Source organism: Cantharellus anzutake, assembly GCF_015039405.1.
Source record: "Cantharellus anzutake strain C23 chromosome Unknown EI90scaffold_183, whole genome shotgun sequence".
Taxonomy (NCBI): Eukaryota; Fungi; Basidiomycota; class Agaricomycetes; order Cantharellales; family Hydnaceae; genus Cantharellus; species Cantharellus anzutake.
The window spans coordinates 15,020-80,844 of NW_024067133.1; the positions used below are offsets into that span (position 1 = coordinate 15,020).

The 65,825-nt window shown below is 49.3% G+C and overlaps 9 protein-coding genes across 9 annotated transcripts; 6 read left to right on the plus strand and 3 right to left on the minus strand.

Annotated features, from left to right (window-relative positions):
- Positions 1 to 1,191: 1,191 nt before the first annotated feature.
- On the minus strand, positions 1,192 to 1,996 carry EI90DRAFT_3022921 (uncharacterized protein; the record flags this gene model as incomplete). Its single annotated transcript, XM_039057830.1, has 4 exons — positions 1,192 to 1,382; positions 1,449 to 1,486; positions 1,666 to 1,722; positions 1,773 to 1,996. 4 exons carry the CDS (start codon positions 1,994 to 1,996, stop codon positions 1,192 to 1,194), a joined length of 510 nt encoding a protein of 169 aa, XP_038908081.1.
- A 6,116-nt stretch (positions 1,997 to 8,112) lies between these two features.
- EI90DRAFT_3022922 (uncharacterized protein) lies at positions 8,113 to 8,793 on the plus strand (the record flags this gene model as incomplete). The annotated part of the gene is made up of 1 exon (XM_039057831.1): positions 8,113 to 8,793. The coding sequence occupies one exon, from the start codon at positions 8,113 to 8,115 to the stop codon at positions 8,791 to 8,793; it is 681 nt and encodes a 226-aa protein (XP_038908082.1).
- A 9,643-nt stretch (positions 8,794 to 18,436) lies between these two features.
- Positions 18,437 to 19,913, minus strand: EI90DRAFT_3093156 (uncharacterized protein). The gene is made up of 3 exons (XM_039062467.1): positions 19,781 to 19,913; positions 19,260 to 19,760; positions 18,437 to 19,205 (listed from the first exon to the last, which is right to left on the minus strand). The coding sequence occupies exons 1-3, from the start codon at positions 19,806 to 19,808 to the stop codon at positions 18,475 to 18,477; spliced, it is 1,260 nt and encodes a 419-aa protein (XP_038908083.1). The 5' UTR covers positions 19,809 to 19,913; the 3' UTR covers positions 18,437 to 18,474.
- On the minus strand, positions 19,745 to 21,117 carry EI90DRAFT_3093157 (uncharacterized protein). Its single transcript, XM_039062468.1, has 4 exons — positions 21,096 to 21,117; positions 20,830 to 21,045; positions 20,296 to 20,783; positions 19,745 to 20,246 (listed from the first exon to the last, which is right to left on the minus strand). Exons 2-4 carry the CDS (start codon positions 21,033 to 21,035, stop codon positions 19,933 to 19,935), a joined length of 1,008 nt encoding a protein of 335 aa, XP_038908084.1. The 5' UTR covers positions 21,036 to 21,045; positions 21,096 to 21,117; the 3' UTR covers positions 19,745 to 19,932.
- A 15,652-nt stretch (positions 21,118 to 36,769) lies between these two features.
- Positions 36,770 to 37,279, plus strand: EI90DRAFT_3022924 (uncharacterized protein; the record flags this gene model as incomplete). The annotated part of the gene is made up of 2 exons (XM_039057832.1): positions 36,770 to 36,926; positions 36,993 to 37,279. 2 exons carry the CDS (start codon positions 36,770 to 36,772, stop codon positions 37,277 to 37,279), a joined length of 444 nt encoding a protein of 147 aa, XP_038908085.1.
- Positions 37,280 to 37,598: 319 nt separating this feature from the next.
- Positions 37,599 to 38,545, plus strand: EI90DRAFT_3022925 (uncharacterized protein; the record flags this gene model as incomplete). Its single annotated transcript, XM_039057833.1, has 5 exons — positions 37,599 to 37,622; positions 37,644 to 37,743; positions 37,787 to 37,896; positions 38,030 to 38,114; positions 38,169 to 38,545. The coding sequence occupies 5 exons, from the start codon at positions 37,599 to 37,601 to the stop codon at positions 38,543 to 38,545; spliced, it is 696 nt and encodes a 231-aa protein (XP_038908086.1).
- Positions 38,546 to 53,081: 14,536 nt separating this feature from the next.
- Positions 53,082 to 56,584, plus strand: EI90DRAFT_3159897 (uncharacterized protein; the record flags this gene model as incomplete). Its single annotated transcript, XM_039066254.1, has 13 exons — positions 53,082 to 53,317; positions 53,370 to 53,619; positions 53,674 to 53,997; positions 54,047 to 54,532; positions 54,592 to 54,777; positions 54,831 to 54,893; positions 54,967 to 55,012; positions 55,069 to 55,325; positions 55,400 to 55,563; positions 55,655 to 55,688; positions 55,753 to 55,947; positions 56,028 to 56,140; positions 56,197 to 56,584. The coding sequence occupies 13 exons, from the start codon at positions 53,082 to 53,084 to the stop codon at positions 56,501 to 56,503; spliced, it is 2,661 nt and encodes an 886-aa protein (XP_038908087.1). The 3' UTR covers positions 56,504 to 56,584.
- A 450-nt stretch (positions 56,585 to 57,034) lies between these two features.
- On the plus strand, positions 57,035 to 57,658 carry EI90DRAFT_654380 (uncharacterized protein). The gene is made up of 3 exons (XM_039067913.1): positions 57,035 to 57,107; positions 57,128 to 57,592; positions 57,651 to 57,658. The coding sequence occupies exon 2, from the start codon at positions 57,167 to 57,169 to the stop codon at positions 57,473 to 57,475; it is 309 nt and encodes a 102-aa protein (XP_038908088.1). The 5' UTR covers positions 57,035 to 57,107; positions 57,128 to 57,166; the 3' UTR covers positions 57,476 to 57,592; positions 57,651 to 57,658.
- Positions 57,659 to 59,012: 1,354 nt separating this feature from the next.
- Positions 59,013 to 60,746, plus strand: EI90DRAFT_3159898 (uncharacterized protein). Its single transcript, XM_039066255.1, has 5 exons — positions 59,013 to 59,052; positions 59,117 to 59,567; positions 59,641 to 59,840; positions 59,878 to 60,021; positions 60,080 to 60,746. Exons 2-5 carry the CDS (start codon positions 59,246 to 59,248, stop codon positions 60,686 to 60,688), a joined length of 1,275 nt encoding a protein of 424 aa, XP_038908089.1. The 5' UTR covers positions 59,013 to 59,052; positions 59,117 to 59,245; the 3' UTR covers positions 60,689 to 60,746.
- Positions 60,747 to 65,825: the final 5,079 nt, after the last annotated feature.

Genomic DNA, 65,825 nt, shown 5'->3' on the forward strand with positions numbered 1-65,825 from the left:
TCCCTCCGATCCCTCTGGTCTACTTCTGCTCCTTCTTCACTAACCTCGGAGCTCCCATATTCCGCAATCCCCTCGTACCCCTCGATGGTCACCACCCCCTCCTTTCAATATATTACCTACACCTCCCTAAGTACGGAGCCCCAAAGGCTTCCGGACAGCTCTGATGTCTGCTAGCACACTCCCGCCTCCGCTGGGCAATACACTTGCTTGCCCTGCAAAGCCCACCTTCGGGCCTATCCCTCATTTCCATTTCTGGGTTATCACCTGCCTCTCCGTTAACCCTGTAACCCGACTCGTTGGTAATATTCAATCGGCTAATGTCTAACCCCGTTAGCTCCGCTCTGCTCGGTTCCGCCATTTACAGCCCCGCCCTCGTTGTAACTATATATACTCAACTTGTACATAGGTTACACCTCAGTAATAAAATCGACTAGAGTTTATCCCCCTTCAGTTCTGGTTACCAGTTTAGTAAGTTAGGGCACGGACGTGTTACTTGGCACAGTGCTCCTGGCATAAGTCGCTGAGGCCGAAGCCCTCCGCCACAGAGACATTCCCTCGTCTCAACCTGGTCTCTGACAATCTCAACTGATGCACGGCAAAATTTGCTTCCGCAAATTCTGTTCCCATGAGCTCAGGTGAGATACTCAGTATCTCAACTGGTAGACAGCAACATTTGATTTGCTTCTGCAAATGTTGTTCCCAAGCATGGCAAACCAGCAGCTCATCACCTGATGAGTGAAATCTTTTGATACCTCATGTGACACCATCCCTGTACTATCGCAATGGCCATTCCCTGAGCATTGAGATAACATTGCCCACTGTCCATCCTACAATGACACTGTCCAATCTGAGTGTTCAATTATGGAAGCTAGGACTATTTATCATTCAACACCACTTGATCCTTGTCCCAACCTTCTTTTTTTCTCAGGTTTGTGTGCTGTGTCGTGCAGCTTGTGTTTTGAGGATTGCACTGGTTCTGGCTGTGAGGGTTGATGGCATGGGAACAACTGCTGGAATTTCTTGTAGTTCATCCTTCCCATATGTTATGTCTTCCCTAGATCCTTGGGTTGGGGAACACCTTGCCATCATCTAGAGGCTCCCCTGGCACCCAATGTGGTTAGCTGGTTATGGGTCGAAGAGGTTCTCACTGCCATAATGGATAACGGCATGGATGGTACTTACACATCAAAGTCATCCTGTGTTGGCCTTTTTCTGTACCACCTTTTCAACCACCTTCCACTTTCTGACCTCCTCGCCTGCTGCGTTTTGTACTGGCGGCCCTCTTTTAGCTGCCCTCTCCACCATAAGTGATAACGTTGGGGGGTCTCTAAAACATGTGCTTCCCACTGCATGGGTGCCTAACGGTTTTAGCTCTCTTCGTCCTACATATGTGGCATGACATTCCAAAAAATCAAGAGGCACTCCAACACATCAAGAGGCACGCTTACGCATCTTGCCAACAATACTCGGAGCCGGCACCCGTTGCCTACAAACCCAAAAGCATCACTCCCCCTGGAAACAGTGTACGAGTTCTTGTCGTTGGCTATCCCCAGATGGGTGAAGTGTTAGATGATGGAATGGCACAGTTTTCTTTCATGGTGCGTTTTCCAGGCGAAACATTGCTTGATCTCATGTGTTTTTGATGCCCTCTCACTTCACACTCACGATGAATCATTGATCAGTTGCATCCCATATTTTTCCATCTGCAGTTTCAATCCAAGCCTGCCCCCCATTTGTACACATCTCTTCCCACATTTGAACTTCACACTCACTCAGGTTTGGCTTTAATCGCCTCGATTCTTTGTGCTCTTCCAACACCAACACCAACAACTTGCTGTCGATCCATACCTCTGTCCACCTGACACCGCTCCATTCCTGCGCTTCCATACACAGAATATCGCTCATTTCCAACCTTCTCTGTCACTCGTTCAGACCCCGACATAACATAGTAAACCACAAAACGGACAGCGCATCGTTCCTGTGGTCCCAAACACATGATGTCATTCACTTCCAACCTTCCATCGATCGATCAGACTCTAACAAACTCAGATTAGCTCAACCTTGGATGGCGACTCAAAAAATCTGCATAGCCCTTTGCACGATGCCACTCTGGTCACAAGGGCTGGGACTTTGCTCCTTGTTTCTTACCCAACGATCCCCTGCCTAGAGAACAAACAGCCCCTGAGTATCAGCTACATCAAGATATGGTGGAAGCTATCCAATATATTGTTTCCCAGGATGAGTGACTTGATCTTGTCTCTTGCTTCATTTTCCAACCTCCTCCTTCCCATCTGCTCTTTTTTTTTTCTCACTTGTACATCCAAATATGAAAGCCATTTTCGATTGCTGGTCTGCATGTGATGGAGTATATAGTGGACTGCTCTGTACAAAAGATATTTGATGCATTGTGACTGCCATCTTACCAGGATGCCATGACATTGGGATTGAGGATTGCAATCCTACAAACGATACAGCAACTTTGATGATGATGGCTGGGTCGGTAGGTTGGGAAAACAATCCACCTTGCCTCCCGAGCTCCTTAGTGCCCAACAATATTTGTGAGGGAGTATGGATTCCTTCCCACAAACTCACTGTGGTACCAAGTAGCTTGACTGTCACATTACAAGATTTGTATCTGAATGACTTGTCTCACAAGCTAACTTAACCGGAAGAGGTGGCGAGGTTGGTGTGACACCAGCCACAGTGGCGCTGGAAATGTCCAACTGGCAAATTTTCGTGTTGATACATTTTACACCGAAAAAACGACTTCCTTGCAGACAGCTTTTGTTTTCATTGAATCTAATCGGTTCCAACCAACTTAGTGGACACAGCCCACGATGCAACGTGGGCCAGCACAAAATGGGATTGCAAGAAAAGAAATACAATGGCCAAGGGCAAGCCATAACCGATGACCATAACATAGGAAGGAGGAGGGGAGGATGGTGGTGGAAAAAGAGGAAAGATTTGCCCATTGATGTGTCCATTGGATTTGTTTAGAGTAAACGCTCGGTGCGTTGTCCATCAAAAGTGGAGCGACCGGGCAATGTGCTCTGGATTAAGATGGGATTTTGGTGTAGATAAATAAGGAAGGCCTCGGAAAACCAATGACCAATTAAACAGATATGGTCTAGGGGAGTGCCAGTTAAAGCAAGTGCGGTGGCACCACCGGAGCGAAGTGAGTGACCAGCCACATTGGGGTCATTGATAATAGAACGCAGATGGGAGATAAACCAGGAGCGTGTAGGCAAACATCCGCTTTCACGGAGCCATAAGTCAGGCAGGTGAGGGAACCTAGTATCGTGCATGAAGAGGTAGTTTTTGAATTTGTGCATTGGTAGGAAAAAGAGACATGTGGACGTGGGTTGTTGCGAAACTTCACAGAAAAACATCGGATGGACTTCCGAAAACTTCGCAATGCAACAACGTCATTGTCAACCAGCTCTCCTAAGTGCATAAGACAATGCCAACTGACGAAGCAAAGCGCAACAAAGAGATTGTCATTGAGAGAAGGAGTGAGCATGATAGCTTGTAGAATGCAGTGCAGGTCGCCCTCAGTTAGCGCCTGTTTTCGAACTGGGGGGGACCTATTAAGTTTAAAGCACCCAGCAAGGGTGCGTGAGAGAAGACGGGAATTTCGGATATCCCGGACCTCTGGCCAGTAGCCTTCAAGTTCGGCACAGATGCCTGAGAGGTATGAGGAAACCGAAGAAGGCTGGATGTGAGTGGACATGTAAACCACATAAAAGGTAAGGGTGTCCAGTGTTGGGGCATAAGGTTGGTTATGTAAACCACAGAAAGTGGTGTAAGAAAGAAGGGCAGAGGTATATGTGCACAAAGTTGAAGGCTCAAGGGCAGCACTGAGTGCAGTGGCCCGAGCCTGCTGTAAGCGCTCGATTGACCAAGGTTCACGCTGAGGTTGTCGGGTTGTCGAGTGCCCTCGTATGTTCATATTGATTTGGCCCCCGGTTTTAACAATGCCAGAGGCCTAAAGTGGTGGATAGTTAAAGAGGGATAAAGGTTTCACACAACCTCAAAGTTTCTCCACGACAAAGTGTCTGCAACAACGTTATGCCTTCACATAAATCCATCCCACTCTTGAACCGTGTAGCAATGGTGGACATGAGAATAGCGTTATAGAGGTCGGTAGCACGAAGGGAGTTAAAAATGTTGAGAGAATTTGTCGAATCAGTATGGATTGCAAGCTGCTTAGGCAAAGGAGAAATGGATGCTGCCCATTGGAGTGCAGCGAGGATAGTGATTGCCTCGTTATAGAAGATGTTGAAAGGCTCATCAGGAGTGAGAACTGGGTCCCCTATATAAGCAGCTTGGAGTTTTAGGGCCCAGAAAGCAAGTCCAATTTTGCATGCATCCCCAAAAATTTCCAGATCCGCATCGAACAGCGTCCAAACTTCAGTTGATAGGATCCTCACTCCCTTGAGTTGATTCACCAAGTCAGCGAACCATAATAAATCGTTGCGGACTTGCTTGTTGACATAAACAGGTTGGTGCATTGCTTGCTTTCCACCAACCTTATTGTACACCGAATTTAGTGCAGGTTTGAGCAAGGGGAAAACGTTGAGCATCCAGTTCGCATACCCGAGGGTCCGCAACCACACCGCAGCGGTTGACAGCGCGACCCATTTGGTGTGTCCAAGACAAAATCTCGTATCGCAGTGCAGAATTTCGCCTTGGCCTCAGCAGAGATTGAAATCGACAAATCTTCAACATCAAAGAGAAACCCAATCACTTCTAGCTGCTTGCCATACAGCTGCTTTGCATCGTCATGTGGCACTCCAATCTCATCCAAAAGTTCCAGGACGGTTGCCTGATCATGCAGCATGACGTGCTTGTAAGGTGCATAGAATTTGAGATCATTGGTGAAGGTGACATTGAAAGCATCGTCCACATAGTGTAGAAGTCCTTGGATCCTTTGCAGATGAATGGCGATCCAACAGACGAGTCCAAAGAAGAGGCACCAAAGCTGCCCAGAAGCTCAGTTCCCAAAAATGGCGCACCGGTCAACATGATAGGAACTGTTAACGAGAGTTGCCTGTCTTGCCTGCCATCTGGGGTGCATTGGAATATGTCGGTAAGCTTGAGAAGTGTCAGACTTCCACACATAACATGGTCAAATATTTCCATTTTGCAACATCATCGCTTGGATATTCGAGGCAAGGTTGCTGAGGTTATCAAGGACGACAAAGCCCCTTCGGCAGGAATCAAGGAGTTGAGGGACTTATTCCCAGAACTATGGTCATTAACCAGACGTTGTAGGAGGGCACAGCAAGTACCACACAAACAAGGCCAGAAACACGTTTTTCGAGGCTCCAACGAGCACCCCCAAGCATACAACACAATCCCAACGCCCACGACACATTTTAACATTTTTTTCCAATTTTTTCCATGCTTTTTTCTCAAGACCCATATTGCCACTTCCCCAAAATTCATGGATATCCACCATTTCCCCCATATCTCCACCAATTTTCCACCAATTCACACGATTTTGAGCTTGAAGGACAGCGATGGATTAGCAGAAGAGGATTAAAGGACGGGACGGGAGTTAGGATGACGGATATGCGGTGGAGAAGCGAGATTGATGGTTGATATTGACCTTATGGGCCTCAATTATTGATTTTATTGCTACCTTGTGGACACCTTTTTGCCTTATTGTTTCTCAGCCAAGTTCTCAACATTCTTCCTGTTTCCATTGACACCATCCATCGGCTATTTTCTCTTATTTTTTTGTTCTGATTTCCCTTTTTTTTCTATAAATATGCCCAGTTTATCTTGTACTTACATTGTTGGACCCCTCTTCTGTGCTACAAAGAATGTGGTGTTGAGCGATCCCTCCATACGTTAAAGAGCCTCCTGACGACTGTCCAAGAAGGACCAGGAGTGAGTACATGATTAGTGAGATTTTATTGATTATTTTCTAGCACCCGGACCATGGCACAGTATCAGCACTGTTGCCACCCATCCTTTCCCATCTTCCGACCCGACTCAGACACTACCCCAGGTCCCTACTATTTTCCTGGGAAGCTCTTTTGCCCGGTTACATTATTGGTGGTCCTTACAGGGGGCCGGGGTTGTCAGTTTCCTGTTTGGGGTCACTTACGCCAAGTTTATGCAAGTTTTCACTTCCACTCATTTACAAATTGATTATTTGATCGTGGATATCGAGTATATACATCATTTGTTACACAAAAGCACGCCAAGAAGTACAAGTACAAGTTTAGGAATCCACAAGTTCACAGATCCACACGTTCCACACATTTTACCCAAGTTTCCCCCATTTTCCCTGGGATTCCTCCTTCCTGCCAGTGTCAAGAGGCACAGAGGATTGCCCTTGTTCCACGAAAGCAGGTTCTGAGTAGCCCTTACACTCCAGAAATCCCCGTTGTCACCCACATGGCACCTAGTTTGCCTCCAGAGATGGCCTCAGTCCCTGTCACTGCAGCGCCTGTGTTTGACGTTTATTACACGCCAATGCCTAGCACCTGTAGCCCCAGAGCGCCCCGATTCAAGGGAAAATGGGTTGCTAAGTTCCTGTGCAAGTATGAGTTGCTGGCGGATGCTGCACTCCTCACAGATGCCGAAAAGTGCAATTATTTGCCAGCTTATTGCTCCGATAAGGAAGCGAGGTTCATTTGCACCCTTCCTGACCTAGAGACCGGTGACTGGTCATCGCTCAAAGCAGAATTGCTGAGCTGTTACGGTGCCGACATTGAAGCACCTGTGTATCGCTTCAGAGATCTCCGCAAGTTTGTGGAGAAAGATTGCAAGATGGAAACCCTAGCCCATCTTGGATGCTATATGCGCAAGTTCCTTGCCATTTCCAAGTCCCTAGCAGCACAGAATTGCCTCAGCGCTCTTGACTGCGATGAGTTGTTTTTCCGAGGCTTTCCATCCAAGTTCAGATATGAGCTCGAGTTTGAGCTGCAAGTGCAAGGTCCGTGGCTCGATTTGATCCGGCCACCCGAAATGCACGATGTTGTCGCAGCGGCAAAGATCCTGCTCCAGGACGACTTGTTTTATGATGACTTGTTTTGTGATCACAGTCTAGCTGACCATAGCAGTGACAGCGCAAGTTCCTGCCCATCGCCAGCTGAGACCCATAGCAGTGTGTATGCTCAGTTCCCAATGCAGTCCTCAGTTCAGAGTGACTTCATGCTCGAGTACGATCCAAGTATGAGCTCCAGCATGTCAGAAGACCTGGAAATCCCAGAGATGGGTAGCCCAGCGTTAGATTCGAATGACCTACACCAGTCTGAAGCGTCTGAGATGTCCAGCACTGCAGATGCTGAGTCAAATGTCGCGTATGTGTCTGAATCAGAGTTTGAAACCGAGAGTACATCCAATGTACCAGAGCACAATCTTAAAGAGTTAAGGCCTAGCAGCCCCTCTTACAGCTCAGAACCCGACGTCTCTGATGATGAAATGGCTGCTCATGTTCCAGAGCCAGTAGGGATCGAGTTTGCACACACAGACGAAGTCATAGACCCCCGATTATTGGAGGCAACAGCATACTGCCACCCGATTGAGCGAGCTGATAATCCCGAGAGGTTCAGCGAGTCTTACTGTGATAACTCAGACATTCGCAAGTCAACTTTAGAGTCAGAGCAGTCGCTTGTGTTCCAGAATGCGACCATGCGCCACACAACTCCAGAGTTTGAGCCAGAGTTCATATCAGAACTTGAGTCCGGCGAAGACATGTTGCCAGACGAATGCCACAGCCCATCGTATGAGCCAGAGAGCACACCAGAAGCTGATTGCAACCAGCGCTTCATGCTTCCAGAAATAAGCACCAGCATCATGGAGATGTCAGAGTTGTACCAGTTTGCCCTTGGGTTTGAGCCGGATGTGTCCAGAGCCGACCCAAGAGCACTGAGCGATAGCCAGCGCCACAGTTTGTGCGATGCTTCATGTTGTGTCGAGTCCATGCAGAGCTGTGAGCGACAAGTGCCCAGTGAGCAAGTGTGCCAAGTTGTCGGTACAGCTGTAGCTGCTGTTGATCTCAAATCCCCGAGCATTCTAGCCAGCGTAGAAGCCAAATCAGTCAGAGGACCCATTATTGAGCTGCCCCCTGGGCTCAGAGTAATGCCCCAGTCAGTAATGGCCAGAACTCCAAGAATCGAGTCGGCTGAGTTCCATAGCGCCAGAGAGCTGCTTATTGTGCGCAATTGCGTTGACTTGTCCCAATCAGACAAAGTACAAGTCCAAGACTTGAGTGCTGCGACCAAGACCAAAGAAGGCAGCCATGCGGAGTTGTCTGTTGAGTGTAGTGATTCCAGCTGCCAAGAGGCAAGCTCAGTGATGATGCCCCAGTGCACAAGCGATCTGTTTGCAACTTCTGATATGACCCGAGATCAGATAGAGTCAACCGACTTGACTCAAGTGCCCAGCTACAAAGCTATAGATGCGACTTCAGTCCATAGCGAGGACAAGTCTCATGCTCCTTGCAACAGACCCGCAGATTTGAGTGACTGTTTGAGCACCCGAGTTGACGAAACAGATGTTTCAGTTTGGGACCCCAGTGGTGAGTCCAATGCTGGCCTGAATGGAAATTTGCCCAAGTGTGCAAAGATGCTGCATTCTGTCCCCATGTATAATGAAGGACATGATACTTTGCCCAAGAAAGATCCAGAAAAGGCTGCGAGGCGCAGATCCGATTCCAATTGTGGTGAAGCGTCTGAGCATGTTAAGAAGCTGACCACCTTGCCTGAGCATGATGATGGTCATGCTTACTCAAACCCTCTTGTGAGGTCTCAGTGGGGTCAGCACACAGAACCATAAGTGATACGAAGGTGTGTATTTTACAGTGTGTGTAAGCAGTTAATGGAAGTTACCGCTTACCCATGTGACTATATGTACCTCGTAATTACATATGGCTTGGGGTTTGGGGCTATTGCCCTGACACCTCTGCCACAGTACCCCCCCTCAGATGTTGCGAGTGGGAATTAGCTACAGGACCAGAAAACAGAGGGTAGCACTCCAGCTCACTCCCCAAGAGCTAGGGAAGAAAGAGAAAGGGGCTGGAGGGTGTTGCAGTAGAACAGGTCCATATATTCAACAGGGAGGGGGGGGGGATTTTGGGGAAAATATAACTCTGGTAACTCTTGCTTATCTTCTTTCCATGGTGGATTTCCCTAATGGTCACAATAGCCCTTTACCAATCGTATGGCCACTCACAACACCCAAGTACACAGACTTCAAAAGTAGCAGGAGGGGGAAATCTCTGTTTCGGTATCAATCACTACGTACATATACTCATACTGCATATATTCAATAGTGGAAAAGACTCCGAAATATATGGTTCGGCTAAGCCAAGCCTTCACCAATAATGGTGATAAGGCTCGGTTACCATTGGCTTTGAATAAATTCCCAAACAACAAAAGAAGAATGAAATGTTAAACACCAACTTCATAATACCACTCCCAATATCGCGTCAAAACTCCGTCCCTATATTCCATTCGACTCTCCTCATCCATATCTTTCTAACGATACCGATTTTGTGAAATTTGGTGGAGATTTGACTGAGAACAGGAATTCTCAGACACAGAATACATATCTTGATTATCCACACACAGGGAAACTTGGACCAAATAATATGCCATAATTCCAAGACTCCTCCCATGACTTCTTTAGTATTTTTATCATTTAACTAGCCCGTATTCTCCTGGAATTTCACTGAGACTAGCTTGCATGTGAGCATCCACATAGTTCATATCATCCCATGACTCCCATCATGCCCGATAATCAGAATATCTCCACAACCACTGAACCGATTAGGGTGAAATTCAACACTGAGTCTTTGGGCATTCTTCTGGATTTAATGACTACAAAATCGTCCTCTTCCGTCAACTTTTGACCTTGTTCCCATGGTTGCCATCAAGTGCATGGACTTTGCACATGAGGACACCTCAGGTTAAATTTCTGCACCAAATCTCAACCAATTCTTTCGCAGAAAGGCTCTTTCGGTTCGTACGAAAACCCTCTTTCTTCTTTTTTATTACCCCCCCCCCCCCCTATAATTCCTTTTTCATAATAATGTACAAGGGCAGGAGCCCAATTTTGATGTATTTACTGTTCCATGAAATTGAGCACACCCGTTATGCACTCCTACAATGTATGCAAACTCGTCGGTATATGAATCCGCCCATGCTCCTTCCTACACTTCCCATGGGTGCAGCCATCCTGTGCACCACATTCATTACTCTCACCATCATCAAGATGAGGACTCATCCAGATGCCGACATCAAGACTTGTCACTACGATGACAACTATCTCAGCAACAGTGTCACTGTCGATGCAGCAAGGTCCATGACAACTCATAGGACCACATCAAACCACCCATCTGGCCCTGGCCCATCAGGATCCATGCCATGCAAACAAATGAGAAACTAAACCCCTCATATCCCTACCTTCATCAACGACAATGCTGTTGTTGATTATTTACTTTGTACTGTCAGAGACCAGGTGCAGGACAAAGGAGACATCCCCATGGCAGAGGGCTTCAGCCTCAGCGACTTAGACCAGGAGCGCTGTGCCCAGTTTACACATCCATGCCCTAACTTACTAACTGGCAACAAGAACTTGAGTGGGGGGATAACTCTAGTTGATTTTATCACTAGGGTGTAACCTATCTACAAGTTATGTATATATAGTTACATAGAGGGCAGGCCCATGAATAGCGGGACTGAGTGGAGTGGAGCTAACGGAGTTAGATGTTAGCTGACTGAATATTACCGACCAGTTGGGTTACAGGTTTAGCGGAATGACAGGCTATAACCCACAAGTGGAAAGGAGGGGTTGGCCCAAAGGTGGGCTTGCAGGGCAAGCAATGAAATTGCCCAGTGGAGGCAGGAGTGCGCTAGCGGACATCGGAGCTGTCTGGAGACCTTCGGGGCTCTGTACTTAGGGAGGTGTAGGTAATTGGAGAGGTGGTGACCATCAGGGGAGTCAGAGGTGGTTGTGGAATCTGGAGGCTCCGAGGTTAGTGCTGAAGGAGTGGAGGGAATCCGGAAGGACCGGAGGTAGTGAAGGGTGATGGCCATGGATGGATATGACATGTACCCATCTTCATCAATACAATGCCGCCATTGATTATTCACTTTATTCTTTGTCAATGACAATTCTGCTGCCAATGATGGTATTCCATGACTTGTTCTCAACAGCATTGAAGCTGTTTTCCTTTTACAATCACAGCAACAAGAAAGTCGCTTCATCATCGACAACACTGTTGTCAAGAGCTGGGTACATATGTTCCAGGAGAAACTCTAAGTGGGCTTTGCTGTCATATCCATCCATGGCCATCACCCTCCACTACCTCCGGTCCTTCTGGATTTCCTCTGCTCCTTCATCACTAACCTCAGAGCCTCCGGATTCCGCAATCACCTCCAACTCCCCTGATGGTCACCACCCCCTCAATTCAATATATTACCTACACCTCCCTAAGTATGGAGCCCTGAAGGCCTCCAGACAGCTCTGACGTCTACTAGTGCACTCCTGCCTCTGCTGGGCAATTTAGTTGCTTGCCCTGCAAGCCCACCTTCGGGCCAATCCCTCCTTTCCACTTGTGGGTTATAGCCCATCACTCCACTAAACCTGCAACCTGACTCATCAGTAATATTCAGTCGGCTAACATGTAACTCTGTTAGCTCCACTCCACTTGGCCCTGCTATTCACAGGCCTGCCCCCTATGTAACTATATATACATGACTTGTTTACACCCTAGTGATAAAAATCGACTAGAGTTATCCCCCTTCTAGTTTCTCATTGCCAGTTAGTAAATTAGGGCACAGATGTGTAACTAGGCACAGTGCTCCTGGTCTAAGTCGCTGAGGCCAAAGCCCTCCACCATGGGGACATCTCCTTCATCCTGCATCTGGTCTCTGACATTTGCCTACCAACTACTACTATAGCCCCCTGCAATGAGTGTGCCCCTGTTTGCATACATTCTGTCATATCCATCCCCGGCCATCGACTTCCGATCCCTCCGATTCCCTCCGGTCTACCTCCGCTCCTTCCTCACTAACCTCGGAGCTCCCGTATTCCGCAATCCTCTCGGTACCCCTTGATGGTCACCACCCCCTCCTTTCAATTTATTACCTATGCCTCCCTAAGTACGGAGCCCCGAAGACTTCCGGACAGCTCCGACATCTGCTAGCGCACTCCCGCCTCTGCTGGGCAATACACTCGCCTGCCCTGCAGAGTCCACCTTCGGGCCTATCCCTCCTTTCTGTTTCTGGGTTATCACCTGCCTTTCCGCTAACCCCGCAACCCGACTCGTCGGTAATATTCAGTCGGCTAATGTTTAACCCTGTTAGCTCCGCTCCGTTCAGCTCCACCATTTGTGGACCCGTCTGCGCTGTAACCATATATATATCCAACTTGTACATAGGTTACACTTCAGTAATACAATCGACTAGAGTTACCCCCTTCAGTTCTGAGTGCCAGTTAGTAAGTTAGGGCACGGACGTGTTGCTAGGCACAGCGCTCTTGGCATAAGCTGCTGAGGCCAAAGCCCTCTGCCACGGAGACTTTCCTTCGTCTCGAACCTGGTCTCTGACACATTCTTTGTATATATTTCTTTAATATGTTCATTTTCCCTTCCATATGCTTGTACCCTGTCTGCGATTCAATATCGCAAGGGAGGACGATGTGAGGCCCCAGCCCATGTCTATATTCCACTCACAACATCAATTGATGTTGTGTTGTCTAATAATTATGTTGCGACACTAATATAGCATTGCTGTCATATCCTGGAATCCCGACCCCGTAATCTCCCACCTCACTACACCTTCCTAACAACCTCATCATCCCCTATACCATACCTCCCTACTTCCCAACAACACCTTTCCCCCCAACTGTCTCAGCTCCGACCTGGACCTTGGCACACTCACCCTTGGCCATCTCCATCCTGGAGGCTCGGTCCCGAATTGGAACATTCGGAACCCCTGGATTTGCTTCGGACCTCCCAACAGATCTCCAACATGTTGTTACATACTTCTAAACCATTCCCCCCCATTTCATTTAGTGGAGTCACCCAACATTCTTTGGATATGTAACTCTGGCTTCAGAGCTACCCTTATCCTCCGGTGACCCCGGTCTCGTCATCTTAAATTAGTCACCTTGCATTTGTAGTTCGACTGTTGTCTTCCTTCCATTCAGTCGGCTGACTCCCCCTTACCCATTTCTTGTTCTCATTCATTCCCCAGCCTTCTACTCCGCCCTCCTTGACCTGACACCTCAGTTCCCCATCAATGAATATTGTTCAGAACCTTTCAGTATCTGTCAGTATCACATGGACTTTGACTAAAGTCCTTCTCCTCCTCCCTCTATATATACATGTAGATTAGAACCTGTTGTACTCTAGTTCTAATCTCGACTAAGAATACCCCAAGTTCCTCTATGAGTGATTCCTGACCCCCTTCTACAAGATACCCCAGACATCTTAAATGAAAGGACTAACTGAGACGTAACGGAGGCACAGCACTCCCTCCAAGTCACTGAGGCCACATCCTTCTTAGAGCCTCTTGTACAACCCAGCAGACTCGAGCTTCCTGGAGAAGCTTCGGTTCACTACTGGAGCTCTCAGAACCCCTCTAGTTGAGCCCTGCCTGCATTCAGTCTCACATCCCTTTGTGGGGTTTTTGACAATTGCAGATGCTTCTCTATTTATTTGTGCCAAGAATGTATTAAATATTGTATATAAACCCTCAGGGTAGCTGTAAAGGGCAGACCAGCCTTTACTTCTACCCCATCAATTTAAAGTGTATTATTGGACAGAACACCTGAGGCCTGAGGTGAACAGGGGAACAGAACATTACCATTGTCAGAGACCAGATCTGGGACAAAGACAACGTCCCCATGACAGAGGGCTTCAGCTTCAGTGACTAAACCAGGAGTGCTGTCAGCAAGTCATGGTAGTTAGTGGGAACCACCTCTGGCGGTTTCTGTACATGATGTGTGCTATCTACAAAATGAAATGGTCATGGGAAATCCTGCAAAATACAAACAACTTCAGCCAGCACCAAAACCCTGATGGGGAAAGCTTTGCACAAGGGGGGGGAATGGGAGAGAATGGGAGAGAATAAGTAGGGTATTGAGAGAGAGTGATAGAAGGGGGATCTTTGACTATGCAATGGATATGGTTGTTGGAGACTCTATATCTGTCATATCCATACAATCCTGACCTTCACTTCGGGCTCCCGGAACTCCGAAACTGACTCTGGAGCCCTACTTCCCTTCCATCACCTTCTCCTTGCCAACTCCCAAGAGGTTATCCCACCTCTGGCTCTGACACCACCTTTGGTCCGACTCCGGAACATTCCAGGTCTGACCTCATCCTCAACACCTTCCAGACGAGCATGCAACACCTATGCTCCCAACTCCAGACCTCTGCTCTGGAATCCCGTTCATGTCTCTGTCTCCGGAACCTCCGGTCTTAGCTCCAACCTCGGACTTTGACCCCACCTCCGCTTATACCCATTGTATTGGTTACCTCATTCCATTTAATTATGTTTGCCAATATTCCGGAGTTTAGCTTCTGAGTTCGGACTTTCCGGACTTACGTCAGACCTTGCAACTATTGCATTGCTCCATTCAATTCCGCTATTCTCCCTCATTCCTATTTGGGCTGCTGCTTCCTTTCTATTCAGTCAGCTGGCCATTCCCCACTCCCATCCTCCTTCCTTCCTCCTTGGGCCTTGGCCCTTCACTCCTCCTTTGGGAAACACCATTGAGTCAAACCCTTGACCCTTGGTGTTGTTCCTCCTTCCAGCTCCCTTTGTCTCCTTTTGGAGTACCCTTGCTCCTTTTGATTCCAGACCCCTCCTTATATACAATGTACATAGTTGTTAGAATTGGGCGGATTCGGATGACTCCGGAGTGGAATCGGAGACTTAGTGTGGAAGGACCTCAGCCTCAGCGACTCAGGTGGAGCGCTGTGCCATTGCTGGTTGTCCTAGGGGTCCCTAATTTCGGATCTAGCAGAGGGAAAGTCTCTTGGGGGGAATTCATGTCGATTTCGGACTGAGGTTACAAGTTACTATGTACATTGTATATAAGGAGGGGTCCGGAATCAAAAGGAGCGAGGGTACTCTGAAAGGAGACAAAGGGAGCTGGAAAGAGGAACAACACCGAGGGTCAAGGGTTTGACTCAATGGTGTTTCCCAAAGGAGGAGTGAAGGGCCAAGGCCCAAGGAGGAAGGAAGGAGGTTGGGAGTGGGGGAATGGCTAGCTGACTGAATAGAAAGGAAGCAGTAGCCCAAATAGGAATGAGGGAGAATAGCGGAACTGAATGGAGCAATGCAATAGTTGCAAGGTCCGACGTAAGTCTGGAAAGTCCGAACTCGGAAGCTAAACTCCGGAATATTGGCAAACGTAATTAAATGGAATGAGCTAACCAATACAATGGGTATAAGTGGAGGTGGGGTCAAAGTCCAAGGTCGGAGCTAAGACCGGAGGTTCCGGAGACGGAGATGCGAACGGGGTTCCGGAGTGGAGGTCCGGAGTCGGGAGCATAGGTTTTGCGTACTCATCTGGAAGGTGTTGAGGTTGGGGTCGGACCCAGAATGTCCTGGAGTCAGACCGAAGGTGGTGTCAGAGCTGGAGGTGGGATAACCTCTTGGGAGTCGGCAAGGAGGAGGTGACAGAAGGGAAGTAAGACTCCGGAAGTCAGGTTCGGAGTTCCGGGAGCCCGGAGCGGAGGTCAGGATTGTATGGATATGACAATAGTAACTTGTAACCTCAGTCCAAAATCGACCTGAAATGCCCCCAAGAGACTTCCCCTCTGCTAGATCCAAAATTAGGGACCCCCAGGACAACCAGCAATGGCACAGCGCTCCGCCTGAGTCGCTGAGGCCAAGGTCCTTCCACACTAAGTCTCCAATTCCACTCCAGAGTTGTCTGAATCTGCCCATTCTACCAATATCTGTAACAGTATCTCATGCTGTCACGGCTGTGCATTCCAGCCTGTTAGCTGCCCATCCTGATGCTGAGCCCATCCCACTGTGCAAGCATGAGCATGAGCCCTGACCCTCATCCCTATTCTCCTTGAGGACCCCCTGCTTGCCCTAGGCTCCCCTGCACCTGGTCGACGCCCCAGCCACACCAGCCTTCCCACCCCAAGTGCGCCTCTGGCACCTTGCCCAGCGTGACTCCTCCTACTCTGCCTGTCATATCCCAGAATCCTGACCCCACGCACTCCCACCACACCACACCTTCCTAACAACTTCACCATCCCCTACACCATGCCTCCCCACTCCCCAAGTCACCTTCCTTCCTGACTGTCTCAGCCCCGGTCTGGTTGCAGCACACCGAACCTTGGCCACTCCCATCCTGGAAGCTTGGTCCCGAGTCAGAACATTCAGAGACTCCAGATTTGCTCCGATATCCCAACGGACCTCCAACATCCCATGACACACCCCTAAACCATTTCTCCACCCATTTCATTTATTGGAGTTACCCAACATCCTTCGGATATGCAACTCCGCTTTCGGAGCTACCCACATCCTTCGGTGACCCCACTCATGTCATCACTTATTAGTCACCTTCCATTCTTAGCACGACTATCTTCTTCTTACCATTCGGTCGGCTAACCCCCTCTTACCCATTTCTCGTTCCCATTCATTTTCTGGCCTCTTACTCTGCCCTCCTCGACCCGACACCTTGGTTCCCCATTAAAGATATCGTTTGGGACCTTTCGGTACCTCTCGGTATCATTCGGCACCTTTCAGTGTTCTTCTATTATCATTCGGACTTTGACTAAGTCCTTCCCATTCCCCCTTATAAATACCTGTAGATTAGAACCTGTAGTTTTCCTCAGTTCTAATCTCGACTAAAATGCTACCCTAAGTCCCTCTGAGTGAATCCTGTCCCCTTTCTACAAGATACCTCAGACATAAGAAAAACAAGGACTAACTGAGACATAATGGAGGCACAGCGCTCCCTCCGAGTCGCTGAGGCCACATCCTTCTTAGAGCCTCTTGTACATCCAGCAGAACCAGGCTTCCTGGAGAAGCTTCAGTCCACTACCAGAGCTCTCGGATCCCCCTCTAGTTGAGCCCTGCCTGCATTTGGACTCACGCATCATCCCCTATGATCCGGGTTTTTGACACTGCCCACTTGGCCCTCATCGGGCCACTATCGCTCCTGTGCCCAACTCCGACTCTGGCACTGCTACAACACCATCGCCACTATTGTGGCCCTACACTCCTTTGCATATTTATCTGTTATTGTTTGTTTTGACCCTTGGTCATTGCTGGCTGCTGTGCAGCCAACCCCGCTCTTTGTTCCCTTTTGCTTCCGGACCCTTCGGCCTTCAGCCCAGGTCCGCTTCTATTCATTTCTTCTTCCTATATATATCCTGTATGATACATTATAGTACTTTAGCTCTAATATCAATTTGACCATGACTCCCCAAGTCCTGACCCCAGCAAGGCAACCCCAGTGAGTCTGAAATAAGGGCCAAGAGACAGCTAGGGGGCACAGCACTCCTTTAGAGTTGCTGAGGCCAAATGCCCTACCCTTGGGCCTTGTTCACGGCATTGCGGCCATCATGGCCTATAGCAGCCTGCAACAGTGACCCTCGGTGCTGACCCCAGACTTGTGTCTAACACATGCTTCCATCTCTCCATTATATATAGACACTTGTATGTACTTGCTTGCTCCTCAGTCAGTAAATGACCTGAGTGACCACAGCAACCTGAGCAACCCAAGCAATCTAGTCTACTCAACTCAAGTGCTTATGCCCCCTAGAGACTTTACCCTTGATATGCCTGAAATTAAGGACCAGCAGGACAAACAGCAGTGGCACAGTGCTCCGCCTGAGTTGCTAAGGCCAAGGTCCCTCCTTGCTGAGTCACTATTTCCACTCCAGAACCGGCAGAGACCCTCAGTGTTGCTCCTCTTCTTAGTCCCTGTTTGGACCTGTTGTCTCTGTTCAGCCCCCTTCCTCAGTGCTTCCAACTCTCCTCCTTTATATACAATGCACATAATTACTTGTAGCCTCAGTCTGAAATCAACTTGGAACCCTTCCTGGTTACCAATAGAGTCCCCTGATCTGCAATAAATCAAATGAAGATCAGGGGCATCAGTGAAATTACTTGTCACCCAGAAACAGCCTTTGTTTCCAAGGGGCAATCACTGATGGGATCATAGCAATGAATTATGCTGTGCATCACCCTGTTTCAGAGATGATTAGCAATCAAGGAATGGCTTACTCAGCTCAGGAACAATTCCAATGCTGTGTATCACCAGGGGCAGAGCCCCTGGCTGTCCTTGAAAGCAGCCCTCCTCCCAGGTATATAACCTGAAGGGCAAAAGGCTGATAAGCCCCAGATGAAAGTGCTTTTATCTCCCTTAGGATAGAGTCCTCCTTCTCATCATCACTCAACTTCTGGCTTGGGCAATTAGTTCTTCAGCAACCCTTCACTTTGGGTACTGGATAGGGTACCCTGGTTTAGCCTATAACTAATATGTTACAAATGGGTAAATTGTAGTCACAACTGTCATCTTTTCAACCAAAACATTTCTCTTGGAACTTGGAATCATACCAAGATTGTTAGTGAGTATATGGTAAACTTGCCCAAATGATTCCTGATCCGAGAGTTCTCCATATAAATCCTTGTCCGGATTCTTGGTAGACTTGGGAAACAGATGCCCCGGGAAGTGTTCGCGTATATCCTCAAACGGATTATTAAACATGGCTGATCTTTCAGCTGCCGTTTGACGATAGTACCGCCCAATCCAGTATTTGTGTAGCGCTGCAGCAAAATTCCTGTACCGTTGGTGAAGGGGAGCCTTTTTGAGAAGGTTTGCTGTTTCTTCATTTTGCTTGGAATTACGACAGTTGTCTGGGCTCTTGAACCATGATGACAAAGGATGGGGACTGATGGTGAGAATTTTACCGTCATCTCCTTTGTCCATGCAAATGCAGATGTAAATGAGACACCAGGCAAAAGACTCCGAATCGTGTCGGTACAGACGTAGAACCGAGCCCTTGAGTGCTTCTACACTGAGGAGATCCAGGGCCATGAACGGCATAGTTCCAGTGTTGTCCTTCCCACTCGGTCCCATCTGTTTGCCCAATCGAGCGAGATCGAAGTCGACAAGAACTCCGCGCTTCGTACCTGGCTTGTACATAAGATTCCCTGTGCTGATATCCCCATGGAAAACCTCCCCATCCCACAACCCCCAATGACCTGCCGCAAATGAATGCTGAGGGACAGCACGCAAAAAATGGAAACACGACATACAGAAGAAACAGTCCAAATATGCGATTAGCACGTCTTCCTCATCTAGGTGCTTGAGCTCCCCCAGACGGTCGAGTATAATGAAACGAAGCACTCGCGCCCCGGTCGTGTTCAGACCCAGAAACTCCCGGATGAACCTTGTCGAACATGTGACATACGGAGGGTCTGTGTTACCATGGATTGTGGGAATGTGGTCCCTCACTAGGCTATTGGTTTCACCGATTTGCATCGCCCGCTCGATGATCTTCACCTCACTAGCCCGCGCTTCCTCTGGCCAGGAAGCCTTGGTGACCAAGTTGTTGGTTTTTCGAATATCCACGGAAGTATTCGGATTCGGACTGTCAGCCTTCCTAGCCCCAGCTACGACGGTCGAACGGCCCGTCAGATTGACCCCCCCATAGATAAGATCATCATCGGGAAAGATATGGATCGTAGCGTCCTGGATGAAGGTGGCTTTGAAGAAGACAGAATCCTTGGGCCCTCGTTCAGGGTAGATACTCGACCCTCGAACGCGGTGAAAAAACCCCAGCGTGCCAGGTCGAACCGTTGCATAACGAGTAGGACCAGAAGGAAGTGAGGCAGGTCATCGATGATGTCGAAGCCCCCCGTTCGAATAACACTCTGCCTGTCTGACCATGTAATGTATATTTTGCTCCCTAAAACATTGTAGCCTGAGTTACACTCGACAAGATTTACGGGGTTGAATCTCGCCTTGGAGAATGAAGTTGATAGCATGAGTGATGTCAAGGGAGCAGGAGAGCCTCTCCGCCGCGTAGATCCCATTCTGAATGTGGACTGGATGCTTTAGCGGGACCGCCGAACGTTTTGGGCTCCCTGCAGCATCCCCCCCAGTCTTGGATCGTTTGGTGGTATTGTGGTCATTGAGCGCTTCTGTCTTGCGCTTCATGCGAGGGTACGCCCATTCTGAGATATGTTCCGACGTGACTGGGCCCTTCCTCGCGGCCACCCTATCCGATCCCCTGGAGCCATCTGCCCAGAAATATAAGTGACAGATCCCTTCTGAGAGGCGCGCACTCACATTTGAGCTCAGGTTGCACCAGTCGGGTGAACCCAGTAGCTGAGTCATTATCGAACGAGGTACACGACTCTGATTCCTTGAGGTCTTCAAAGTTATTGTTGAATGTCCTCATCGAGTTAACTTGCTTCGGTAATCTGTCAAATTTCACTTCTACTGTTGATCGGACCTTTTTCCATGCCAGCTCCAGGTTTTTAGAGCCTGCGGTACAGGTCTGCGTCCCGTAAGTGCAGGAGTAGGTATCGGAAGCGTTGCAGGCTAGGCTTCTAAAGAATTCCCATTGAAGTAGGACAATATCTGGTCTAGTCCGGCAATCCCGGTTAAGATCGAGGGACTTCACCATGTGGTTGTGGTTGCAAACGAAGACGATCTGCTTGTTGGCAGAGTACTGAGGCAACCCTTGGATATCGATTTTTGAAAGTTGATCTAGGGCATAGTTGGAGGCGATTACGAACGGATCGTACATTTCTGCCTCTGTCCCGGCTTTGAGGCTTACAGTGAGTTAGTCCGCGCCTAGGGAGACATGACCGTACTTACAACTTGGAGAGCTCAATCCTCAGCGTGGTTCCTTCCTGGTTTCCTACTTCCTTCACTTTCTCAAAGGCAGATAACAGCACCCGCTTGTCACGAGCGGGAACAACTTTTCCCTTTCCCGACAGGCAGAACGCGAGCAAAAAGTCGATCATGTCAACCGCCTTGCATTGCTGGGCACTCTCCAAGTCGACACGAATCGGCTCTTCCATTTCTTCCGCCCTGACGTCGTGTTATCACCAGAGAGGCAAAACGAAAGAGGGATGACACACCGATAGGATTTCAAAGTTCCAGTCAGCAAACGAGATTGACTGGCCGAACTCGAGCTGGGCCTTGATCCACCACGAATGGGAGTTTTCTGAATCCCTTTGGCGGTATTGGTGGTGCTCTCCTCATTCTGTTCTTCTTGGGGTATCATTGGGTGGAGCTGCCCCAGGACATCCCGCTCGGTATGTTGTCGGGAACAACAAACACCAACAAATTCGGCCAACTCCGTACACCTAAAGTTCCGTAAACCACATCACGGCTAAGAGACGTTTACTGCGTTTTTCAGAGAAACTGTCCGATGAAAAGTGAATGGGGTATGACCCCGTTCGTGAGAAATCAACCTAAATTTCTGCAATTTCCACCTTTCAATACAGTCCGAATTATATTTCAATAGAGTAGCTTGCACAGCCATTCCGCGTTCCCCGTTGCACACTAAAGTCCCAGCAATCTAGTTCTCAATTCCCGTCCTCACATTGGCCATGATCAAACTAATGTTTGGCCATCTTTTCCGTGATTGGTTTTGATGCGTCTCATGTCTAAACAGAGCCAGAATACCGCTGGCATGTCTTTACCCCGTTCTGGAGCTAGCTAGTATTCCGTATTCGTGGCTGGGCCCAGCTATCTGGGTCTCATTTCATAACAAGTCCGGGCTCTGAACTTCTGCACAATGGTCACTCACAACAGTCACTCTCATGGGCGCTAAGCACACCACTCCAGACATGAAGCGACTCATCATCCTAATGTCCGAAACCCTTTCTACATTGTCGGGCTGTGGGCTCGACGAAGTGGGTGCTCCCTGGGTGGGAGCGGGCTGTTGTGTTCCTGAGCTGCTTGGCTCAGGTGTAGAGTACGGTAGGTCTACTGTTCTTCCCATGGGGAAGGATGGTCGTTGGGCTGGTGGTCCAGCACGGAGACTTGCGTCTCTTTCCCGGTATTTGGAAGCTTTCGCTTCCCGTTCCACAGTTCTTGCGGCACATTCCTCAGGAGTCCTGAGTGGTTTGAACTGGGACTTTAAGTAGGCAGCTTTGCCTAGGCTTTCCCAGGAGATTTTCCCCTTATTCTCTGGGGAATTATATTCCTCTGCGAGTCTTGCGATACTGGGGAGTCCCAAGAAGTATTTCTCGGTTTCCTTCGCTTTTTTGCGAAGGACTCTGTGTACCTTGCCGCTTTTGAAGGTGGCTTCGACCTGTTTGTACCAGTGTACGAATTCTTTCCCACTCACGCTTGTCCACCAAGTGTATGTGGCATCATGTGCCACTTCTGACCCCACTATTCTCCTCATGGGGAAGTTGGGGTCGATTGTTATGTCGACTGGAGCTTCGACTTTGCCAAACTCATGGAGTTCGGTGGTCTCGTATAGCATGTGGACACTTCCCTGCAGGGTAGCTTGCCCATAGGGTGCTGAGGTACTCAGCGGCCCGCTGCCTCTGGCAGTGGTCCCCGTTTTAGGGTCTGCCGTCGGTTGCCTACTGCTCTCCCTCTTCCCCTCGACATGGGTTTGCCCCTCTGAGGGTGGGCCCTTATGCAACCCGGACAGGGTCGCCTGCCCATGGGGTGGCGGGATAGTCGGTGCCCCACCCCTTGATGTGCTAGTCCCCAGGTGGGGTCGCGCCTCATGAGGCCCGGAACCGTATCCCCTCCCCCTGACCTGGGAGGCCCCCGTCATGATGGGTTTGGCAGCGAGGTCTGCCAGTGTGTGTGCCTCTCTGAGCTCGCATTTCAGTAATTCGATCTCTTGTTTTTGGAGATCAACTTCTCTCTCTGTGTCTTTCAGAGAGTCAAAGATGCCCTCAGCATCTCTTTGTGCTCTGTTGTATTCGCGCCTCCAGTGGGCGCAATGGTCACAGGCGTCTTCTGACACCCTCGAGTTATCAGACCGTGCCCGTTTGGACGGTCTGGACGAGGAGCTGCTGTCGCTCCCTCGTCTCCCTCCTATGAGGGACTTCATCTCTTTCAGCTCCTCATGGAGCTGACCTGTCTGAGCAGCTACCGCTGACACGATGGCTGATTCCCAGCCTGCATTTGGCTGGGGCGTTGTTGGACCTGGGCCGAATTGGCTAATCCAGGGGTTGATCTGGCCAGGGAAGTTCCCTGGGGAGTATGTGTTATGGGGATGGGGGAAATTCCCCATTCCTCGATCCGTTCTTATAGTGGGAAGACGAGAGTCATGTCTAGTTTGTACCATAACTGGAAGTGTAATCGATGAGTGATCCCAGTCTGACCTGGGAGTGGACGATCGAATTCCCATCGATCGCGATGGGTGATGTAGTGAGCTATTAAAGGATTGATGATTGATAGTCGGAGATATCAGGACAGATGGGTCAGCCACGGATACTTGGCGCTCCTCAATGGAGCGTACCGTGTGCGAGGTCGCAACTGGTGAGATGGGCGAGAGCTTCGCGTAGTGGCCATCGGGTACTTGGCGTTCGCAGTGCGAACGTACCGGTAGCGGGTTGATATCGTAGGTGTGCAATGAGGGCTGACTATTAGGGCCTTCGGTGACTTGGCGTTCCCAAGGGGAACGTACCGTTGGCGGGGACATATGATGACTGGCAAAGGAAGAAACAGACGGTGGATGGGCGGCTACTTGGCGTTCACGTAGCGAACGTGCCGGCATCGCGGGTAAGTGGGCCTCATAGTGTTCATGATCACCATGATCGTGATGGGACGTCGTATGTTGAGTACTGGGGGGAGAGCGGAGTGATGAAGACCCATAGGGTACAGGTTCAATAGGACGATACACACGTCGAGAGTCTTCGACTCTCGACTTCGAGTTCTCGCGGCGAGGGCCGTTAGAGGACTCGATATAACCAGACTTATAAGACATATTGAGAGTTGTACAGTCACACAGGTTCAGTTGAGTCACAGGGAGGGTTGTTACAGAAGACGGTACACGAGACAGTTGTAGAGCAGTTGTTAGTTAGCGGGAACCGCCTTTGGCGGTTTCCGTACAAGACGTGTGACTATCTACAAATGGTAAGGTCGCGGGAAATCCTGCGAAACACAAATAACCTCGGCCAGCACCAAAACCCCAGTTGGGGAAAGCTTTGCACGAGGGGGGGGAAAGGGGTAGAACGGATAAGGAGGATGGGGTATCGGGATAGAGGACGGAAGGGAGAAAGAGGGGAGGAACGATAATGAGGAGAAGTCTTTGACCAGGTGACGGATATGGTTGTTGGAGACTCCGTATCCGTAACAGTATGCCTGGGGCTGCAGCAGCAAATGCTGCCCCTGGAATGGCGCTTGTTGTGCCATCGGTGCAGTTTGCACCACGTATGGTTGGAAGCCTCTTTGGGGAGGCTGAGGGTATGCATGCCTGTTAGCAACGCAGATGGTTGTTGGTTCGCAGCACTCATTTGTGCTGCGTGCGTCGTGTAATCCATGGCGCTTATCTGCACCTGGTGTTGTTGTTGTTCTGGGGAGCCTTGCTCCCCGGGTTGTCGTATTTCGATATCCGGCGGTTTGTTTGGATCGAACCGAGGGTTGCCTCCCCCAGAGAACGACATTTTGTCGTTATGTTACTTGTGGTGGTGGGAGGGGTTTTCGTTCTTGCGTGCGTGGGATTCGCTGCAGTTGTGTGTTCTTTTTGCACGTGAGCCTGTGGTTCACGTGGTCTAGGCGAGTTGCTCGCCTAGCCCATGTGATCTCTAGTACATGGTGTGGCTGTCCGGGCGAGTTACTCGCCCAGAACTTTCCCACGCTCTTGGCTGTGGGCCATCGTCCCTCGGCTTTACTTCCTCCACCTCCGTTTTTGGGGGCGTAGTGATGCCGAGAGTTCCCTGTCTTCTTTGATAGGGAGTTTTTCTGGTCCCCTTACATTTTGTAAGGTGAGGTACTCGTCCAGGTGGACGAGGTCGTTGCAATTTCCTAGGGGTTCCCATGTGGTGTCCCCTAGTACCCATTTAACCTTAAACCAGAGTTCGTTGTGGACCCACACGTGGTTTAGGATTTCGTGAACTACTGCTTCGCGATCGGGGTCTTCCCCAAAGTCGTAGAATATGTTTACTTCCCTATTTGGGAAGATTTCCTGGTCATTCGGCTCGTGGGGTGCGAGCCGGGATACATGGAATCTTGGGTGGATTCTGCATTGTTCAAGTTGTGGTGGCAACTCGAGGACGTAGTTTGACGTTTCTGGAAATGTTTCCAGAATTTCATAAGGCCCTATGTATAAGGGCTTTAGTTTTCCTGCCCTGCCTTTGGGTAGGTTCAGCTTATCTGTGGATAAGTATGCGAGCTCGCCTTTTTTCAAAGGCGGGTCCGGGCATCTTTTCTTATTCGCCTGGATTGTTTGTGCAGTGCGATTATGTATTATCACGTCATGTGCTGCCATGAGGTTTTCCTTCGCTTTTTGAGCGAAGTCATTTACTCCCGGGTAGTCCGAGAGTGGTGCTGTTAGGCACATCTTTGGCATATGGCTGTAGATTAATTCAAATGGGGCAAATCCTGTCGATGTGTTCGAGCTCGCATTGATCGCGAATTCCGCCATCAACAGTTTCGCTGCCCAGTCACGTTGGTCTGGTCTAACCATTGCACGTAGTATTTGTACTACTTTTTGTATTATTCTTTCCGCTTGGCCGTCGCCTTGCAGGTGGAATGCAGTTGTGAATTTCAACTGTACACCGAGTATTCGGTGTAGTTCACGCCAGAATTTTGACGTGAATTTTGAGTCTCGATCTGATATGATCGAGTGTGGTAGACCATGGAGTCTTACAACTTCACGAAGAAATACAAATGCTAGTTCTAGTGTGTTCGTTGTTGTTTTTATTGGAATTAAGTGGACGTTAGACGTCAACCTACAGATGATTACCCAGAGGTAATCATATCCCAAGCTTGTTGGGAATGGACCTGTGAAGTCCATGGCTATTGATGACCATGGTGTCTCCGGGGTTGGGAGTGGGTGGAGCATTCCGGGATTTCTCCTGGTGCTTTTCTTTGTCGTTTGACAAGTTCCGCAAGACCTGCAGAACTTGTGTGTATCCTTTCTCATCAACTTCCACCAAAAGTGTCGACAGAGGGTTTCCACTGTTTTCTTGGATCCTAGGTGTCCAAGTGTTTCGTGGATGTTCTCGAGGATTATTCCCCAAATGGACTTCCTTTCGTAGTTCCCTTTTGGGACTACTATTTGGGTCGTTCCTCCTTCTCCAAGTCGGGTTATCAGCTCGTCTTTTACAGAGAAGTTTTTGAAATTCCCCGGGTTCTCTAGGATTTCCTGGTGGATCTGGCTTTTCAAGTATCCAGATTTTATTGCCTCAATGAGGTCTTCTTCTTCGAATTGTTTTCGAAGGTTCTCTTCTGGAGTTATCATTTCTTCCAGATTTTGGGTGCTCCCCCTAGAGTTTCCTCTAGGTTATCGCTCCCCCCTAGAGCTTCCTCTAGGGTATTTCTCGCACGTATCACTGCGAGTCTCTTTTTCTCTGAGTTTTTACTCAGGGTACTGCTTAGTAGCAGTTCTTCGTATTCCTCGATTCTGTCGGGGATGATATCTTCTGCATTTTTGTCCAGGTGGATGTCCGCCGACACATAATCGTCGAAATGCAGATCCTCGTCCATTGACGAGTCGAAGTATCGTGAGAGTGCATCTGCCACTTTATATTTGTGGCCTTCCACGTATTTTATTTCGCAATTGAAGCTTGTGAAAAAGGCTTGCCATCTCAGGTGTCTACCTGAGTTGTGGTTTTTCGCTTTGAAATATTCCAAAGCTTTGTGGTCCGTGATTACTGTGAATTCACGGCCTCCCATGAGGTCGTCTTGCCATCTCATGAGCACTTTGAGGACACCCAGTGCCTCGAGCTCGTAGGCGAAGTACCTACGTTGTGTGTTGGTGAACTTTTTGGACATGAATGCGGCCAGGTGGCAAGTCTGCCACTTTTTGCCTTGTCCAATTAATGCACCCATGCCTGCTGGGCATGCGTCTGTTATGACCCAGACGTGGAGTTTGGTCCTCTCTTCTTCTGAGAGGCTTTCCGGTGGGTTCCACTGGATGGGCTTCAGGATTGGAGCCCTGCATGCTAGACGTTTGATTTCGTCGAAGCATTTCTGGTGGAGTGGTGTCCACCTGAATGTCTGCTTGTTTGAGCAGATTGTTTGCAGTGGTCCTGTGTAACCGCTGACGTTTGGCATGAATATCGATAGATATTCTACCATTCCCAGGAATCTTAGGACTCCTGTGTGGTCTACTGGCTCTTGCCAGTTGCAGATTTTTTCCATTTTATCCGCTTGAGCGTGGATGCCCTGTTCGTCCACTCGGCTTCCTAGAACGTCTAGGATTGGGGCAAATGGCTGGAATTTTTTCTGGCTTATGTAGAATTTCGCCCCTTTTAGGCGAGTGAATAACCACAATAGTGCTTTATTGTGGTTTTCCACCGAGCTTGTGCTGGTGAATATATCGTCGAACCAGATGTGTAGGCATCTGCCTACTTCTCCTCATAGTTCCCAGGTCAGTGCGCGCTGGAAGGTGCAGGGAGCGTTGCAGTCTCCTTGCTGCATCGTGTTCAAGTTGTACGTCCTGTGGGGCATGGAGAATGTCGTCCTATGGACATCGTCTGGATCTATGCATATTTGTTTGTACGTGTCCGACATATCGATTTTAGATCGGTATGTTGCTCTGGCAACTGATTCCTGGATCAGTCGCATGTCTGGCATTGGTGTGACGTCGAGGATTGTGTTTGAGTTACGGTTCCTCACGTCTATTACCGTGTGCAAAGATCCATCTGCTTTGCGGATGCACAGTAGCGGGCATGCTCGCTCGCTGTTCGCGGGATACCACCATCCTGCTTTTACATAGCGATCTATTTTGGTCGCTAGTGCTTCCTGCAGTGCTGCGGGACATCTCGGGGTGTTTTCCCGAAATTTATTGTTCGGATCCTTCAACAGGATTCGATGGTTCACTTCCCTCAGGGGAGGCATTTCTAATGGCACTGGTGCCATTACGGTTTCAAATTTTTCTCTCCACCACTCCCTGAGTATTTCGAACTCGGGGTTGTTCATGGAGAGACCTTCCAGGTGTGGTACGTCTGGAAGTTCTAGTCCTTCCGGACTAGGATTGGGCCAACCTTCAGGGTATTTTCTTGTGATTACCCTGAGGTGTGTTTCAATCCCGCCTCCCTGTCAGGGGGGCTTCTTTGTTGGTTGTTCTCGGGCTCTTGCTCGAGTTTTCCATCCATGTGATCTCGTCACACGGTCTTCGCTTATTCCAAGGGTGTCTATGTTGCCCTTGTTTGCCGTTCTCACTTTGTGGGACCGGAAGTCTGGTTTTTGTTTAACCAGGGGGCACCGAAGATGGCATCGTATCTGTCGATGTTTATTACATCGAAGTAGTGTTTTTCTACGTGGCCGTTGATTTCAACGTCCACGTTGGTTCCGAACAGGATCTGTGATCTTGTTCCTTTCGTCCCCATTTGAAGGACAACTGGGTTCTCCAATTGGAGAATTGGGATGTGGACCGCGCGGACAAAGTCCGGCGATAAAGCGTCTGTTTCGGCTCCACTGTTGAATAGCGCATAGGCTTTTATGCCTGCTATTTTTATGTGAGCCGTTAACGTTCTCTTCATTGAGAGCGGTCTGTTTGCGGGGTATTTTCCCGTGTCTTTTGAGATGCAGAATTTTGCATTGAACAAGGGGGACTGGGTTTCGATGGACTTTTGGTCCTTCTTCCCTTTGTCCTTGTTTTCCTTGGGTACTTTGGTGTATTTCCCCAAGGCATCTTTCCTTGGTGCTTCCACCAAGGCTTTGGCGACTTTTTCGTCTGCCATGTTTTCTAACTGGTGTGCTACAGCCAGTTTGATTTTTTAATTTATGTCATCGTGGTCGACGACTGACATTGGGCCCATTCTTATGGTCCCAACGTTGACTTCCCCACCCTCTGAGTCGGGTGAGTATTGAGGTCCTTCGTATGGGTCCTCTATTTCGAAGCTTGATGCTTCGGAGTTGCCAGAGTTGTTCTCTGGTTTCTCATCTGATGAGTCTTTCGACTCTTCATCCGTTGAGTTCGCGATTTCCATGGCAGCTATGCGCCTTGGTTTTTCATCGCTCGTTATATTGTGTCTTGGGCAATCTTTCGTTTGCCCTATTTTGCCGCATTTGCCGCAAATTGGGACTGACTTTTGGTCAGTTTTCCTCGAGTTTTTCGAGGGTGTATCCTCTTTCCATCTGGGTTTCGGCTCTTCCACCTTCTTTCCTGATGGGAGGGCTCTGCTGCGGCTCATGGTTGCCATGGTAGTTGTTTGGGTATAGTAACCTGATTTGTAGGCTGAAGACATCTTCAGCCCGTCGATTATCTCGTCTACACGAGATATTGCTTTTAACATCTCCTCGTTTGAGGAGAAGTCTGCTCTGATTCTATCATGAGCAATCATTTCCCTCTTCCATTCGAGGGGAATGTAGTTTAGGAACCGGGCGTTGAAAGACGCCTGGTCTGGCGGCGTCACCATCTGGGACGCTGCTTTTGACAGTTCTAAGTAGAACTGTTTTAGGCCTTTTTCTGCTTCGTATTTGACGTTGCGGTATTTCTTTGTCGCGTTCAACACGGCGGAGGCTTTGATGAAGGTTCTCATCAATATGTTGAGAACTTCGAGGAACATGCCCTTGTCTCCTCTGAGGAGAGTTTCGTCTCGGAGTCTAATTCCGAGGTCAAACGCGGGCCCCCCTAATCCACGAATCAAGCAGTCCAGGTGGACTTCGTCAAATTGGGGACCTTTGCATCCTCGCGAGGCAAGGAATCCCAGTAGTTCTGTGAACCACTGCCAGAACGATTCCATGTCGTTCTCCCCTGACCATTCTTTAGGGCTTCTGGTTTCACTCCTTCTGGGTAGGGAGTGAGTATTCTCACTTCAGCCATTCTTATGGCCTTTTCGTACCATTTCTCCAGGTACTCTTCTTGCTCCCCTGCCTTTGCGGGGTCGCTATCCAATGGAGATCTCTCCTTTGGGGGGGTTTTTGCTGGGGGAAGTCTTCCTTGCAGCGTTTCTTTGGTTTCAGGCGTATTCGCCTGAAGTTGTATTTGTATTCTCTCATTGTTTTGAGAGGGTGTGAATGAGTTGCCTCTCTGTTCGAGAGGTCCGTCATAAGTGGACGTTTGGCCGAACCTTTGGTACGTGCCAATTCTCCTTCTAATTTCTGAACGATGCCTTCTTTCGGCATCGTCTTCTCCTATCCTTGGGAGAAGGATCTCCTTAGCGTCTCTGTCGAGTCGCTGATGATATTCCAGTGTGCTTTCACTGGTAGTTCTTTTCGTGAATTTTTCACGAGTTCTATTTATGTCCTGGACCGTGGTCCAGGGGTGTTTATTTGTTTCCTCACTTTTTTGTGAGAAATTTATTTCCTTCAGCAAATCTGTTTGTTCGCTGATTTTTTCAGTCAACGCGTCGATTGCGTTGGCCATTCTTTCTAGAGTTATCTCTAGACGAGCCGTGCTATTATGGTTCATTTCCTCGATCTTTTTTTGGATCGAGTTTATCGCGTTTATTATGCACGATTCCTGGTTTTCCAGGAGGAAGTTTGGTTGGGCGAGCAGCGACTCTCCCCAGTTGACATTTCCGCTTCTGGGGGTTCCAGAATGGGTTCTTGGAGTGAACACTCCACGCTCGCTTTGTTTAGGTGAGGCCGTTGCGGAGGGTGCTTCCCTTTCATAGAGGGGTCTGTTCGCTGGTTTCTCCTTACTTTTACGTAAGGCTTCCTCCACGAACTCCCTCATTTCAGTTTGCCTCCTCTTCATTATCTCGGAGACCTCCTCCGAAGTTGGCAACCTTGCCTTGTCTGGCATGGTGTGTGGGAGTGTAAACAGCGGAAGTTCTTTTGGAGCTTCCGTGCTCTGGGAGATCCTGCTCTCAGGGCGTATTTTTGCGCCTTCTCGGGCTTTCAGCCTGAGAAGAAGTTGATCTTCACTTTCCATCCTCCATTCAGACGGAACCTGGAACAAGTCCAGTAGTTTTTCGGATAGCCATCGTGGGGGCTCTTCCCTTTGTTTCCCTTTGTCTGCCTTTGGGGCTTGACTTGGGGACGTGAGGGGGGACTCCAGGGGATAGTGGGGCCCTGGAGTTTCCTGCGACTCTATCCGATCAGCTTTTTGGGCTGATCGTTCGGCGCTTACACGTTTTTCGCGCAAGTCGATCACCTTGTGAGGAGGTGATGGATCTTCCCCAGCTTGGGTTAGATCGGTATGTTGTGGAGTTCTGGGGGTATTTCGCCCCGCACTTACTCCACATAAGTTTCTAAAGCCTTCAGGGACCAGCCCTGAGGTGGTTGCTATTGCTGGATCATGTTGATCCTCATCGTCGTCTGACGACGGCTTTTGGTTTGAATCTCCCTTGATGGGAGATTGCAGTTTCTTTATAAACCGCTCGTTTCTTTTTAGTGTCGCTGCAGATGCGACCTTGCCCTTGCAGGCATGTTTAGGCACCATAGGCGCTTCCGAGTCAGATGTTAAGATTGTGTAGTTGTGGGTTGTGTTGTAAAACACACCTCATGCACTTAAAAAAGTGTGAGGTCTTAGGGTTGCTCAGCACACAAGGCCGTAAGTGATACAAGATAGTGTATTTTACGGTGGTGTGTAAGCGGTTACCTGGAGGTTCCCGCTTGCCCACGTGACTATGTGTATCTAATTTACATGTGACTCGGGGTTCGGGGCTATTGCCCTGACATATTCCCACCTCTCCTAGCCCCCATCCACCCTCCCCAGCCTCAGCTTTGCCAACCACCTATTCCAGTGGCCATCCAATGTGCCATGCTCCCAAACGTCCTACTGGCATTCATATGTGTTGTACCATGAAAGTTACCGCAAGTGAAATTGACAATGCCACTAATGTTGTTAGGTGTAATGGGATGGGCTGTGAGACGGTTTGGGTATATGCCTTTTACTGTACCTTAATACTGTTGTTGTTTTCTGACAGACAAATTAGTTCCATAGGTCATGTCAGGGTCTAGGGTCCTACATTCCCCCAAACTGGACATGCAGTGCCCATCAAGAATCCCGCAACAACAAACAAGCAAGGAAACAAGGCTAACTATTGGCATAGTGGAGGTTTTTAATTTATTTTCAATGATAATATACATTTGCAAATACATTTGAATCGAAAATTTTGATGTGTGCAAAATAGGTTTAGTCCCTCTGACCAGAGACTAGAGTGCTTGCACTTCGCGCTTCGCTGAACTCTGCACTGCCCACTCATTTTCATCAAGCCATGGTTGTTGTAAGAGTTACATAATCAAATTCATAACTTTTCCTCACACAAGAAATACAATTGAGAAACTCAAAAAAAGGAAGTGGAGGCCCTTCAGAGTTGATCTCTGAAGACAAAGACAATAAAAGTGATTACAGTTATTCACCCCCAAATGAGACACACCCCCAAATGAGAAACAATCACCTAACTTGTTCAGTTCTTTATCATATGTGGTGAGATTCGGCATGGATATAGGTGGTTGCTAGGACTACTCATGTACCAAATTTGGTGTCAAGCGGGGATGAAATAAAGGAAAAAATCGGTGAAACATGAGACACTTGAATGCGAAGAGTCACCATGTTTGCAACTTAACCACCCCAGCCTCATGTTGCAGTCTTCATCTCACCAACAGCCATCCATGTAGGCAGTGGGCAAAAGGCCAGTGTTATTTGTGTTAGGGTTTGTTTGTTTTGATGAGACATGGAACCTAAGTCGGAAGCATAATTTTCATCCGTGTTACCCGAACAATCAAAAAGTTAATCACCAATCCTGCCTCTCCTGGAGCCGATATTGCCTTGCTTGCTTGTTTTGTCAAATGGCCCGGCATGCGGACTCCTTAGAGCGCTGTAGGCATCTTGCAGCTGAGGCAACAGAGCTGCACATGCAGAAAACCCTGACTTCATACAGAACTGAGATTCTATGCGCAAAGCAGAAGGGTGAAAAAGCGGCCAGTGCTTGGGAACATGCTTCCAATTGTGGAGTGTCCCTATCCAACATTCATGCAGAGGCTCAATGGTGGGAAAAGTCGCCTTGAACCCTCAATAAACCAGTCATGGTTGAATCAGGTGGAGAGTGATACTGTTATGGGGATGGGGGGAAATCCCCATTCCTTGATCCGTTCTTATAGTGGGATGACGAATGTCGTATCTAGTCTGTACCATAACGGGATATGTAATCGATGAATGATCCCAGTCTTGCATGGGAGTGGACGATCGAATTCCCATCGATTGTGATTGGTGATGTAGTGAGCTATTAAGGGATTGATGGTAGGTAGTCGGAGACATCAGGACGGACAGGTCAGCCATGGATACTTGGCGCTCCTCAATGGAGCGTACCATGTGTGAGGTCACGACTCGTGAGGTGGGTGAGAACTTCGTATAACTGCCATCGGGTACTTGGCATTCGCAGCGCGAACGTACCGGTAGCGGGTTGATATCATGAGTGTGCAATGAGGATTGACTAACGGGGCCTTCGGTGACTTGGCGTTCCCTTGGTGTTCGCATAGCGAACGTGCCGGCATCATGGGAAAGTGGACCTCAGAGTATTCACGATCTCCAAGATCATGATGTGATGTCGTCTGTTGAGTGTTGGGGGGAGAGCAGAGTGATGAAGTCCCGTAGGGTACAGATTCCATAGGATGATACACATGTTGAGAGTCTTCGACTTGTGACCTCGAGTTCTCACGGCGAGGACCGTTAGAGGACTCGACATAACCAGACTTATAAGACATGTTGTGAGTTGTACAGTCACACAGGTTCAGTTGAGTCACAGGAAGGGTTGTTACAGAAGATGACACACAAGACAGTTGTAGAGAGTAGTTGTTAGTTAGCAGGAACAGCCTTCGGCAGTTTCCGTACAAGACGTGTGACTATCTACAAATGGTAAGGTCATGGGGAATCCTGCGAAACACAAGTAACCTCGGCCAGCACCAAAACCCCAATGAGGAAAGCTTTGCACAAGGGGGGGAAGGGGTAGAACGAGTAATGATGGTAGGGTATCGGGATAGAGGGCGAAAGGGAGAAAAAGGGGGAGCGATAGAGAGGAGAAGTCTTTGACTATGCGTGTTAGAATGGGCGGAAACGGACGACTCCGGAGTGGAATCGGAGACTTAGCGTGGAGGGACCTTGGCCTCAGCGACTCAAGCGGAGCGCTGTGCCATTGCTGTTTGTCCATTTGGTCCTTAATTTCACAGTAGGTGAGCAGGAAGTCTCTAGGGGGCATTTCAGGTCGATTTCGGACTAAAACCAAAACGAGTATGTACAAGCGCCGATATATATAATGGAAGGGGCAAAAGCACAAGGAGAACAAAGGGTGACCGAATCGGAACGAAGACGTCCGAACTGGAACAAAGGGTAGAGGGAGTGGAGCGGTACCGAAGGTCACAGGGCAAGACCTGTGATACGTCCGAAAGGAGGTAGGGAGGGCGAGGCCCAGAGGGGCAGGAGGATGAGGGGAAGTGGGGATGATGACTAACTGGCTAGAATAGGAAGAAGCAGTAGTCCAAATAGGGATGAGGGGAAAATGCGAGGAATACATTACAAGCGGCGAGAGTGCCGAAGGCGGTCCGTGAAGCTCGGGGGTTGCGGAGCTTACAGAGGTTACAGAGGTGGGGTTGAAAGTCCGAGGAATATTGGCAATGGTGTTTACGTAGTATGAGGTCACCAATGCAATGGACTAAGACCGAGGTGGAGTCAAAGTCCGAAGTAGGGACTATGACGGAGGCTCGGAGTAAGGTACGAGCGGTGTCCGAGTGCGAAGTACGGAACAGCGGTGGAAGGTTGTAACTTGGCGGAAGGGTGGCGGAGGAGTAACAGAGGGAGAAGAGAGGGGAAAGGTAAGGAGGAGGGAGTGGCAGAGAGGAGAGTAGTCAGGTCCGAAGGTGAGTATTGGAGTGGACGGGGGAAGCGTAGGGGGATGATGGGAGGGTGGAGGTGTTGTGAAGGGGGAGCGGAGTAGTAGGAGGGTGGCGAGTGGAGCGGTGTTCGGTCCGAGATGAGTATCGGAGCGGACGGAGATAGGGTCGGAGAGGTAAGGGGGGGTGTGTTGCCAAGACCGAAGATGAGTATCGGAACGGCAACGGTAGGTTATGACTCCGGAGGTGAAGAGGGTGGAGGTCCGGAAGTCAGGTCGGGGTCGGGTATGCACGGATATGACAATGCGACAGATATGGTCGTTGGAGACTCTGTATCCGTAACAGATACACTTGTAGACTTTCTTCTTCTTATGTCCGACCGTGGATTCCCAGCAACCCGCGATTGTGTAATTGAGTATGCATTGGAAGTTGCCCAGATACGGCACCCATCCCTCACCAAGCTTGGCAAAAATTGGGTTGATGGGTTTTCAGTACGCAACAAAGACCGACTTCAACCCAAGTGGAGTGCCAATCTTGAAAGTACTCAGGGTGGTGCTGTAAATCCAACAGCTGTCCAACACTGGTTCCAGCTATTACAAGCTCAGTATAATATCATTTTGGGACTGGGGAAAGGGTCAAGGTCTTTGCATGCAGGATGACAAAAAGGGCACACATTCAACACGATGGGAATCGCGAGAATGTCTGTGTGATTGTGACTGTCTGTGCAGATGGCACTTCAGTGCCTCTGGTTGTTATTTTTAAGGGGCAGAATGTTAATTCAAAGTGGTTGAAGGATAATCCTTTGCAGGCCGCATAAGTTACCCATTCATTACATGGAATGTATGTTCATATTTTTGTGTTCTAGAGTCACTGTATCGGAAAAGGGGTGGACAGACAATGAGATTGGCTTAGACTGGCTTCAAACCTTTAACGAGTCTACACAACACAAGGCTGCTGGCTGCTACTGTCTCCTGGTAGTGGATGGACATAACTCACATTACAGTCTGGACTCCATAACATATGCACGCAACCACAACATTGTTGTTATATGTTATCCTGCACACCCAACACACGTTCTCCAGGGGCTTGATGTTGTTATATTCTCCCTCTTAAAGCGGGGCTTCTCAACGGAGCGCAATGCTTTTAATTTACGAAACTACCCAAGGAAGCTAAACAAATCCTCATTTCTATCAGTCTTCGGTCAAGCATGGACAGACACCATAACCCCAGCTCACATTATCACCAGCTTCCGCATAACTGGCGTCTATCCAGTCAACCCAAGTGTCATCCACCCAGAACAACTTGCACCGAGTATTGAACATTCCACCCAAGGAGATCTTCCTCTCCCTGTGGCCTCACCTGTTAAGCGCATTATGCACTTTCACAGTCAGCTGATGTCTCATAAATACCAACAGGAATGCACACCTTCACCAATGGACAACTCGCAGGATGTTAGAATGTACCCAGGTGGAAGTAATGTTCCAGACAACGAGGTTAGTGATGATGAAAGTGACGGACCAATCATCAATCGCACCTTGCTTGCTGTCTCTCAAATCACAAACATCCCAACCCACAATCTCCATGCATCACCACAATCTTCCGGCACCGGGTGTACGATGTTCAGCACCAAGAATACCACCATCAGCCCCAATGAGACTCTTACCTTTCCCCCAGCTCATCCCCAAGCAAAGAAGCGTGCCATCAATGACCTAGAACATATTCTTCATCCACAAATTCCATTGTGTCCTCCTCACCTCTCTGTTCAACATTCAAACTTCCTGAACATGCATATGGCCAACTTAGTGATCTACCCCCAATTAAATGGGATCTTGCAGACAATCGCGACTCAGGATCCAAGACTTGCCTCGAATTAGTGCAAGAAAACCAAGAAATGCGGCACGAGTTTTGGAAGGCCCAAGTGTTGGTGGAGAGAGCCATTGATGCAGTGGATGCGGCAAATGCCCAGTTGGCATTAGGGGGAATGTATGTGTCTAAAGCTCAGACACAGCTCTTAGCATGGGAAGAAGCAGAGAAGTCGAAGGAGGATGGTGGATGCATTAAAGGGACATTTGGCTGAGTTGTGACACATGATGGTTTCTTGAGGGACCAAGCAGAGCATGCTCAGAGAAAATTAAATGAGCAAGAGTTGGAACGATGGAAGGAAGAGGCTAAGGAGCGGTGGAAAGTGTTCAACAACTCACAGAAGGCAGAAATAACAAGCTGGCACAAAGAAAAAGCGCACTTGGCCGCACTCAAACAAAAAGCACCACCAAAGCCACTGGAGGTCCAAATGAGGGAGTGGATGGCCAAAGATTATCCACAGCTTCAACAAAACAAGCCCTTCACATCACTGGAGGATGCAGGACAATCAGTGGAAGCGGGCAACATCTGTCCGGCATGAGCGCTTGAACACAATGTCACACCATGTCACATGTCTCATAGGTGAACACCCCAATTTCATACTTACTTGCGTACTCACTTTGTGATGAAACATTCTCCATATTATCGGCACTCATAGGTACAAGTTTGTTTTCTTCATACTTTACAAATTTTTGGGATTTTTTAATGGAGTGTTGCGACAACAGGTTTCAGATTGGTAAAATGTGTCTCATTTGGGGGTGAATAACTGTAGGGGTCTATGGTTAAGCGATTCACAGACAATACAAATAAAAATTAAAGCATAAGGATAGAGGCAGTCAGGCGTCTGTTGCTGGTGCAATATGGCCCAAAATCAGCAAGCCAGAGTGAGTGTGAGTAGGGGTTAGAACCCCTACATCCTTAGACCGGGTTGGGACCCAGTGAATGTTGGATTTGAGGACAGCAACCTGCAATGGCTGAAGAGCCACCCCACTGGAAATGACATAGGTCACGTTCAGTGAGGCTGATAAACACATTTCCCCACTGTGAGCCGGTGGAGAAGCAGTCATAGGAGCTACCTGTGGCCTCTCGGAACAAGAGGAACAGGTTGAGGCTGGATATCCGACAGCCTCAGAGAAAATCAATGTGCAGGGGACATCGGTGAGCCAGCTGGAAGCTGAGCTGCTGTCATTCTGGCACAAAACCAGAGGGAGGACAGTCAAGTAGACTGTGTTGAAGTTAGCCATTCACTCAAAGCACTCATCTTTGTTTGCTTTGTCTGCGTTGTTTCCAGCACTTGCCGGTTTCCCATATGTACACCGAGTCCGATACCCAGTGGCACTTCAACCAACTTACCAGTTGTTGTGCACAGTTTGTAGGTGGATCTTCAGTCCAGTTACTATAGACTGTCTTTGACCTCTCTTAATGAGAAGAAAGAGCAGGGGCTGGGGATTTGACCAGCCCAGAAAAAGCTGAAGTGCAGGACACTTTGGTGAGCTGGCACTCAGCAGATGCTGAGATGCCGTTATCCCCCCATGGAACCAGTGGGGAGATGGTCACTTGGACCATATTAGACCCTTCACAGTGGGAGGAATGGGTATGGCCCATGAATTTGGCTGGCCCAGAATGGGTCGAAGTGCAGGGCGCTTCAGAGAGCAGGCACTCAGAGATGCTGAGATGCCCTCAGAAGTCTTCAAAGGACAATGAAGATAACAGCAGCGCATGTATATCGCTGCTGGGAGATAAAGCGCTAGCTATCATACTAGCAGTGGATGAGCACACATCCAAGAATGCCTGCACACAGGTCTGATATTGGCAGACAACATGGATGACGTAAGTGCAAAAGAAATGTAAGAAAACATATGTAAAGGGGAAGATGATGACAAATTTTCAGCATCGAAAATTGCGTAATATTACCTGTGGGGTGACTCTGTGTGCAGAGTAACTATCATACTAACATGGGGTTCAGCATTTCCTGAATGACCCCAGACTCCTTCCCAGTTGCTCACATGATTTCTCCAAGGTTTAGCCACAACTTACATTGTAGGCAGGATAATCACCCATGCACAGTGCCGGCTCGGATACCCGTTTCCATGATTAGAAAACCCCTTCCATTCATGCGACAACTCGATACGAAGTCGGTATCTAAAAATAGTCCTAATTCGTACGATTCTGACGATATCAAGAACGTCCCAATCGGTGGAGAATTGACAGAGTTCTATGTTGGGCAAGTCAGGTCACCAGTATGTGCGGGCGTGGGAATCTCAAGCGGCAACCCAGAATTCCAGCCTCACTCGTTCCCACGGCGTCTAATAAATTGGTGAAAATGCTCATTGGCTGGGTGAGAGTTATCTCCAGCTTGATTTCCAATTTCGGTTCATAATTCCGTAAATCCGTTGAGAAATCGCTTATTTTCTTTTCTTTTTATATTTTGCCATCATTTCAGTTATTGATTGATATTTTTTTATTGTCACTGTTACCCTTTTTTATTATTTCGACTAATAAGGTACCCAGGTGCCATATGGTACCAATATTCACCATCTATTATTTCTAAAACTAATTATTTCTTATAATCCTGTACATACTGGATTTTTGAAAAGAAGTTCTCCCCTCCCCCAATTTTCTCTAAGGTGCTAGGATGCGCTAGAGAGGGTGTGAGTGTGTGGAATTCCAACAGTAGGAATAAGGGCAACTGTCTAGCCCACAACCAGTGGGTAGTAGATTAGTTGAGCCCGGACCTTGCGGAATCCCAGAGAACCCACACTGGAGTTAAGGATCGAGCGTAGCAAAGTTAAGTCAAGAGAGAGAGTAGGAGTATTGGAGAGTTTGGCCCCCACGAGCTTAGTCGGCATAGAGAGCCACAAGCCCTCTTTCAACGTTGCCTCCGAAATCTGTCGAGCGACTGGTACAACTTGCAACACGTGATGTTCCCATGCTAAGTTGTAATGAGCTGTACATAGATTGCGGAATATAATTTTTAGTATTTATGCATGCAGTCATTGCACCCAACCCAACCTGTGGAGACTAAGGGAGCACATCCAGGGTTGTGAAGTCAATATCCGGGTGTGCGTGAAGTTTAAAAGTTTATATATTACTTGGTTACCAGTCACTTGTTTGTGCCCAGTGGCATAAGTGGTACAGCATTGGCTGAGGGTATGCAGTTTTTTCAAGTGGCACATGTTCAATTCTCACTTGGGAAAACTTTTTTTTCCATACCCTCCACTCCTTAGTGTACAGAAAACAACCATTTCACACAATTATTCCATGGGAGGGCCCAAAAAAAGTTTTCCTAAGTGAGAATCAAACATGTGCCGCTTAAAAAAACTGCATACCCTCAGCTAACTGTTAGAACTGGGCAAGGGCAGATAATTCCAGAGGGGAACTGGAGACTTAGCAAGGAGGGACCTTGGCCTCAGCGACTCATGCAGAGTGCTGTGCCATTGCTGTTTGTCCATTTGGTCCTTAATTTCAGAAGCAGTGAGCAGGAAGTCTCCAGGGGGCATTTCAGGTCGATTTTAGACTGAGGGCCTAAAACGAGTATGTACAAGTGCCTGTATATAATAGAGAGACGAAAGCACAAGGAAGTCAAAGGGGGTCCAAATCGAAACAAAGGCATCCAAACGGGAACAAAGGGGTGAGGGAAGCAGAGCGGCACTGAAGGTCATAGGTTAGAACCTGTGGTACATCCGAAAGGAGATAGGGAGGGTGTCATATCCATACAATCCCGACCTCCGCTCCGGGCTCCCGGAACTCCGAACCTGACTTCCAGAGTCCTACTTCCCTTCTGTCACCTCCTCCTTGCCGACTCCCAAGAGGTTATCCCACCTCCGGCTCTGACACCACCTTCGGTCCGACTCTGGGACATTCCGGGTCCGACCCCAACCTCGACACCTTCCAGACGAGTATGCAAAACCTATGCTCCCAACTCCGGACCTCCACTCCAGAATCCCGTTCACATCTCCGTCTCTGGAACCTCCGGTCTTAGCTCCAACCTCGGACTTTGACCCCACCTCCACTTATACCCATTGTATTGGTTAGCTCATTCCATTTAATTACATTTGCCAATATTCCGGAGTTTAACTTCCGAGTTCGGACTTTCCGGACTTACCTCGGACCTTGCAACTATTGCATTGTCCTATTCAATTCCGCTATTCTCCCTCATTCCTATTTGGGCTGCTGCTTCCTTTCTATTCAGTCAGCTAGCCATTCCCCACTCCCAACCTCCTCCCTTCCTCCTTGGGCCTTGGCCCTTCATTCCTCCTTTGAGAAACACCATTGAGTCAAACCCTTGACCCTTGGTGTTGTTCCTCTTTCCATCTCCCTTTGTCTCCTTTTGTCCTCCCCTCGCTCCTTTTGATTCCGGACCCCTCCTTATATACAATGTACATAGTAACTTGTAACCTCAGTCCGAAATCGACATGAATTCCCCCCAAGAGACTTTCCCACTGCCAGATCCGAAATTAGGGACCCCTAGGACAACCAGCAATGGCACAGTGCCCCGCCTGAGCCGCTGAGGCCAAGGTCCTTCCATGCTAAGTCCCCGATTCCACTCCGGAGTCACCCGAATCCACATGTTCTAACAGAGGGTGAAGCCCAGAGGGGCAGGAGGATGAGGTGAAGTGGGGATGATGACTAACTGGCTAGAATGGAGAGAAGCAGCAGCCCAAGGATGAGGGGAAAGCACAAAAGATACATTACAATCAGCGAAAGTGCCAAGTAAGGTCCATGGAGCTCGAAGGTTGTGGAGCGGATGGAGGTTGTGGAGGTGGGGTTGAAAGTCCAAGGAATGTTAGCAATGGTGTTTACGTAGTATGAGGTCACCTGTCATATCCGGGCATACCCGACCCCGACCCGACTTCTGGACCTCCACCCTCTTCACCTCCGGAGTCATACCCTACCGCTGCCCGTTCCAATACTCACCTTCGGTCCTGGCAACATGCCTCCTTCTACCCCCCATGCCACCTCTACTCCTCCTTCCCTCTCCTCCCCTATCTCCGTCCGCTCCGATACTCACCTCAGACCGAACACCACCCCTCTCACCACCCTCCTACTACTCCTCCTCCTCCTACTCCGCTCCTCCTTCACAACACCGCCACCCTTCCGTCACCCCCCTACGCTTTCCCCATCTGCTCCGATACTCACCTTCCGACCAGACGACTCTCCTTTCCACCACTCCTTCCCTCTTACCTTCTCCTCGCTCCTCCCTCTGGTACTCTTCCACCGACCTCCCGCCAAGTTACGACCTTCCACCGCTCGTACCTTTGCTCCGAGCCTCCATCATACATAGTCCCTACCTCGGACTTTGACTCCACCTCGGTCTTAGTCCATTGCATTGGTGACCTCATACTACATAAACACCATTGCCAATATTCCTCGGACTTTCAACCCCGCCTCCATAACCTCCGCAACCTCCAAGCTTCGCAGATCACCCTCGGCACTTTCGCCGCTTGTAATGTATCTCTCGCATTTTCCCCTCATCCCTATTTGGACTGCTGCTTCTTCCCATTCTAGCCAGTTAGTCATCATCCCCACTTCTCCTCATCCTCCTGCCCCTCTGGGCCTCGCCCTCCCTACCTCCTTTCGGACGTATCACAGGTCCTGCCTTGTGACCTTCAGTACCGCTCCGCTTCTGTCTACCCTTTGTTCCTGTTCGGACATCTTCGTTCCAATTCGGATCCCCTTTGTTTCCTTGTGCTTTGCCCCCTCCATTATATATATCGGCGCTTGTACATACTCGTTTTGGGCTCAGTCCAAAACCGACCTGAAATGCCCCCTAGAGACTTCCTGCTCGCCTACTGTGAAATTAAGGACCAAATGGACAAACAGCAATGGCACAGCGCTCCACTTGAGTCGCTGAGGCCAAGGTCCCTCCATGCTAAGTCTCCGATTCCACTCCGGAGTCATCTGAATCCGCCCGTTTCTAACATCACCAATGCAACCGAGGTGGAGTCAAAGTCCGAGGTCAGAACTATGATGGAATCTCAGAGCAAAGGTACAAGCAGTGTCTGAGTACAGGGTTGTCAGGGACGGCTCAAGAGAGGCAGAGGTAGTGGCATAAAGCTCGGCGCTAGCGGCCCAGACAGCAGCGGGGCGGTGAGACTGTATGGTGGGCAGCCCTTCTCTGGGCTTATGTCCCTATGTAGCTTCTTAGGCTGAAGCAGTAGTGATTGTCATTCAGGATGAAAGGCTAAACTAAACTAAACTAAACTAAAGTAAGATACTTGCCTGAAGCAGTAGTGAGAAGAAGGCTACTTCTTCAGTTCTGCTTTGGCTCAGTTTATATACAGGTGGGAACAGGTCACGTGTGGGGTGCCACATCAGCCCAGGTAGAGCTGGGCTATTGCGGATGACTCTGCAGGCGATCCTGAGTGTCAGAGGAAAGAAGTACAAATGAGGATGCATGGCGTACCCAGCGGTGCAGTACCCACATGGAGTACTCGGTGTTGGGCGTGTCCATGCTACACAGGTGAGAGGAGAGGTCGTCTGTATAAAGAGAGAAAAGGAAAGAGGGGCAACGGGAGGGTGCAGTGCGCAGCGGAGCGGCATGCCCTGACAAGGGTACAGGGCAGTGGTGGAAGGTCATAACTTGCTGGAGGTTTGGCAGAAGAGGGTCAGAGGGAGGAGAGTGATGAGAGGAGTGGAGGAGGAATGGTGTCAGGCCCGAAGGTGAGTATCAGAGCAGATGGAAGTAGGGTAGGAGAGGGATGGAAGGGTGGAGGTGATGTGAGGAGTGAGGAGGAGTAATAGGAGGGTGGTGAGAGGAGTGATGTTCGGTCTGAAGGTGAATGAATATCAGAACGGACGGAGGTGGGGTAGGACTCCAGAGGTGATGAGGATGAGGGTCTGGGAGTCAGTTCAGGATTGGGTCTGTGTTAGATCAGGCAGATTTGGATGACTCCGGAGTGGAATCGGAGACTTAGCATGGAAGGACCTTGGCCTCAGCGACTCAGGTGGAGTGCTGTGCCATTGCTGGTTGTCCTAGGGGTCCCTAATTTTGGATCTAGCAGAGGGGAAGTCTCTTGGGGGGAAATCAAGTCGATTTTGGACTGAGGTTTATAAGGAGGGCTCCAGAATCAAAAGGAGCAAGGGTACTCCAAAAGGAGACAAAGGGAGCTGGAAAGAGGAACAACACTGAGGGTCAAGGGTTTGACTCAATGGTGTTTCCCAAAGGAGGAGTGAAGGCCCAAGGCCCAAGAAGGAAGGAAGGAGGATGGGAGTGGGGAATGGCCAGCTGACTGAATAGAAAGGAAGCAGCAGCCCAAATAGGAATGAGGGAGAATAGCAGAACTGAATGGAGCGATGCAATAGTTGCAAGGTCCGATGTAAGTCTGGAAAGTCCGAACTCAGAAGTTAAACTCCAGAATATTGGCAAAGGTAATTAAATGGAATGAGCTAAACCAATACAATGGGTATAAGCAGAGGTGGGATCAAAGTCCGAGGTCAGAGCTAAGACTGGAGGTTCCGGAGTTGGGAGCATAGGTGTTGCATGCTTGTCTGGAAGGTGTTGAGGATGAGGTCGGACCCAGAATGTTCTGGAGTCGGACCGACGGTAGTGTCAGAGCTGGAGGTGGGATAACCTCTTGGAAGTCAGCAAGGAGAAGGTGATGGAAGGGAAGTAGGGCTCCAGAGTCAGTTTCAGAGTTCCGGGAGCCCAGAGCAGAGGTTGGGATTGTATGGATATGACAGTATGTGCGGATATGACACTAACGCTGTACCACTTATGCCACTAGGCACAAATAAGTGACTGGTAACCAAGTAATATATAAACTGTTAAACTTCGCACACACCCGGATATTGACTTCACAACCCTGGATGTGCTCCCTGTCAGAGACCAGGTTGAGACGAGGGAATGTCTCCATGGTGGAGGGCTTCGGCCTCAGCGACTTATGCCAGGAGCGCTGTGCCAAGTAACATGTCCGTGCCCTAACTTACTAAACTGGCAACCAGAACTGAAGGGGGTAAACTCTAGTCGATTTTATTACTGAGGTGTAACCTATGTACAAGTTGAGTATATATATGGTTACAATGAGGGCGGGTCCGCAAATGGCGGAGCTGAGCGGAGCGGAGCTAACAGGGTTAGACATTAGCCGATTGAATATTACCGACGAGTCAGGTTACAGGGTTAACGGAAAGGCAGGCGATAACCCAGAAATGGAAAGGAGGGATAGGGTTGGGTTATAGGATGCTTTTTGGACTGGGATGCTCATTGGATGCTCGACCTTGGGGGTCAGACTTTGGAGGTGCTGATGTTGATTGGAGGTCTTACACAGCAAAGTGCTGACACTGTCGGCACTTTCTGGACCAGGTCTAACTGCACTACCACCCACTATGGAGGTCCACTGGGCAAAGTGCCGACAGTGTCAGCACTTTCTGGACCAGGTCTGACTACACCGCCACCCACTATGGAGGTCCACTGGACAAAGTGCTGACACTGTCAGCACTTTCTGGACCAGGTCTGACTGCACTGCCTCCCACTATGGAGGTCCCCTGGGCAAAGTGCTGACAGGTCGACACTTTCTGGATGAGGTTTGACTGCACTGCCTCCCACTATGGAGGTCCTCTGACAAAGTGCTGACACTGTCGGCACTTTCTGGACCAGGTCTAACTGCACTACCACCCACTATGGAGGTCCACTGGGCAAAGTGCTGACAGTGTCAGCACTTTCTGGACCAGGTCTGACTACACTGCCACCCAACATGGAGGTCTACATGGACAAGTGCCGACACTGTCGGCACTTTCTGGACCAGGTCTGACTGCACTGCCACCCACCATGGAGGTCCTCTGGACAAAGTGCTGACAGTGTCGGCACTTTCTGAACCAGGTTTGACTGCACTGCCACCCAACATGGAGGTCCACATGGACAAGTGCCGACAGTGTCGGCACTTTCTTGACCAGGTCTGACTGCACTGCCACCCAACATGGAGGCCCTCTGGACAAAGTGCTGACAGTGTCGGCACTTTCTGAACCAGGTTTGACTGCACTGCCACCCACTATGGAGGTCCTCTGGACAAAGTGCTGACACTGTCGGCACTTTCTGGACCAGGTCTGACTGCACTGCCACCCAATATAGAGGTCCTCTGGACAAAGTGCTGACAGTGTCGGCACTTTCTTGACCAGGTCTGACTGCACTGCCACCCAACATGGAGGTCCACATGGACAAGTGCCGACACTGTCAGCACTTTCTGGACCAGGTCTGACTGCACTGCCACCCACTATGGAAGTCCTCTGGACAAAGTGCCGACACTGTCGGCACTTTCTGGACCAGGTCTGACTGCACTGCCACCCAATATAGAGGTCCTCTGGACAAAGTGCTGACAGTGTCGGCACTTTCTTGACCAGGTCTGACTGCACTGCCACCCAAGGGATCTACTACCGTCATAGTAGGTCTACTATGATCTGAATTGATTTTAAAATTCCCACGGCATAGTAGGATTGAATGGAAAGGACTGAATTGGTTCTGAAAGTCAAGTGGCTCGACTACCGTCATAGTAGGATTGAATGGCATAGTAGGATTTTTTTCTCATGGCTAGCAAGTGAGGATGTCCACTTGCTTTTTTTCTCACGGCAAGCAAGTGAGGATGTCCACTTGCTTTTTTCTCACGGCAGGCAAGTGGAGATGTCCACTTGCTTTTTTTCTCACGGCAAGCAAGTGAAGATGTCCACTTGCTTTTTTCTCACGGCAGCAAGTGAAGATGTTCACTTGCTTTTTTTCTCACGGCAAGCAAGTGAAGATGTCCACTTGCTTTTTTCTCACGGCAGCAAGTGAAGATGTTCACTTGCTTTTTTTCTCACGGCTAGCAAGTGACGATGTCCACTTGCTTTTTTCTCACGGCAGGCAAGTGGAGATGTCCACTTGCTTTTTTTCTCACGGCAAGCAAGTGAAGATGTCCACTTGCTTTTTTTCTCACGGCAAGCAAGTGAAGATGTCCACTTGCTTTTTTCTCATGGCAGCAAGTGACAATGTTCACTTGCTTTTTTTCTCACACACAGGAAATGAAGGGTAACCTTCAACCTCCTGTGAAGCCGCTACAAATGGGAGCTGGGAACTATACAGTTTTCAGCTCTTTGCTGACTTTCCATAATTGGCACCCCCCCGTGGGAAGATTCTGGGTGAGCTGCTCGCCCAGAAAGTTCCCACGGTTGTGGCTGTGATGGTTTCTGGGCGAGTAACTCGCCCAGAACGTTCCCACAGTCTGCATGCATGCGGGATTGTGGAACAGTGAAGGGAAAAATAGGAGAAAATGGGGGAAGGGTACCTGAGGGTGTGTGGGGTCAGGGGCTGTGCCCTGACAGCTAGCAAGTGACGATATCCACTTGCTTTTTTTCTCACGGCAGCAAGTGAAGATGTTCACTTGCTTTTTTTCTCACAGCAGCAAGTGAACATCTTCACTTGCTTTTTTTCTCACGGCTAGCAAGTGAACATCTTCACTTGCTTTTTTTCTCACGGCTAGCAAGTGAACATCTTCACTTGCTTTTTTTCTCACGGCAGCAAGTGAACATCTTCACTTGCACTATTGTCATAGTAGGATTGAATGGAAAAGGCCGGCACATAGTAGGATGTCGGTGCCATCTTAGTGTCTCTACTACAGTCATAGTAGGATTGAATGGAAAAGGCAGGTGCATAGGAGGATTTAAGCAAGTGAGGGTATCCACTTGCTTTTTTTCTCACGGCAGCAAGTGAAGATGTCCACTTGCTTTTTTTCTCACGGCTAGCAAGTGAAGATGTTCACTTGCTTTTTTTCTCACGGCTAGCAAGTGGAGATGTCCACTTGCTTTTTTTCTCACGGCTAGCAAGTGAAGATGTCCACTTGCACTATTGTCATAGTAGGATTGAATGGAAAAGGCTGGTGCATAGTAGGATTTAAGCAAGTGAGGATATCCACTTGTTTTTATTCTCATTCACTTGTTATTTAATGGAGGTACGAGATTAAATTAGACTTGTGTGCAGTTGGACTAAGCGCTCTTTTTTCGCACATGGCACCTTATCCGGTGATGCCTTCATCTTATGCGCCATACCCGCTGTCGGCCTTACGCATACTGTGTCTTCCGAGGCTACAGTCATGCCGATTCAGGTTTTATTGCTGCTGCATACCTGGGTCGATTTCTTCGGACGAATTCCATATGTGTTTATTCGTCCGCTCACGCTTCTGGGCTCTGGCCCTCTTATTCCTCATCCTCTGCTGAAGGCGTTTTCTTTGTTCTTCTCCTCCTTGTTCTTCCTCGTCCTTGTTTTTGCGCATTGCCCTCCTCCTTCCCCAATCTCCATCCTTGTAAATTACCCGGCTCGTCTTCAATTCCAGAGGTTCTGGCATTTGCTGGGACTGTCGCTATGCTATTCCATTGTGTCTCCTCCGGCATGCACACAAGTGCCTTGTACACTTGTGTGAGCATGGAAGTGTGAGAAGACCTCCAGACACTGCCACAGTTCTGGGCGAGCAGCTCGCCCAGAATGTTCCCACAGGTCACAGCCACAATTCTGGGCGAGCAACTCGCCCAGAACGTTCCCACAGCCTCCAAGTACTGCCACCCGGACCTTCCCTATGGTCACACTGGTACATTTCCTTTTATGGGTGCCATGGGAGTTGAGATTCCAGACTCATACCCAGCCATCTCCATTATAAAATCTGGACTAAGTGGTTGTTATTGTTGCAAGTTGATTTCCGGAGTAGGTGATCGGATTTGTGGTTATGTCCGTCACATGTGACTTTTGTATTGTAATGGTAGCTATTTAAATTGTGAGGCTATGCAGACACATTTTTTTCTCTCACTGGGGTGCAGGAAGGATTGAGGTGGGGGGAGGGAGGGCCCGCTCTTCCCTTACTAGATAACAATCCCAGGTTCTCTTACCTGTGTCCAAGGCAGGGTTGTGTTGTGCCCGATAGCGCGCCGTTGGGATATCATAGCACAGCATCCCTTGGAACCCTGCATCCCTCCCCCGAGTCGAATCCCTGGTGTGAGCCTTTTCTCTCCTATTTCATTGAGAGCTGATGAGGGAGTCGAGGGTAGTAGACCTCTAGGTAGGAACCCTTTGATGTATCTGGCACTTACATCTCTCATTCCCGCGCAGCATTCCCGTTCAGCATTCCCATTCTTATTTTGTTTTTCCCCCACTTTGGCATATCTGCTGCTCCCTGGGAGTCCCAATACTTTGATGTAAAGGGATCAGAGCACATCCCTCAAAGTGTTCCCAGGCAGACACGTCATCGTGGCTTTTTCTTTTTCCATATCTCTCTTTTTTATTTTCCACGATCCCCCTTCTCAACTCAGAACATCTGTCTCTTGCCGTTGAAAACGTCGGTCTCAATTTGTATCGATCACTGAATCCTCCGTATCAGTCTCGGCCGCTGAAGTTTCCGTATCAGATCCTCTTGGGGAATCCCTTTGATGAGAGTTCAACTCCGTACGACTCTTCACTTAATTTTTCCCGCTTCTAGTTGACTTTCTGCCCTATTTGCGCTCAACCACATTTCCAGACTCTCATTTAGTTTTCTGGCGATCAGATCGATGGTGTCTATGATCTATGGCGGTGGGTCGCTTTGTGTACGCCCTTAGCCTCCATTTCAACGCCTCACGTTGGTCCAATGCGCTGTCAGCGCTCAAGTTCACCCCGGATCTCTATGGGTGATTTTGGCCATAGGCGTCTTTGGATGGGCTGCTTCGTGACGGCCTTCTGTGTCATTTTTGGCCGATTTGGCCGGTCCTTGGGCCATTAGCCCGGATCTTACGTTAGGACCTTCATCCTAAGCGGGTGGACGATCTGCTGCCATTCGAGCGATTTTGTCGACGGGGGGATGAGTTTTGGCTGGTTTGATGATTTTTGGTGCGTTGGTCATAATTTTCCCCCTTTCCATGCCTTTCTCCCCCCTTTAACTCGCCGTTCTGATGTTCTGCGACTGTCAGAGACTGGATTTTGTCAGAGGCTGGGATATTGTCGGTGTCGGAGATTGTGGCAGAGGTCTGTTGGAGCGCGCGCGCGCGGATATGCGGGCGGAAATATGTGGCGCGTCCGGAAGCGCTGTTCAAGGTTAGCAGAGTGGGATCGCGGCCTCAGCGACTCAGGTGGAGCGCTGTGCCCTGAGCTTGACGTTTGGGGGAGATCCCGTATTTACGGATTGACACTCACAGCGGACTTCAAACAAGACTTGCAGGCGGAGCGGACCTGTAGGAGGAGCGCGGACTCCGCAAGCACGGACTCAGAGGGGGGGAAGCCCCTTTGCAGAAGAAGAGACTCAGAACAGACAGGGGGGTACTCTAGTTGATTTCAGACTGGGGTCCCCGAAAGTATTTACAAGGTAGATAAATAGGCAAGAGGGAATATAGAAAGGCCGGTCAGTCCGGCGCGGTCCGGCGCGGAGATAAGCGGGGATTGTCAAACTAAATAAGGACAAGAGCCCGGGAACTGGAAATGAGGAACAGATCACTAAACAATAAGTGGCAAGGGTTATTGATGAATAACTGAATGAGATCAATAACCTAGTGCCAATAAAGAGGGGATCAAATGCCGATATTGGCAGGGAAGCAAACAATAAATGGCACTCGGCAAGGAATGAATGATAAGCTGCCAAGTGACAAATGGCCAGAGGGAAAGCGGAGGTCAGCGCGCGGCGCCGATACAAGTCCGCAAATAAGCGGGGTCGGTGCGGTGCCGACACAAGTCCGCGAACAGAGGTTGATCTGCCAGCACTGTCACACAAGGACAGCATGAAGGCCAACAGAGGTACAGAGGTGGGCAGAGGGTGCGGAGTGGGCAGAGGGTGCGGAATGCACGGAAGCGGGGCATGGCTGTGACCACATAGCAGGAAGCGATGTGTGGTTCAGATGGAGACAAGGCAGGCATGACTGAATGCCGGGAGCACCAAGGGCTCAGGAACTGGAGGTAAGGTCGGAATACCGACAGGGTCTAGGTTCTGATTCTTGGCCAAGTCTCACACAGTAAGGCAGGGGGCCAGACATGGGGTTGGGGGCTGGTTAGGATGGGTTTCGGGTCGGCGGATTCGCCTATCGGCATTGGTTCGCCGCTGACGGAGCCCCGGGATTTGTCGGTCGTGACAGCGACGCCCTTAGAACCTATTCCCACATCTGATCCCCCCATTCCTCAATTCGCATCATTCATATCCGCCCAAGCCCGCGTGTCCGCAGTTGCCGGTTCAGTGATCTCGACATTACATGCTTCAACGAACAAGAGTTCAACAACAACGACAATGTCTTTAGCGTCTGCCCACCTGCTTGCTACGGTCGTTGCATCTGACCGCGCGCCCCACTCGCCCTTCCCTAGCGTCAGAAACGCTACCGGTCCTCAGGCATGCATTGCCCAGTCGCTTCATCGGAGTCGTGGCATGCTGATTCTGACGCTAAGGAGTCTACACTGTCTCTTGACCTCGACGATGTAAGTATCGGTTCCCCCATATCTCTCGCCACCAAATTCACCATCTCAACTTCTTTGGCTCAAGCGCTTCAGACTCCACGCTCGAGGCTTCCTTTCTACCATCGAATGTTTCTCTCGATTCCTGATCAGCAATTGTACAACGTCTGTGGTGGCCGGCCACTGTGTGCTGCACATTCTGAATTTGTGGGCAATTTCACCGATTTTCGCAGAATCGATAACCCGTGGGGATTGGTGATGACAGGCTGCGTCGTGCTCGGCTTTTGCGTCGATTCCGCTGGGGTTTTGAGGGTTGGATTGCCGATTTATGGTCGATTGGCTGGTTTTCCGGTGTTCTTTCACTGGGTATCACTCACCTTTATCCCTTTTCAAACACTCTTTGAGCTCGCACCCCTGAGCCTTTCTGCCCGAGCCTCCCATACTGCCCATACCACCATCTCCATCTCGGCATGGGCCCCTCGCTCGATCGTCGCTGCCTCTGTCTCCATGTCCAAGTGCTTCCATCATTCGATTTGTCTTTTAACTCAGTAAGTCTTCATGCCCGGAATAATGTCGCTCAAGATTGTTAACTTCGGGAGAACCACTGGTCGATTAGAAGGATTTGGACTTATCAGTAAGTATGCCCATCCCCACTTCTGACCTCTTGTTTCAATGGCTCGCGGACTAACGTTGCTTACTTCGATTGTCACACTCAGTTGACTGTGCCCGAAATTTCGATCCTGCACGCAAAAATCGAAGAAGGAAATGCCTCACCCCATCCGTCTGCTTCCTCCATCATCATTTCGGGGCGTTGCTTCGGACCACCTATGGGGTTCTGGTGATCCAACATCCTAGCCTTGGCACCATTATCAACTCTTAACTTAGCATCTGTCCGACTCGGCTTGACGCGGGCTTGGGGGAGGTCGACTCTGAGCACATCGCATTGCTACCAAATTTGTCACATATATTTACATGAGCCCTAAGAGGGAGCTGAAGGAGAGCTGACTGTGAAAATATGTAATCAATCGGTCTCAAATGGTGTTGTGCCAGGATAAGATGACCTGGAGGAGGGTTTGGGTCAAAACTAATGAAACCCATAGGGATGGGACCGTGAAACTAACATTTGGATGCTCGTTAGTATCGCAGCGACATCATGGGTAGGTGACCGGCGATTCTGAAGCAAAGCTCTCCGTTCGCATGGATGTTCGGATGATTTTGACAACGGTGGCGGGTTTGTTGGGATAGGACTCGTTGAATTGAATGTTCCATCGGCTACTTGGTCCGAATATCACCGCATTCCATAACATGAGGTTGTCATTGCAAGGAGCGACTTGAATCTGACGCCATGCACCATTGATGGCCCAAGATCTCCTATTCAACGTTGATTCAACGAGTCACGTTTCCCAGCGACACAAACAGCGATAGATGTCAGTGAGCGCTGCTGACGCCTCTACCAACACTAGGCAACGACCCGCGACTGTACCAAAAGCGCAAAGAAGCCTTTCAAGGAACGCATACTGTGAAACTCATTTGAACCCGACACCAAGTCTGACTCTTACGACGGACACATGGACACTCTTGTGCAATACTGCGTGCGAGAACTTTGTTTTGAGGGCGACTACGGTATGAGCACACTCGTGGCTGGCTGGTTTTTTTCTGGGAGATACTCAATGAATCATCCTCCCATGTTTGATTCGTGCTTAGGTTGTTCCAAGGGCACCACGACGCACAAAATATTAGCACCTCCAACCAGATAATTTTATTCAGTATATATCCTCCCTTGTAATACGTACTGGACAGGTCTCCATAGGCCTCTGTCCTCAAATTCCGCAAGTCTCCGTTGCTCCCAATCCGATGACCTCCGCCCTTCAACAATTTTCCGGACTTTGACAGGATCTCATGCGAGAGTCAGTGGGTGCTTGTGGAATGTGTTTGGATGTTGACAACTAATTTAATCGCGGAGTAGCCCTCGAAGATGACAGACATGGCATACATGGTGCTCAAGCTGGTTGCTTGCGCCAAGACCGCCAAATACTCATTCGGATCGATGTTCCACCTTGTCAAATCCCTGGAGGAACTCGAATTAGTGTCAGTCATCATTTGTGTTGAATCGCTTACTTCAATTGATGCCACTTCCCTCGTCCCATCAGGCACAAGATCCACAGTTCTGGGATTTCCAAGAATTGTGTTGTTCATCGCTCCTTTTGGGAACATAGCGAAGTGTGGCAAAAATTGGTTGCTGAGGAGAGACAACTGCAGTCTATTGCGATAGAAGTTCAGAGCGGCTTTCTCAGAATGGACTTGCCATTGCCTCCGCCGTTTATGGGACCCACGAAGAAGAGCTGGTCGATGAGGAGGAAAAATCCCAACATGATATCGATGAAGCTGTCAAATCCTTGGAATTTGAGCCTTTGGATCCTCTGACACTCGGAAGTTTCCCATTAGTTGCTGCGCGTGTCAAAAAGTTGTTGGGAAACCGTGCCAACAACACTCATGCTTACACAAATGCATTGCCCACCATTGTAGGTACACTCCCCTTCAGGTGGAGCAGCTAATAGCGTATTGCACCACTTCAGGGATGTCAGAACCCTACTCGCGCGGATCGACGACTTTTCCGGCGCCAAATCATTAACATGGAACGCCACGGGCTTATTGAACGAGTGTTTGTGCCGTCAAAAATGGCTCGAAATAAGATGATCATTTGCATTCGCCCCACCGTAGGTGGGCAACGTGTCCAGGGAATATCCCATAAAGGTGAGAAATGCGGTGTCACAGGGGACCCTGACATATCACATAATTCTAGTGAGGTTCCGGAGACGTTGGCGAAGTGGAATGTCACTATTCATCGCCAGCTAACTGAAATTGCAGATATTTTATCCCAACGTGGTAAGACGTACAATGTACGACCCGTCTCACCCTTTGCTCTCTCGCGGGCTAACAACCTACTAGGAAATGACGGCGCTCCTCAGTCAGTTCGATGTGTGGACAATCGAACATCTCATGAAGAAGAATGAGGAACATCCAGTGCCCCATCATCTCCGCCATTTCGCTATCGTCTCCGAAGCTATGCATTATGGGCGCGAATGCCACATGGAATACTGGACAAAATCGGTTCTTCAGCGCTCACAACTTGATCCAAATGCTGTCACTGAGAAACTCGGAAATATTTTGGCTGAGGACTTGTCTGACGTGGCAAGTTTTGGAGAATTCCTCGAAGAAGAATTTTACGATGGGGATGTTGACACCCTGGCAAAATATGTCGACAATTTCTGTCGCCCCACAATGAAGCGAGATCGTAGGACCAGTCTTAAAGCAGATGGGATTCCTCGTAATCGGAATCCAATACTACCCGATGGGACTGTCAAGAAAGGCTGCCCACGAAAGGAGTGGAGTGTGCCAGAGAAGAAGACTAACGCTATTCGAAATATTCCATCAGTGGCACAAAGAAACATGGCAGGCCACCAAAGGACAGGAATTTGGCGCAGGATCCTCAGAGCCCACCTGCCGCTACGCATGAAACAACACAAGGCGGAGATCTAACCTTAGGTCGATCCAGAGAGGGTACTTCCAATAATGGAAATTCTGTCAATTCGAGGTTAATTGGTGGTGGCTTACCCGAACAATCGATTCTAATCAATGACCAACGTCCTGGGATAATCGAGGATCCTATGTTGAAATCAGTGTGTATCTCATTTAGTTCTCGACAGGTGAAGTGTTCAACAGTCATTCACAGACGAGGAAAGCCACAAAGCGTCCTGCGATAGCAGGTTTATCTGAAAAAATCCAACTAAATGTCGTAAGACGACAAATGTTGAATCTGGGGTTTCTCGGCCCCCCCCTCAAACGGTGCGTCCCCATCCGCAGATCAGCACAACCCGGGAGCAACCAAAGCGCATTCTCGGAAAGGGATCAGAGGTGAGTCTCCCCAGCAGTCAGCTGTGGCGCCTTCCTGACATGGTTTCAACACCCAGCACCCAGGAATGCCAATCTTACGGCTTTGCGTCGACAGGAAGAACTCCTGACAGTTCTTCAGGATCTTGGAGGGATCGCACATTTGTCGGAGGATCGAATATATGAACAGTTCCAAAAGGTCATCGAAAGGAGGATCGCGGATGGTGTAGTCATGAGTACTCCGGAAGGGATGTCTTTAGATCCGCGGACCCTGAGTAAGACAATGAACAGTCTCAGCGACCGAGGGCCATCTCCTTGCCTCGTGCCCTCTTCCAAGGTCATCCTTCTATTGCGTTCCATATTTGACGGCCAATCTCGTGGAGCGCTTCCTATGTGCTGGCAAAATTGCAGCGCGATTTCCTTTCATCGTGCTTGGATATCAATACTCGTGCGTATGATGAGCCTGATCTTACCTTCTGGAAAGAGATCACTGGGGCACCGCTGGACGCCATCAACTCTTTCATGGAGGAGGGAGGAGCAGAGGAGGTTACGGAACGAAAAACAGCGATTACTCGGTCAGACTAAACCTCGTCGTGAGCTGGATAAGGTCTTGTCCCTGAAGATTGCTGAGGCGAAACAGTGAAGGAGCTGATAACTAAATTCAAGTCTCGCCAAACCATCCGGCCCCTACTTCGAAAAGGTCTGACTCAGAAAAAGGAAGAAAGAAGAGGTGCAAGATCAGATTAATCCAGCATGTCTTACAGTGGCCTCAGTCTCACTCACAGAAGCGAACACTAGCGCAGTTCCTAAGGCTCGATGACGTTTCAGTTGGAACGATGACTTCGACGAGCTTGCTCGAGACGCCGGCGCCATCATCAGAGCTCGCTGGCGCCACCTCTCGAAACCAGTTTGGGGAGCACTCTCAGAGGTATTTCCTACTATCTCTTGTCACAGCGCACGTATGCGCGTTTCCAAAGTCCTTGTGGGAGGACATGCTGCGTACGCCAAGAGGCTGGAAGCTCAATGGATGGACCTGTAGTTGAAGTTTCGTGGATCGACAAACCTTCCTGATGACCATCCCGATGACCCCGTAAATTTTGACTCGCTAACGCATGTCGACTTCTTAAGAAGTTACATAGACAAGGGTAAACTGTAGGTTTCGCTGCTGCTCAGTTTGAACCCATTGTTAACCCAGTTCTGGGACGTAGTCGGGCCGGAGTTATTGACCAAGCGACCAAGCTGTTCGGTGCAACACTTCCAAAAAGCATTTGCCCGATTGCCCAGCGGTTCGGATACACGGACGATTCCCGATCTTATGATCCAAAGTTCGATTACTTCCTCACCACCGTTGGAGATGAAAACGCTCTTTGTTCCGACCCATTCGTCATGAGGTCTGCCAGCGATGCCCCTTCTACAGGGGGTCCGAGAATCAGGGGGCTTACTCAGGCAGCAATCAAGGCGAGACTCTGTGAAATGGGGCCGAAACCGATAGATCTGATCCGCAATCTTAGATGACTGTATCCACACCCAAGAACATTTACGACGATAAACTTGCAGTGGCACTCCTACAACAGCTTGGGGATACAGAAGTTGCCGAAGCTAACGAAGTTCTTCGTACGGAAGATTTTTGCACTCTCCAATCATGACCCATCACACCCTAAGCTGGGGCGCGGATACCGTTATCACAACGCGTACGCAATACTTTTCCATTTGTGTGGACAAATTTTTATGTTAGTATAGAATGAGTTCGGCAATTTTTGGTGTATTGGGACGCCATCGTGTTGGAATTGAACTGATGCTTACCTATTGGGTCAGTGAGGACACTCACGATCCGTCCTTCTCTGTATCGCCCAGCGTGTCACCAGCTTACAAGACCTCGGAGTTGCCATCTATAGGGAACCCGACTGGCGCCTTAGGGCATAGCATAACATTTGATGGACGTCAAGCTGCATGTGGGCCTCATCCATGCGTTGACGAGGCTGCTGTGGACTGTGAAAGCCTGCATATTACGCTCTTCGGAAACGTTGTTTGCCAACTCGGAATTATCTGAGGAGCTCCATCAGTATTGGATGCTGTGAGGGATGCAGGAGAAGCTGGAATCTCGAAAGAGAATCTAGTTGTTTGTTTTCTCAATTGCAGGCTCAAGTACAGGTCCCACAAGAATTGGTCGCGAGATGCATGAAAATGCTGACCAGTACTGCGAGACCTCTTGCATTTTGGGCGGGATATTGCCGCCCAGCTGTCCTTGTCGTGTCCCAGCACCTTCCCCCTTGGTCCGTTCGGATCCCGAGTCCCATTGTCTGTGACACCTCCGATCCCCCAGGTGGGGTCAACCCAGGGATCGGCGGAAACCAGAATAGGTTCATAAGTGTGTTCCCCCAACGATGGAAGGATATACGTGGGCAAACTCTCCAAAACCAGTGGGATGCAGCGCTAAAGGCAGTGATGAGTCACATCTGGCTCCGACCTGGAGTTTCCGAGACATAGCGACTCGTCACCGTACCATACCCCTCTATATGAATTGGACCATGGGATCGATCACAGCCGTTGCAATTAAACGACCTCGCTCACCATCGGGTGATGTAGATTCGCGCTGTGAAACTGGTATGTCCCTGAGTCTGATTTTCATTGTTTCTCTTTTCTTAATCCCTATGCTCTTAAGGAGAAAACCAACGAGAACGGGGCACGGTGTATGGATGACGATATCGGATATGGGTCAGATTCTGACACGGTAAGATAGTCCAATTCACATATGTGCATTTCAACTTGACACTCATTACACCGATGACACCCCCTCCCGTTCCACCTCACATTCGCATCCTCACAACAGCAACTAGATTCACATGAAGCGATACTTTGCATGATCCGTGACTATCACCTCACAGCTGATATCTTAGCTGAGCAACTGTAAGCGATAAGCGTACAGAACCGTATATAAGCTAGAACCTTTGTAGATAGAAAAGACAGAGATCTTGTATTTTACACCCTCTAGTGTAATATCGAGTTTGACTTTTGATTATCCTAAGATTTCGTGATCTCTCTTAACCACAATCGCTGGCCTCTGCCGACGTTAAGATCCCTCACAGCAACTTGCCTTCAACAATCCACGATGGACAAGCTCGACTGCAAACTCAAAGTTATCTACAGCATGGAAGATCTCTCACAACTATAATGCTATTGTCCGAAAACATGAGCGACATCAAAGTACTACCTGGCCAAGAAGCCCCCCGAGAGCAAAACCAATTTCAATATGTTTTATTCCATACACTTCCTTCGTAGTTTTGGCCTTAGACCCATTTTAGATCTTAGCGCATTTCCCCGCGTTGATGTTGTTTCTCGCTCAACACCTTCCTATTCTGCCCCAATTTCCCCACTTTCCACTAATGCTACTCCCAGCCCACCGATGCGCACCTCAGCAACACATTTGGAGAGCCCGCTCTCGCTCATCACCTTCCTATTCTGGCCAAATTCTCCACCTTCTATCAATGCTACTCCTGGCCCACCCGATGCGCGCCTCACACACTCTGCAACACACTGGGGGGTGAGGGCTCGGTCAATGCTCTCCTTCCTATTTCTTGTTATGTAGCACTCAGCAGGGATACTCAGTGGGGGAAGATCTCACACACACGTAGTAACATTGTAACCGGTATAACTAATAACATGATGAGACAAAGGTATAAGATGCGAGTAAGCGCTACATGTGGAACGCAATAAGCAGTGAAATATAACGCATGGTACTATATCAGTAACTGATACGCGTACCGGCACGTCGTCATGGCTTGTCCATCCAACACTCTTCTGCCCCAATTTCCCCACGTCCTACTAGCATCACTCTCCCGCCCTGAATCTGAATGGGCATCTTGCACCTTCTGCATCACACTGTGAGGGCTCGGCCAATGGACATGACAACTGACATGCAACGGCCAGCCAATGCCGCATCGGTGCACTTTTTGTTTTCCGTTCTTGTGCTCGCTCTGACTACTTAACTATTTACTCTAGTTGGTTTGTCGTTCAACTCTAAGCACGTGCATGTTGCCTTTTGCGCTCATCTCAGAGGGGTTTTTGTAGGTTTTCTAACGACATAGCATCCGACGTTGTGACGCCTACTCAACCTGTGTTGCCCACCAGTTAGTCTCCTCTAGCTTGAGTCGCTGACCTTGAAGACCTCACACTGCGGATTTCGTCCTCACACGAGAGCCCACACAACGGCACACCTCCCCCACCTGGAACCAGTTAAACATACCAGAAGCAGCAAGGATGTTTTCACCTACACTGCCTAACCGTGCCTACGTCGAAATCCCTCAACGTCGACCTGTCCTCAGGGGTCCAACCCCCAAGCCGGGGAACATTTGGCTCATTCTCTACCGCCCTCCCAATAGCAATGCCGATGGAGCCTTCTACCTTGACATACCTGTTCACATAATTACGCGGTTGTGCCAGCATCCTCACAAGTATCTCCGCTACCTTGGTTGGTGTGTTTTGGGTATCGAAGGCCAAGTGACGCATCAGGGAGAAGATATTGGGGACGGAGGAGTGCTGGTTGATCAAGGGATCTATGATTATGTTTGTGCTCCGGCAGGTCCTTTGCATTCTCATTAACTCCTATTGGATCATTCGCCTGACCATCCATACCGTCCATCCCACCCACACAGATGGAACGGATGTGCTTGCGCATGCAATCGATCCTGAAGTCATCAAACTGCGGAGTAACGTTTCAAACTCAGACTCAGCGCACTCTGATGGTCGGGCGGGCTTCCACACAGTACTCATTGAACGCGATCACTGCTGCGTGTTCACACAAGACCCATTTCCTGCAGCAGCTCACATCATTCCATATGCTCGCGGAGACGAGGTGGGTTTATATTGCCGATCATCGCGCTGGCATTCAGACCTCGTCCAAGTGGTTCCGTCTAATAATCACCGGACGTAACCCCTATGAAGAGGATGTGTCGGACCTTAAATCCATCAACGACATTCGTAATGGGCTCTCAGTCGGAGCGGATATTCACAAACACATAGATGCACGTCGATTTGTAATCCTGAAGGTCCTTCATTTTCCTTATCTTGGATATTCCTAACCCCTTCATGCAGACTCCGAATAGTATTTTAGGTGTCGGTGATGTGCCACCTAGTGGTCCTGATAACTTTCCCATGGATGCAACGCAGTTAGAGTATCCGCGTGGCGAACGGTTTTCACTCCAATCGCTAGATAATAATCCCTCGCTGATTTCCAGGGCAAACAAGGATGCTTGCTTTGTGCAAGGAACAACTTTATCCAAGCCCTCTTCCCTCATACTCCATTACAACTATGGTGCTGCAGTTGTCAAGCAGTGGGGTTGTTGTGCCCATCTGCTTTCAAAGCGCAACAACATTCCTCGTCCTGAAGTTCAAGTAGATCATCAACCCAGTGGCCCCTCTCGAACGGTTCATGATCGGAACATAGCAATTCAAAAACGCGCGCATGACGGAAATGTTGGTGGTACAGCTCCAGGGGGGGTTACTGAAGGTGCTGAAGTGGATATGGTTGAGACTATGGAACCCCTGGTTGGCCATAAAGGATGGGATGAGGATGATTGGATGCTATTTTTTTGGAGCAAAACCCCAGCTGGTTGCAAATATTTTTGTGCAGCTGAAGAGGAATTTACTTCTCGTGTCACTGAATGGGTGGATGGGGTTCCCCATGATGCAGGTGTACAGTAGCTATCTGTAGGTCATGCATCTAATTACATGTAATTATTTACATCAAGGAATAAAAAAGGAATGAACAATGAATAAAGTAAAGAATAAAAGAATGCGTGCACAGCATGCATTAAACTCCTACATCCAACACCCATTCCTTACACCCAGTGTAAGGACTTACTGTCATGACTGACAAATCTCGGGGCTCTGTCAGCGGCGAATCAATGCCGATAGGCGAATCTGCCGACCTGAAACCCAATCTAACCAGCCCCCTGCCACCCGACCAGAAAGCGGCCGCAACCATTGGGGATCAGTCGACACTCGAGCTAGAGTGATCTCATGCAACTCCTGAAAAGGGAGACACTCGGTGAGCTTCAGCCACCCAAAGGTGGCTAAGAAACCGTTCACATGGCATGGGTCGTCGGAAACGTCCATCGTGGTTGGGTTCCATCTGGATTCTTCCTCCTGGAAGAGACCCATGAAGAAGGATTGTAGATCGGGGTCCAAAGCGCTGCAAGACATGTAATTCTCGTCGACGGGCCACACCTGATGGCCTTTGTTTGCCTTCAGTATCACTTGGACTGAGCTCTCGATGAGTCTGAAACCCTCTTCGTGGTGATGGTTACTTATCATCGACTTTCTCGCCAAGCCAGCAAATCCGCAGCCAGGGAAGGAACACATGAAGCCAGGGACTATGGGGATAGATTGGATGGGGGGCACCTTGGACCTTGGATGAGTGACAGTGAACGGGACGCCTAGCTGGATGAGGATATCCTTGTAGTTGGCAGGTAGTTGGCCAATGTTGTTATGCTTGGAGGTTATGTGATTTGCGAGATACTCAGGTTTGATACCCACTCTACATCCCTGGCACACGATAACCTTCCAGCAAGGATCGATCCCCAGCTGGAGATGATGAAACTCGGGGGGGATGATTAGATCGTCTGAACGCAGCACCTGGCGGTTGGAGAGCTCCTCCTTATCGCTGTCCGGAACTAAGACGATTCCCTTGTTGCACTTGGCCTCGTGCATCTGCAAACGGGCCTCACTGCCGAATGTCTCTGAACAAGAAGGACACTGGCCACCCTCTTTGCGATGCATCCTGAATGCCAAAGAAATGAGCACATAGGGAGACACTGGCAACGACACGCTCACTTTTCTTGTTGGAGGGAAGAAGGCTGTCTTGGCATTGTTTGAACCTACCAGGTACATCAGTGACGAGCATGGATGCAAGAAGGATGTTAACACACTCAAAGGGGGGAAACGTCGAGGATGCCATCTCCCACAGCCTGACTGAGTATTTGTAGATGCGACTGTGCATCAAAATTCCTCATGGAATAAGTGGACATGTCCATGAGGGGATTTGGTCAAACATTTTTCGTGTACATGTTTCGTCCTTGCCTATTCAATCAAACGTTTCTCATGGAGCAAGTGGACATGTCCACTTGCTCGTCCTCAGTCAAACGTTTCTCACGGAGCAAGTGGACATGTCCACTTGCTTGTCCTTACCTATTTATTCTCACGGAGCAAGTGGAGATGTTCACTTGCTCGTCCTTGCCTATTCAGTCAAACGTTTCTCACGGAGCAAGTGGGGATGTCCACTTGCTCGTCCTTGCCTATTCAGTCAAACGTTTCTCACGGAGCAAGTGGACATCTCCACTTGCTTGTCCTTGCCGACACAGAGCAAGTGGACAGCCTATTTTTTCGTCAACCATTTCTCACGGAGCAAGCGTGGATATATATACCTCGACTCGTTGTCTCTGCAGCCCCCCCAACTTGCACTCACCTCGTGCATTGCGATCGTTCGCTTGGGTTCACTTGTCCAGAACGCTGATGGTGTCACAAAACCTCCCTGGCCCTGTGGAGAAGCCTGCCGCTACGCTCTGTGATGTTTTTGGTGGGAGACCCCGAGAAATGGGACGCGGTTAGCCATGGTATGCGAACTAAGTCAATAACCTTCTCCTGTGTCATTCTCCTGGGACATTGCGGGCCAGCAGCAGAGCTTCACTGGCAGGGAACGGGGTGTGTCAGGTGACGGATCGGACAAGTCTGTTGATAGGTGTTCCCATGTCTCTGTGGCCAGTATATCTTGCACCCATGCCACTCTTTTCCACTTGTTCGTCCGGAATGCTGATGTTGGCCATGATGTGTCAGCGTTGGCGTTCAGCCAGGGCCTTGACCTTCGTGAGACTTCATGGCTAGATGTTCAACACAGGAGATGAGTCAAGAGGCACGCCAACTGTTGCAGATTGGCCTGGAGTATATCGTTCGTGGTCATCAATTTTTCAACCCCTGCCACTCTCGTTTGGAGGCAATTTATATAACAAATTTTTGGACCACCTCTCCCTCAGGCTCGTCTGAGGGGGAGGATTTCTTTATTGATGTTCAATATCTACACTCATAGGGTACGCACATGTTACTTGGTGTTCCATAATCGGTCCGTAAGTGGCATACAGCTCCCAGGTAAGTATGATTCCATGTGGCTGCCCTACCAATACTTATACGTATGCCTTGTTTCAGCCATTCAAAAGACGTAGGAGAACATGTAATATACCTACCTATGTAGCTAGACTAATGACATGATGAGACAAAACGTACCGGCACGTCGTCATGGCTCACTCCCCTCAAGTCATGACGTTGTCTGTCAATGAAGAAACAAACTTAGTAAACAAGGGATGGAGCGAATATGTAAAATAGAAATGTCTTCACACTCTGCATGGTAGCAAATAAAATGATGACAGATATCGATATGCTTACTGCCGCCATGGAATTGGGGATCGTGTGCTAGTTCTGCCAAACAGCGTGGCTGATGGCAGCATATTTGGCCTCCAGAGTAGTGAGGACAATAGTGCCCTGCTTCTTCGAAGTCCATGCAATCAGTCCTCCAGACGTCATGAACACAGTGCCCAGTCCTACCGTAACACACTAGGTAACTAGTTTCTATTTACTTATTAGTTCAACAACGATCAATTGACTGAGCATAACATGCTAGTGTAAATCGCTGATATTCTAATAACTTTAATACCAATAAAATGGCTGAGCTCACAAGTATAAGATATATACATGTGGAAGGCAAATAAGGGTGCGCACGACCCATGGGAACATTCTGAGCGAGCGACTCGCCCAGAACCATCATAGCCACAGCTGTGGGAACATTCTGGGCGAGCAACTCGCCCAGAACCGTCATAGCCACAGCTGTGGGAACATTCTGGGCGAGTTGCTCGCCCAGAACCGTCATAGCCACAGCTGTGAGAACTTTTAATGCTCAGCTGAGTCGTAACTAATGACAGAGAGTTCGTTAGTGTAGGCCCTGAACTTGTCAAGGATATGCCCATAGTAGGTGCTAAGTCAGTGCGGGTAAGCGTAGAGAAGCGCACGCTTATATTTGACGAGTTAGAAGTGCAAACCAAGTCCATCCCCTAACAGCTGAGAGTTACGATTGAAGCGCTCCGATTGGTCGCCTCGCCTTTCTCGCTCTCTCATTGGCTCGCCTCGTTTTTTCCCACCCTTTTGGCCCTCCTCGTTCGCTGGCTTCAGCGCGGACTTTGACGGCTTGACGTCGTTCTGACGTCCGCAGGGATGCAAACCCGACTGGGCCATTCCCAATCCATGGCCATCCGTGCTCTCAATGGAGAGCGCTCTCCTTTGTCACTATGGACATCGACACAGGTTCCGAGGCTCGGTCTCATTCCGATCACTCAGCGTGTCTGATGGATTTGGATTTTTACCCGGTTACACCCTAGCGTTCATGTCGCTCAGCTACCCTGATTCCGTGATCACCTACCGTGCCCCATCTCTCTTCATGCTTTCGCTTCCGCAAGTGGTTAACGTGGTACAAGTACGGACGCAGGAGATGCAATGACTCCGTGCGATCATCCACGTAAGTTAACTCAAAATTCATCTCCCTCTCGATCAACATGGTTGAAATCTTCAAGACAGGCAGTTTTCCGTGCTTTTGCTGGCGTTTTGGCTGCATAAAAGTTGAATAGTGGGTGTGGGCCCCACTCAGTCCGCTTCCAGAATCATTCTCTCCCCCCCCTGTTTCTCTTCGAACGAAACGTTGGACACGACAAGAGGCTATCTCTCCTTGCTGTCAGTATCATTCTGTTGCCCTCTCCCCACCGACCGCTAGCCTATACACTCTAGTCGTTAATCCAGATACTCTACGATCAATTCTTCCCCCCTCAACGAACAAAACCCCTCCTTCCTCACCACATCCTCATGCCCCTCCCGGCCGATCCCTCGTGCTGAAAAACAGCTGGCCTTCACCCTTCTGGACTGCCATGATATCCGACGCAAGCAATGGCGGTTGTTAGTAGACCTGCGCGCCAGTACACACATATGACGGACAACTGAATACCGCGCTATGGTGCGCAAGTCAGCCACGCTACATACCTCTGTTAGCTGTTATCTCCCTGCCGTTGCCGCCTCATGTGAAGACGTTTGGTGGCCTGCAGGTATCCGAGTGAAGGTATAAAATGCCCAAATTTTCCTTCAGCTCTCCCCTCCACCTCACTTCAACGCTTAAACGTCACCTTTATGTCATACACCAACGTAGCTACCACGGATACTCGGCACAACAGGGTGCCTGGTATGTTCTGGGGAGAGTTACGATCGAAGCGCTCCGATTGGTTGCCTCAACTTTCTCGCTCTCTCATTGGCTCCCCTCGCTTTTTCCTACCCTTTTGGCCCTCCTCATTTGCTGGCCTTAGCGCGGACTTTGATGGCTTGACGTCGTTCTGACGTCCGCAGGGAAGCAAATCGTTGCAAACCTGACTGGGCCTTTCCCAATACGGGCCTCCGTGCTCTCGATGGTGAGCTGTGCACAATGTTCGCGGTGGTGGTGCTGTTCTTTCTGACTATGATCATCCACTCAGGATCCGAGGTTCGGCCCCTTTCCTTATCCCCACTCAGGTGCGTATGGTTAACCGTTTATGTCGCTCGCAGACACTGCCACCGAACACACGCTTCTGCTGCAAACACCGGTTCTTAATCAGGTACCGATGCCGGGGATGCAATGATTGTGAAGTTCAATTCCTTTGTGTCCAAGTCCAGTTCGGTCCCTCCACCCTGCGTTGGAGATCTCTTATTTGTTCGAGATTCCTTTATCCCTCGATTTGTCGACGAAGAGTTCATCCCGTCCTCCTCGCTCTCCTCCTGT

Coding starts and splice junctions, on each gene's coding strand:
- EI90DRAFT_3093156 (XM_039062467.1), bottom strand. CDS start 19,808: ATGCAACGGTTCGACCTGGCACGCTGGG. Junction 19,206..19,259: donor ATATTTGGACTGTTTCTTCT/GTATGTCGTGTT, acceptor CATTTGCGGCAG/GTCATTGGGGGTTGTGGGAT.
- EI90DRAFT_3159898 (XM_039066255.1), top strand. CDS start 59,246: ATGTTTTCACCTACACTGCCTAACCGTGCCTACGTCGAAATCCCTCAA. Junction 59,568..59,640: donor TTATGTTTGTGCTCCGGCAG/GTCCTTTGCATT, acceptor CCACCCACACAG/ATGGAACGGATGTGCTTGCG. Junction 59,841..59,877: donor CATATGCTCGCGGAGACGAG/GTGGGTTTATAT, acceptor GCTGGCATTCAG/ACCTCGTCCAAGTGGTTCCG.
- EI90DRAFT_3093157 (XM_039062468.1), bottom strand. CDS start 21,035: ATGGAAGAGCCGATTCGTGTCGACTTGGAGAGTGCCCAGCAATGCAAG. Junction 20,784..20,829: donor AGGATTGAGCTCTCCAAGTT/GTAAGTACGGTC, acceptor ACTCACTGTAAG/CCTCAAAGCCGGGACAGAGG. Junction 20,247..20,295: donor GGTGCAACCTGAGCTCAAAT/GTGAGTGCGCGC, acceptor ATTTCTGGGCAG/ATGGCTCCAGGGGATCGGAT.
- EI90DRAFT_654380 (XM_039067913.1), top strand. CDS start 57,167: ATGAAAATGCTGACCAGTACTGCGAGACCTCTTGCATTTTGGGCGGGA.